The sequence below is a fragment of the Rhinoderma darwinii genome, chromosome 4, assembly GCF_050947455.1.
Source record: "Rhinoderma darwinii isolate aRhiDar2 chromosome 4, aRhiDar2.hap1, whole genome shotgun sequence".
Taxonomy (NCBI): domain Eukaryota; kingdom Metazoa; phylum Chordata; class Amphibia; order Anura; family Rhinodermatidae; genus Rhinoderma; species Rhinoderma darwinii.
This window is the reverse complement of record NC_134690.1, coordinates 77830943-77903031: the sequence shown is the minus strand read 5'-3', so window position 1 is coordinate 77903031 and position 72089 is coordinate 77830943. Positions and strand designations below refer to the sequence as shown.

General features: G+C 42.2%; 1 protein-coding gene across 1 annotated transcript; it reads left to right on the top strand.

Annotated features, from left to right (window-relative positions):
- Window positions 1-48186: 48186 nt before the first annotated feature.
- Window positions 48187-62109, top strand: LOC142760433 (speedy protein 1-B-like). Its single transcript, XM_075863623.1, has 7 exons — window positions 48187-48235; window positions 52264-52333; window positions 55351-55442; window positions 59135-59193; window positions 59493-59575; window positions 61601-61769; window positions 61857-62109. The coding sequence occupies exons 1-7, from the start codon at window positions 48187-48189 to the stop codon at window positions 62103-62105; spliced, it is 771 nt and encodes a 256-aa protein (XP_075719738.1). The 3' UTR covers window positions 62106-62109.
- The last annotated feature ends 9980 nt before the right edge of the window (window positions 62110-72089 follow it).

Genomic DNA, 72089 nt, shown 5'->3' with positions numbered 1-72089 from the left:
CATCAGGCCAGACTCCGATCCCTGCCAAATAAAGAAAATATCATCAATATATCGCAGCCACAGGTGCACCTGGTCGGCAGCGCGAACGCCGTCCCCCAGAAAAATCTGTCTCTCCCAGAGCCCGAGGAACAGGTTCGCGTAGGACGGCGCGCACGCCGCCCCCATCGCCGTGCCCCGTCGCTGCAAATAGAAACAATCCTTGAATACAAAAAAATTATGACTTAAAATAAATTGTAGTAATTCAAGAATAAAGTCACACAGTTGACCATCCCGGTTACCAATCGTGTCCGGGATAGAGGGATTATGCGATCCTATATGTAAATTCATTGATCACTATTTGAAACCTATGGTATATGACTTACCTTCCTATGTCAGGGACACGATGGACGTCCTCGGTAGGGTCAGTGGTATCCAGGTGGAACCAGATATGTATCTTGTGACTGCAGACATCGAGTCACTCTACACGAGCATTAAGCATCAGGATGGACTGGAGGCGGTCCGCTTCTTCCTGGGGACTGGTAACCGGGATGGTCAACTGTGTGACTTTATTCTTGAATTACTACAATTTATTTTAAGTCATAATTTTTTTGTATTCAAGGATTGTTTCTATTTGCAGCGACGGGGCACGGCGATGGGGGCGGCGTGCGCGCCGTCCTACGCGAACCTGTTCCTCGGGCTCTGGGAGAGACAGATTTTTCTGGGGGACGGCGTTCGCGCTGCCGACCAGGTGCACCTGTGGCTGCGATATATTGATGATATTTTCTTTATTTGGCAGGGATCGGAGTCTGGCCTGATGAGTTTCATGCAGCAATTGAATGTAAATCCATTCAATATCAAGCTTACATATAAATACCATCGCCATCATGTGGAATTCTTGGATATACGGATCTTTTCTGATAATCAGGGTTTTCTACATACAGATGTATTTCGGAAAACTACATCGGTTAATTCATTGCTGCATGCCTCATCGGCCCATACTCCATCCACGATTAAAGCCATCCCGGTTGGCCAGTTCCTGAGGATGAGGCGGATCTGCTCTTCTGATGCCCTATTCGAACGCCAATCAGCAGATCTGAGGAATAGATTCATGGATAGAGGATACAGCAATAGGGCTATTAAGTTGGGTTACAGGAGAGCAAAAACGACATTACGGAATGAGCTTCTGAAACCTAAAAAACAATCGGACAACCAGTCTGGGGTACGCTTCATATCCACTTACAATGGGCAGTGGAACAAGATGCGTAGCATCTTGGAGCACCACTGGCCCATTCTCCTGTCTGAACCTCACTTAGCCCAAAGTCTATCTGAGAGACCCTTGATGACTGCAAGACGAGCCAAGAACCTAAGGGATTTTCTTGTAAAAAGCCATTATGTCCCCCGTCAGGTATCACCCTTTGGTTCACGTGGACCGAGAAAAGGGTGTTACCCGTGCGGAAAATGCAGAGCATGTGCTAATATTTGTCGGGCAACAAGCTTCTCCTCAGCAGATGGAACACGCAATTTTAATATTCGTGAATACATTTCATGCAGCACGACACATGTGATTTACCAGGCGACATGTGGGTGCCCAAAGATATACATCGGACTGACCTCCCGAGAACTGAGAATCCGTACTAGAGAACATATACGTGATATCTTGGGGGCCAGTGAGGTAGATGATCCGACACAATTGAAGACTATACCTCGGCATTTTAAGAGGTATCATGACTGCAATCCGAAATCATTTTCGGTCAAAGGCATTGATAGGATACATTGTGGCATCAGGGGGGGGAATGTGAAGAGAGTTTTGGCGCAAAGGGAATCCAAATGGATTGTCATGTTGGGCTCCATGACACCACGGGGCCTTAATGAAAACCTTAGTTTCGTTCCATTTCTGTAATAACCTATCTCACAATCTCTATTACCGACTTGTTTTTTAGTATATATTTTCTGTATTTTAATTCTGTGTTGCTCTATATGTTTCCTGTTCATTAGGCATCGTATGTGGTATATTCAATATCTGCTGCCCTGCTATGTGAATCGAGCCGGATTGGACCTTTTAGAGACGGCGTGCTCAATATTAGCCTACCTGTCTCCAATATATTTGAACTGTACTTGCTGTACGCAGACAGGGTGGAATTATATAATCTATTTTTTCCTGCCGTGTCTTTCATTGTATGTATGTCTGGTCTTTGATAGGTATACTGAGCCGTGTGAACTACTGTCACTATTTATATGTATGTTTTTGTGTATCTAATTGATGCATGTGACCATTATTATACTATTGGGTATATTTTAACTGTTTTATTCATTGCTATCACGTTTTTTATTGATGTGCGTGTTATGGATCTACAACCTAATATATATATACTATGATTCAACTATTATTTGTATAATACGTTGATTGATGGCATAATCATGTATTATGAACATTATATATTGGTATTGGGTGGGGATTGATTGATGTACCTAATTAATAATCCTGCTATATGAGATGCGGGATACTTATGACTGAAAGCACTAATCTTATGTATTATGTCTTTCACTGTAATATTGTGCGACATTTTTTGTCGTTCAGTATACCAGTGTCTTTTGTCACTGTATGGCTTACGCCTCCTCTGTTTGTTAATGCACGTGGGTCACTTGTGTACCCCCTAATATTTTTGTTTGTACCTTTTTACTGTATTTGGTGTCACGTCAGGTACTTGAAACTCTCCTTCTTTTTTGTTCCCCTTTTTCTTCACTTTTTGTATAATTTATAACATATAATGTCATCTAGTCGCCTCCACACACACAAATGTTTGGTGGCCGTAATTTTATATACCCCGTTTTTACATCACCACACGCACACATTGCTCCATATACACTATATGACCTCTCTACTGTAAATACATACAGATCTCTTTATATGCATAGATACATGTGTACAGACAAATAGGTGGCTCCTGACCAATGACATGGGTATGACAGGTGCATTCGGCTTTATTCTACGGGGCTTAGTATAGATAATATGGGGACGAGACGATCCGCTGGTGTGATACATCAGGGTCACGGCTACATTGGATACTTCTATGCCCGGACTGTGGCGCCGTTGTGCGCATGCCCGCTGTGGCGGCTGACGGCGACGCTCTCCCCCTTCGCTTCCCATGGCTCATTGCGCATGTCCGGAACTCTCGTTACGCGTCGGGAGCCCGGACATGTGCTGCAGTGCCGGAAGCCGGATGTGGGGATTGCCTCGCTTCCGGCGGTCCCAGCTGGGATGCGCCGCTGAATGGCATCACGATCCCATGGCATGGTTAGTATAAATGGGATTAAACAATACAGCACACATTAACTTACATCCCCCTGAGGAAGCACTACGTGGCGAAACGCGCGTCGGGGTCTATGTTACGGAGCGGACACCTCTCACTTCATACCACTTCATCCCATCTATGGGTAAGTCTGCATCTTAGTCATTTTTTGTTTGATTCAACTACCATCCAGTACGATATACACTGCACCCCTCTTCCACTCAAACTAGTTATTTATGGAGACATTGTTCTCCCTTCCTTACTCTTGAGCTAAATGGTGTATTGATTGTATACTTAATTGTGAATCTGGTACTCAGTCTAACATGTATGCAGCTACCCTTGGTTAATTGGTGGCTATAACACTCGGTGCGGTCTCCGCTTTTATACTAGAGTTCTCTTTGTGCTATTTTAGTATGTACATTGTCTGTATAATAAAGATTTAACTTTTTATATTATATACATTGGCGTTAAAGGCTCTTATTTTTCTCTTAGTGGTCTAGGTAGTGTAATGTATTATAAACTGTCACTGTAATGCTGAGAGTCACACTGACAGCCTGAGGCCGGTCCTCATAGGCTACTGTGCATGGCAGACCCGGAGGCTGTTGTATGGCCTCCGGTTTTGCCATGAAACCGACTGCAGCACCCACAATCGGTCCATGGGAAAGTTTGTTGTAGCAACAAACTTTCCAGTTTGTTATAGTAACAAACTTTCCAGTTCGTTGCTACAACAAACTTTCCCTGTGCTCACATGATCGGGACCTGAACCAATCAGGTCCCGATCATGTCTCCGGGACCAGAGGCAGGGGTTAAAAGCGCTACTCTGAGACACCTGGATCGTGCTTTTAACACCCACCGTGAATTCACGTTGGCGCTGCACAGAGCCCAGCAAGCGCCGACGTGAATTTACTGTGGGCGGTCGGGAAGCGGTTAAGGTTGTGCATATTTATGCAACCACATTTTTTTTGTTTTTTATTTTTTTCACGCTGAAAGATTTCAGTTTGTTTTCTCAATTGAATTGTACAGATTATAGGTGACATTAAAGGTGGAAAAAGTATTCATCTTGTACTGATTTTGTAACATGACAAAAACTGGCATTTTAACAGGGGTGTGTAGACTTTTTATATCCACTGTAGATTAGTGTTTATGACAGATGCAAATTGTTTTGGGGCAGTGCTAATGCAGGACAAACATTTATGGATACAGGATCCTTGTCTGAATTTAGTTATAAAGTCATATCCAGTAAAAGTACTGCAGAGGTGGATTATCTAAGCCTATAGTGTCTTTGATATATATACCCTATATGGACAAAAGTACTGAAACACTTACACATTACACCTACAGGAGTTTTTTTGGCATCCCATTTTAAATCCATAGGGAGTAATATGCAGTTAGTACCCCATTACAACAGCTTCTACTCTTCTGGGAAGGCTTTCTATAAGATTGCATAGTGCGGCTGTGGGAATTTTTGCCCGTTCATTCAGACAAGCATTTGTGAGTTCAGACACTGATATTGATTGAGAGGGCCTGGCTTGCAATCTCCATTTTAGTTTATCCCAAAAGTGTTGGATGGGTTGAGATCAGGGCTCTGTGCGGGCCAGTCAAGTTCTAACACACCAAACTTACCAACCATGTCTTTATGGGCCTTGCTTTGTGCACTGGGGCACAGTCATGCTGGTAAAAGCCTTCCCCAAACTGTTCCCACAAAGTTAGGAGCATACAATTGTCCAAAATGTCTTGGTATTGCTCCAGAGTCCAGTGGCCGCATCCTTTACACCCCTCCATCGAATGCTTGGCATTTTGCTTGGTGATGTAAGACTTGCATGCGGCTGCTCGTTTATGGAAACTAATGCCATGAAGCTCCTGGCGCACAATTTTTGTGCGGTTGTTAATGCCAAAGGAGGTTTGCAATTCTGCAGTTATTGAGTCAGCATGGCGTTGGCGACTTTTATGCACTATAATCCTCAGCACTCGGCGACTCCTCTCTGTAACTTTACTTGGTCTGCCACTTCGTGGCTGAGTTGCTGTCGTTCCTAAATGCTTCCACTTTGTAATAATACCACTCACAGTTAATCGTGGAATTTCAAGGAGGGAAGAAATTTCACAAACTGACTTATTGCAATAGTGGCATCCTATTACAGTACGACAAATTAAAGGAATTCTTTAGAATGAGTGATGGCCCGGCTCAGAGGACCTTTGGAGGGCAAGAGCGCAGGATAAAGGTTAGGAAGCCACAAATGCTCCTCCAAATGAATATCATTGTTAACATTATTTGTTGGCATAGAATGCGCTATGTGTGTAACCCAAAGAATATATTTTCCCATTTTGCCGTATGTTTTGTTTAATATGGTGAAATTATATAGTTTTTAATGTATTTTCCTACTTATGTCTTCATAGGAGCAAACTAGAAGGAGCCACCAATGTTACGTGTATCGGACTGTTGAAATAAGTAAAAAGAGGGGCCATTTTGCGCAACTTTATCACTTAAGGCGTCAGTATAAGTTTTTTTTAAACTTCAAGATATTTTTATGGTTGTCATTTTTAGAAGAGTATTCTTGAGTATAAATAATTCATAATCTATTTTGTTTCTTTTCAACTTCCCAGTAGAATTCGCATGAAGGCTTTAATAAGTCTTGATTCTGCAAAAACACAATTTCGGAGAGGACACGGTGATGAGGAGGTCCATCAGTCATACTCAGAGGCTGCTAGTCACTTTGAGGTGAGTTTGTATTGGAAAAAAATAAATTATAATTTATTTATTGTCTTCCAGGTTTTCACCTTCTGGACCATCTTTACTAATGTAGTTAATATTGGTGGGTATGGTCAAGAGAGGCAGGCAAATTTGACCCCAAATTTGTACGAATATATATTTTTTCTCCTTCTCTTTCAGATTTTTGGCCAGTCGAGAGAGTTATACATGGAGCGCGCTGGGCTATTTCCAACAGTCCCATAGACATAGAATTAAGGGTGACAGCTGCCCCATTCAAGCTTCTCCTCACTATGGGGGATGTACAGTTACAAAGAATGGGGGTCTCAAGACCCCCGTTCTAGTGACCAGTGGTGCCCCAGTGATCAGACACATCACCTATCCACATAATTGTCTATTCTGGGAATATTTTGTTAAATAAAGTGTTATTGGTTTATCTAGAAACATGTACAGACATGTATACGTTATTTTATTTTTCAGGGGCGCAAAGTGGGCACTAATAATGAGGGAGGATACAATACTGTAAGGGGGCATTAAAGAACTGGGTGGACACAAAAGAAAAAGTACTATTACTGTGTGGGGCACAAATGGTTACTATCTGGAGCACTATGTATGGGGATTTTGTGTAGAGGGTGGGGAATGGGTGTAAAGTGTGCTGGAAAAAATGTGTCGAAATGCAGACAAGTCATGGCTAGGAGAAGTCGACTTGGCGGTCTTGGCTAGGTGAAGAAAAAAAAAAGGGCGAAAGTGACCTATACTGTACATAAAATTAGTGCCAAACAGCCACAATTGTATCTTAAAAAACATATAATCTTTTATGCTGCAGTCAAACCAATCATTAAAACCAATGATGATTCTCACAAGAATCAGCATCACAGGGGCACACTAACTAGACCCTTAAGTTAGTTTAAACCCCTGACCAGATCCATAAATTATTCCAGACCCCAGACAAGACCCCTAAATCAGACCACAAAATTAATCAGACCCTAGATTAGACTAAGGACCCATGCCCACTTCAGTTTTTTCCTTCAGGGTGCTATCCGTTTTTGTCACTGATAGCACCCTGAACCCATTTATTTCAATGGGGCCATGCACACTTCAGTTTTTTTGACGGTCCGTTGCTCCATTCCGTTCCAAAGTAGAGCATGTCCTACTTTGGTCCGAGAATCCGTGACCGTGAGGCCCATGCAAGTCAAAGGGGCCGTCAAAAAAACTGAAGGCACACGGAAGGCATTCGTGTGCCGTCCGTGTGTGATGGAGCCGTTGCCTAGCAACCGCCGGGCGGGCAGAAAAACACTAAAAAAATATTACACTAATCGGCAGCCACTTGTCTCTATCAATCACTGATAGAGAAAAGAGGCTGCTGATTAAAAATGAAATAAAAAGCATTTCATACGTACACGGTCGTTGTCTTGGTGACGAGTCCCTCTTCTTTCTCCAGTCCGACCTTCTTTTCTGAAGCGGCAGCCTGTGATTGGCTGCAGGGACCGCTGCAGCCTGTGATTGGCTGCAGAGGCGGTCACGTGGGATGAAGCGTCATCCCTGGAGGCCGGCCTTCTGACGTCATCCTGACATGCGTGACTGCCGCTGCAGCCAATCACAGGCTGACATGGATGAAACGTCATCGCTGGGGGCCGGAGGAATATAAGTATGAACTTATTTTTTATTTTTTTATTACATTAAAATTTTATTTTCCGCGCGCCGAGCATGGTACTATCAAGGTTGCTAAAAGAGTTACCGCCGATCAGTGCAGCCCATTAACTCTTTCAGCACCCTGGATAGTACCATGCTCAGTGCACGGAAACGGAAACACGGAGTGCACACGGAATCCACACGGCCGCTAAACCGGGTTCACGGACCCGTCAAAAGCGGCCGTGAAAACGGTGATGTAAGTGTGCACGAGGCCCAAAAGAAATGAACTCAGACAGCTTTATTTACTTACTGTTCCTCGCTGGCTTCTCTTCTTTTTGGGTGCCGCTGCACGCATGGTCCTGATGCCAGCCAGCACAAAGACCTTGTATGTACCGCAACACACAACAACCTGGCGGTGACTAACATCAAGACCCTGTGTGGCGGGCTGTGAAGGGCTTGATGTAGCTCTGGGGCCCACTGACAACTGCGACCAATGTGACCCCTATAGCTCTGCCACCGCTTCCTGTTTAGAATCTATAGCAATGAAATAATAAATTCAATATATCTTATGCCTGACTTTCATCTGAATGGACACCATGTAACAATGTAACACTACATTTCTCTACCTATGCAACCAGTATACTAATAGTGATGTCACTGTACATAGAGATCAGGACAATACACAGTATATAGAGAATTTATATAATAGAAATATATATGGCTATGAATGTATGACATATGGGGGCACACGTATGACAACAATGCCAGTCAATTTCTTGTAAATCTGAATAGAAATGATAAGATCACATTATAAAGCGTCTGGTCCTCAGTTTTTGCACATTTTACCCACGTCCAACAGATTTTTGGATTTGTGGATGCGTCAAATTTATGAGAGGCCTGCAAGATGTTAAATGGTAAAGATGACATCCTCCGCCAGGTCAGACATCAGTCAACATGCTTCTAACTCCAGCACCTGCACCAAAGTTACATACATTATATATCAATGTTAAGAATCTGGAGCACATGAGGTAAATTTACCACAAAGACACTTAATACACATGACCATTCTGCATTACCGGTGGAAACAACATAGTACAACATGGCAGCTGCCACAAATGTCACCAGATGGAATAAGGATGTAAAATACAAGGATAATAAAGTTTTTCTAAGCTGTAATTTAGAAGCCTTACATTAAAACGCACCATGACATTATTTCAGTGTACTTTCCCTTTAAACTTGCTGAGGCATGAATCATCATGGCAAGTGCCGCAAACAACAACAACCAATAGAATCGCAGGATTTGAATTTAAAGATAGAGAAAAATCATCAGTTGGTGCCAGTCTGCGATTGCTCTTTTCAGAGATAAGACAGGCTCCATTTTGTTCTTCAAAGCGACTTGACAAACGTTTATTTTTATCGGAGGAGAAGACACTACTGCGTATCTGCGTCTTCTGAGAGACAACACCAACTGTCTTCAAGACTTCACAGGTAAAGTGCCGCCATTTACTAACCATAATGACCACGTCAACCCAGACACAGACACAGATGCTTCTTCCACTACTGAAATTGATTGTATTTTATTAATAAACTTAAAGGTTTTCACCTAAATACCCAAAATCTGGATAAACTAAGGAGACAAGAGTAAAATAACCCGACGTATCATCTCCTTCCTCAGATCTTGCTGATGGATCCCAAGCTGTAGGACCGTATGCTTATTATTATTCTGTATTTAGAGAGGTTTCCATTCTAGAAAATGATATCAATAGGATTTTCCACCATATTCTGATCAGTCTGCCAGCACCATCACCCCATTTCTTCAGTTTTACCCTTCATAGTGGCATCCCCCCCCCCCACCCCGGTTTCCAGGGAACTACAACATAGTCTGATTTAATTGATTACACAATGCTGTCTCTTCATTCTCAGGATCGGCAGGGGTCCCGGAGATCAGACCCCACTAATCAGAATGTTATGTCATATCCTAGCAATATGCCATAACACTCAATTATGAGTAAACCCCTTTAATATTCATAGTGTATACATTTTATACCGCAGTGCAGCTGTCCTGTGATTCTTCTTTTTTTATTTTCAACCAAATTTTCAAATTTACTTTAAACTATAATGTGTGTAAATTGGGTCCGGGGATGTTTATTGTGTTTTTCCTATAATATACTTTATATTTTATATATATAAAATCCCAAAATCAGGCAGCACTCCAAGGTATAAGCAAAATAGAAAAAGCTGCTTTATTGGTCCATATACACACACTGTGTGTATATGGACCAATAAAGCACCCTTTTCTATTTTGCTTATACCTTGGAGTGCTGCCTGATTTTTGGATTCTACTACAGCAGGTCTGTTAGCCCCGACCTGGACAGGTCGGCACCCACCTACGATTTATAAGGCTGTGCGGCTGACATTGTATTTGGACTATATATATATATATATATATATATATATATATATATATATATAAATATATATATATATATATATATATATATAATAAAATATTTAGTATGTGTGTAGTAACATATCTTATAATAGAGAGGAATAACTTGAGGCTCCTGGTCTCTAATGTAAAATCTGTAGCAGGGCCCTCTCTATACCATGTGTCATTTATAATACTGGTGTCTTCTTCTGGCAGAGGGGATTTTGGGCCCCCTATGGCAGTAGATCCTGGGTGTGACTGCTACCTCTGCACCCTCTATAGCTACGCCCCAGTTATAATGTCAGTCCGGCGCTCATACTACATGTTTATATTATTATAAGTCTTTGTAACATCTTCTTCAGGAAAAGTCACATTCCCAAATATTCATAGTAATATTCTCTTCTCTTTAAGTTTCCCAGGAAGAGGAGAAGAGATGGCGAAGAAGAGGAAGAGAGAGATGGTCACTCTACATGTGGAGGAGACGTCAGTACAAGATTTTATATCACTGCAGTCACTACATACCAAATCCATACTTAGTGTTACAAACCATTACAAATCTAATGTATCAGCTTCTTATTAACCTCTTCACCCATGAGAATAAACGCCCTATAAGGGTGATGCGTCCTTCTACCAAGGTCATACAAAGCTTAACTAATGCTCTGAGAGGTGACAGTACTAACCCCAGAGACAGACCACCAGGAAATGTTCTTACACATGGATTTTACTAAGATTTCACTGTCATTTATTTATTTCATTTTTAATTCATTGTAAACTTATTAACACATAATTGTCTGTATTTGATATTTTTACATTGGACTGCTGACTGTAATATCTATTTCTTCTATCACAGATCGCTGACCTACATGATAGACGAGTGCCGGAAGAGGAGGAAGGAGCATACCCTGCAGCCAGAAGAACGGACTGCTTTCTACAATCTCCTCGGTAAGATTCACTGCACCTTCCAATGATTCTGACCAGACACAAAGAGGGGGATTTATTAGGACTGACGTTTCATACCCCGGTCTTAGTAAACAGTTTGCTGGAGTAGGATGCCACACATTTAATAAGAAGCTAATTTCTCATAATAATTTTGCCGCATCTTTCAGCTGGCCATTCACCACAATCGTGGCGTAACAATTGCACTCACAGGGTGTGGGAACGTGACCGCAGCCCTATCCCTTTTCTCCCAGGATCGGACATAAGATAAATATATATATGCTCACCGCTCATCTTCTCCCTATGCCCTCTCAGCATGCTGCAGCTCATACAACATACAGGGCCATATATGTGATGCAGCACTCAACGACCTCAGTGCTGCGTCACATACAACGCTCTACGCCAGTGCCTTGTATGAGCTGTGGTCCGCAGGGAGAGCCTAGGTGGGGAGAAGCGAAGTGGAGCGTTGAGGTGAATACATTTTTATTTTGATGTATTGTCCGATAGGAGGGGAGGGGGAATTTGATCACACAAAGTGAAATCTTCTGCTGTAATTTACAACATTTGTTCTCATGCACAAACATGTGACAATTTATTCTAAAAATAGGCCATCAATATTTTATCAGTGAGGGTCTGGCTCCTGGCACCACTATAGTAAGCAAAGTAAAGGCGCTGCAGTGTTCCAGCGAGTGTTATGAATCCTTTACTGTTTACTCAAGCACAGCGCCATACATATAGTTGTGGCTGCGCCTGGTACTGCATTTCACTGCAGTTCAGTCCCAATAAAGTGAATGAGACTGATCTGCAGTACCAGACATAGCCATAACCATATATATGGTGCTATGCCTGGGTAAGCAACAAAGGGGCTGTTGTTAAGCATTGTCCCAAAAAAACTTTAATTCTTTGTATATAAACTATTTTGGATTTAAAGAATTTGAAATAAACTTTTTTCGTAGATGATGAGCACATCCAGCTGTTTTTGGCCAAGGACATCTGTTTGAGGATTTCGGACAAGGTAATTTTATAATGACAAAACAAATAGACAATCAGCCAGATATAGACATGACTGACAAGAAAGATCAGATTTGAATAAAAGGGTTTATGTGGCATTACGGGATATTCTACTTTACATCTACATCCTTGGTAAAATAATAATATTAGATTCAGAACAATGAGGATAAACCTGTGACTTATGTGTTAGGATTATGGACTGACATTAATAAACATATAAATAGAATCACCACATAAAGATAAGACATAAGAAGAGACCATTTCTCTATCTCCAAATTCTAACTTCTTGTCTTCTTCCACTAGTATCTGCTGGCCATGGTCCTCGTGTATTTCAAGAGAGCCGGACTGCGTACCGAGGAATATAGAGAGAATTTCTTTGCATCCCTGTAAGTATATTCACATATCACATGTTTGAAGGAATACTCTCAAGTAGTTGTGGATCATGTGTTTTCAGGGTCACCATCAGGGCAGTACAGCTGGTACGGCAGTCAGGGGCCCGGCCACAATGCTGAAAAAAAGGGGTCTGCCCACGTCTTAGTAACTGTAAACATTTCTATCAGGGCCCCAGTGTTAGTTACTTGGAGAAAGGAACGGACCCTTCTGTTCCTTCCTTGGAAGTAACTTTAAAGCTGGGACCCCGAGAGGACAGTAGGGGAAGCTGCTGCATGAGAAGCATGAAAGCAGCTCCGTGTGGAGAGAGCCGCCCACCAGACACAGCTGACAGGACCCTGCAAGACTGGTGAGTGCCCCATCCTCCTTCACCCCCCCAGGCCCCACTTGTAGAAAATAAAAAGTGTTTTGTTTTTTTGTTTATCTCTCGTAATTGCGTCAAAAATGGCGCCGTTTTGCCGCAAATTTAAAAATTGCAGAAAAAGCGCCTTATTTGTGACGCGATTACAAAAATTACATTAAAAAAATAATGAAACAAAACATGAAAAAAAACAGTTCTTTTAGGCTGTATTCTCACAGTGCAGTCAAATCAAGTTTTTGCCGAGATTTTTCAAAAATGGGATTTGACTGCATTGTGAATAGACCCTAAAGGCCCTTTTACCGGCAGATAATCGGCCGGTGCAGCGAGTGCCGTTCAACGAGACATCGTTGATTGGGTCACACGGAGCTATGGATTGAGACGAGCAGTCGTTACTCGGATCGCTCGTCCCCATACGTTATTATCATTTACACAGGGAGATGTGCTGCCGACAACGATATTTCACTTTTTTAAAAGGATACGACCAGCAGATGATCGTTCATCTTGTGTTCGCTGCCCTGTTTACACGGGGCAATTATCGTCAACGAGCGTTATATGAATGCCTATGTATCCTATTTTTGGTGCTGTTGCACACTGAAAATCCACTACAAACTACAATACAATTTATGTGAATGAGGTTTTCAAATCCGCATTCACATGCAGCATGAAAAAATCTGCATGGGCTTTAGGGCATTCTGCTAATTGTTAAAGAGGCTCTGTCACCAGATTTTGCAACCCCTGTCTCCTATTGCAGCAGATCGGCGCTGCAATGTAGATTACAGTAACGTTTTTATTTTTTAAAAACGAGCATTTTTGGCCAAGTTATGACCATTTTTGTATTGAGGCTTGCAAAAGTACAACTGGGCGTGTTGAAAAGTAAAAGTACAACTGGGCGTGTATTATGTGCGTACATCGGGGCGTTTTTACTACTTTTACTAGCTGGGCGTTGTGTATAGAAGTATCATCCACTTCTCTTCAGAACGCCCAGCTTCTGGCAGTGCAGACACAGCCGTGTTCTCGAGAGATCACGCTGTGACGTCACTCACAGGTCCTGCATCGTGTCGGACGAGCGAGGACACATCGGCATCAGAGGCTTCAGTTGATTCTGCAGCAGCATCGGCGTTTGCAGGTAAGTCGATGTAGCTACTTACCTGCAAACGCTGATGCTGCTGCAGAATCAACTGTAGCCTCTGGTGCCGATGTGTCCTCGCTCGTCTGACACGATGCAGGACCTTGGGAAGTGACGTCACAGCGTGATCTGCCAGAAGCTGGGCGTTCTGAAGAGAAGTGGATGATACTTCTCGTCAGAACGCCCAGCTAGTAAAAGAAGTAAAAACGGCCCGATGTACGCACATAATACACGCCCACTTGTACTTTTACTTTTAAACACACCCAGTTGTACTTTTGCAAGCCTCATTTGCATAAATACAAAAATGGTCATAACTTGGCCAAAAATGCTCGTTTTTTTAAAATAAAAACGTTACTGTAATCTACATTGCAGCGCCTATCTGCTGCAATAGCAGATAGGGGTTGCAAAATCTGGTGACAGAGCCTCTTTAAATCAAAAACACAAAAAAAGGCCAAACTCACAAATTGGGCAGGTATAAACCCAGCAGGACGCAGCCAGGTCAAAAATGGTGTTTGTGTTTTTAATCTTATTCTTTGTCACACTTTTTTCTGTGGTGTAGCTTCAAGTTTGGAACGAAAAGTTCCAGTTAGGGACTCGCAAGTGTGGGGATCCTTGACGAGGATTGCGAGCTTGTGTTCTTTTGGCCAAAATGACTACCAATACCCCATGTCTTTTTCATGGTTATTTGCATTATATTTACTACTTTTTGGTTGCAGCCAGGTCTCCAATGCTGGGAGAGCATGGTGTGTTGCTATTTGGCATAGCAAGCAGGGTAGCCTGCTCTATGTATTATCATGGCGTTACAAATAGGCTGCTATCTGGCTATATACGCTACGCCTCATAATTTAAGCATTATCCCTCCATGCTTCACACACTTGCACCCACACTTCAAGCATCACTCACATTCCGAACCCTTATGCACTATACTCAGTACTGCCCCCTATATTTTATATATTTTACACATGTTATTCATCACTTGTATGTTATTCACAATTCATTTATTTTCATTTATGCACTATACTCAGTACTGCCCCCCATATTTCACACATATTATTACTACTTGCACATTACACACAATTCATTTATTTTTTACTACACATCCCATGCACCACACGGCACTCCCCTCAATGCTAGTGGGAGTGGCTATTATTATTTAACACACCTGAGCACTCTCCTTCATCAGCGTTTTTGACCTGGCTGGGTCCTGCTGGGATTATACCTGCCCAATTTGTGTTTGGCCTTTTTTTTGTGTTTTTAAAGAGGCTCTGTCACCAGATTTTGCAGCCCCTATCTGCTATTGCAGCAGATAGGCGCTGCGATGTAGATTACAGTAACGTTTTTATTTTTAAAAAACGAGCATTTTTGGCCAAGTTATGACCATTTTTGTAGTTATGCAAATGAGGCTTGCAAAAGTCCAAGTGGGTGTGTTTAAAAGTAAAAGTCCAAGTGGGCGTGTATTATGTGCGTACATCGGGGCGTGTTTACTACTTTTACTAGCTGGGCGCTCTGAAGAGAAGTATCATCCACTTCTCTTCAGAACGCCCAGCTTCTGGCAGTGCAGATCTGTGACGTCACTCACAGGTCCTGCATCGTGTCGGACACATCGGCACCAGAGGCTTCAGTTGATTCTGCAGCAGCATCGGCATTAGCAGGTAAGTCGATGTAGCTACTTACCTGCAAACGCTGCTGCAGAATCAACTGTAGCCTCTGGTGCCGATGTGTCCCCGCTCGTCTGACACGATGCAGGACCTGTGAGTGACGTCACAGCGTGATCTCTCGAGAACACGGCTGTGTCTGCACTGCCAGAAGCTGGGCGTTCTGAAGAGAAGTGGATGATACTTCTCATCAGAACGGCCAGCTAGTAAAAGTATTAAAAACGCCCCGATGTACGCACATAATACACGCCCACTTGGACTTTTACTTTTAAACACACCCACTTGGACTTTTGCAAGCCTCATTTGCATAACTACAAAAATGGTCATAACTTGGCCAAAAATGCTCGTTTTTTAAAAATAAAAACGTTACTGTAATCTACATTGCAGCGCCTATCTGCTGCAATAGCAGATAGGGGCTGCAAAATCTGGTGACAGAGCCTCTTTAATCTTATTCTATGTCCCACTTTTTTCTGTGATTGTTAAATCAGCAGCATGCCTATTATGTTGCAAAATTGGCATTTCACCCTTTACAATGCAAAGGGTTCATTTGCTGCGAATCCTTAGCAAAATCTGTAAAGATAAATTCACACGTAGCATAAACACTACGGCTTTTCCGCAATGGATTTCATTTTAGAAAATCCGTAGCATAATACAGTAGCAGCAGCAGAGTGGATGAGATTTGAACAAATCTCATCCACACGCTGACTAAAAATATACAGAACAACAGTTCATAAATTGACCTGCGGTGCGTTTTTTTTAATCCGCAGCATGTCAATTTATGCTTTGGAATCACTGCTTTTCTGTTGCGAGTTTTCTTAATTGGATTTAATGGGGAGGTAAAACCCGCAACAAACAGCAGATGTTGCAATTTTTGTGGTGAAATAGCTGCAATGTCAGGGGCTTCCCAATGCCGGAGTCCCCAGGCAGAGCATCACAAGCAGTCTGCCCGTGGACTTTGGCCCAGGTAAAGCCCCTGAAGTCTCTGTTCATTTATGGACAGTGACTTCAGGAGTTTCCCCAGGGCCGTTCCCCAGGCGACGTATCCCATTGTGTGCCATATGTTTTGGCTGAATTCAATAAAATCCAGGGTATCAACTGGTCACTGACTGCTTCATGGTTTCGTTCTCTATAACTTGAACAAAATCAGTTACTGCATATAACGTACAAACGTGAGCGCGCCACTTTCCGTTGCCCACCCACGGTAATGGAGAGGAAGGGGTCCCAATCTCTTTGGCTGTATGGGGCCCAGAAATTCCTGATTGCGGCCCTGTGTGCTTTACATTAGCTTTATCCCTTATAGGTTACAAAACAATTATAGTCATGTTTTAGCAGTAAAATAAAAATATTTTAACATTTTAATATCCAAAAGACAAAATATCAAACCTATAGATTACACTATGTAGCCTTCTGACTTTGGGGGGAGGGGTCATTCTAACATCCTTGGACACCATCGCTATAATTTATAGTAACACAAGTTTCCTTTACATTGAGATATATAAGTATACAGTGCACTGCTCTTCCATGTGTCATTAGTAAATTTATTTATTTTTTTCAGATTTCTAGCGAACCAGTTTGAGGAGGACGAGGACTTCAGAGACGAGATCTACGCGTGGGCCTTAGGAAGTGACTGGGAAATGAAGACAGAAGAGCTGCATCACCAACGCGACCAGATGCTCCGCCGGATGGACTTTAGAGCGTGGGTGGCCCGGACCACATGTGATCTGGTCTGTAATAAAAAACAGAACAAGTGCCGTCTTTGATTAAGAGTCTGATGAGAAGCCAATTTTACCTCATTTACTATTCCATTTTAGATCATGGCACAAGACCCTTTCCACTGGGCATGGATGAGAAACAGGCAAAACCATCACAGCTGGGCCATACGTGCGTCAAGGAGAAATAAAGAGGAGTTTTACACCCGAGGCCCATGGAAGAGCGCGCTGTCCTGTGCCCGTTGTAGAAACATCATTTTGCATCCGTGCATGTGGAAAGTGGAAGGAAACATCATTAGCCGGATAGACACAGCAGTGGACCCGGAGACACCGATTGAGGTCCCTGACTAATAATAACGCTGGTAAGTAAAATGTTGGTGTTATAAAGAAGTTGGTAGGAAAAAATGATCACAAAAGTGCGAAGTAAAATGCAGTAATGGATCTTCTAATCCACATGTTGATGAACAATTTCCCTTGTACCTCTATTCCCACCCAGGAGGTTCTGCTGCCTGATCCACAAGAGAGATGAAGACCATGATGGATGACCAAACATGAGGAGCAGGTAATGTATAACACATGCATGCACGCACACAAAAACACATAATAAATACATACACACTAATACATACACACACACATACATAACTATACACAATCATACTCACTGACACACTGTACATAGTAACACAGTCACTTTTTACATTTTCTGGCTCTATTCCTTGTATGGGGGAATCCACATATACACATGTATACTGTACATGCGCATATACGTTATATAGCGTTAACCTCTCTTAGTATGCCAGAGGAAGGACAGTACAGCGGCCATGGTTTCCCTGCAGGTTTCCTCCACTGGGGGTTTTGCCTGTCCTGAGTGTCGCTCTACGCTCTTTGTGAGTGATGGGAGGTAACACACAATCACAACACACACACATACACACAACAATAAAATTCACATAGTTTAACACTCCTTACGTTGTCTGAGTCATTTCTTGTATGAAAGCGACATATGGTGGTCTGTGTGATGGGTTTGTGATAATGTCCTCCCTTCTGATCGCACTGGAGAATTTACTGACACTATGTGAAGGACGTCCGCTCATCATCGACATTCAGGAGAGGCATCAGCAGAAGTCTAGAGGAAAGAAGACATTTACAAATCAATGAAGAAATGCATTTATTGAATATAAGGTTCATGGGTGGGCGTTAGTTAAATTGTAAAATTTAAGAACTTTCTAAATAGTCTTTATTTAAAATGTTCTACCATTTTGTTGCTCTAGAGTCTGTGCAATTCCTATACATAGCTGGCTGTGCTGCTGCTTTTGTCATAGATCTGACAGCTCACTGCTGCCTCGGGACTGACATTATCTGCTCTCCCCTCCTTTCTTTCAGTGTTAGGGTATGTTTACACGAAAACGTAAAATACGTCTGAAATTATGGAGCTGTTTTCAGGTGAAAACAGCTCCTGAATTTCAGGCGCTTTTGCATGTACTCGCGTTTTTCGCGGCGTCTTTTACAGACGTAATTGGAGCTGTTCTTCATGGAGTCAATGAAAAACGGCTCCAAAAACGTCCCAAGAAGTGTCCTGCACTTCTTTGATGCGGGCGTAATTTTACGTGCCGTCTTTTGACAGCGACGCGTAAAATTACACCTCGTCTGAACAGAACATCATAAGACCCATTGCAAGCAATGGGCAGATGTTTGCAGACGTATTGGAGCCGTCTTTTCATGCCTAATTCGAGGCGTAAAATGCCCAAATTATGTCTGAAAATAGGCCGTGTGAACATACCCTTAGAGATACCAACAGAGAGGGGCGGGGGTTATAAACTATATTAGATACCCAAATACAGTGACAGCCACAGTGTGCCTAAATCTAATGACAGCCAATGTGTCATCAAATGCAGTGACAGGCACAGTGTCTTGAAATACAATGACAGCCACAGTGTCCACAGATTTAGTGACAGCCACAGTGTTCAAAATATACTAACAGTCAAAACGCCCCCAGATATTGTGTTAATTACTGTGTCCCCCAAATATATTGACAGGCACAGTTTCCCCCGATATAGTGATAGACACATTGTCCCAATTTTGAAAACCAAACTGAGGGCGGCTGCAGTAAAGGCCCGGCAAAGCTTTACAAGGAGGGAAACTCATCATTTAGTGATGTCCATGTGTTTAGACTACCGACAGTCAGTGACTTACAGCCAAGTATTAACAATAATCCTTATATCTATAGTGATGGTAGTTTGACTCTATAGGCAGGGATCATCTGGTTTTATTTTTACACCAAATACTCATCTTATTGACAAGAAAATATCCCAGGTCACACTTCCAAAAAAATTAGGTGAAAAGCTTTGATATTAACCTTAAAGAGACTCTGTCACCAGTTTATATGTGCCCTATCTCCTACCTAATCTGATAGTTGCTGTATTGTAGGTAACATCAGTTTTATTTTTTTAAAAGAGTCATACACTTCTCTTCATTCATGTTCAGCTGTACTCACAGCACAGCGTGATCTCGCGAGATCACGCTGTGCTGTCACTCCCACAATAACTTTACCGGATTGTCGGGAGAATGAAAAGACATCTCCTCCTGGCTGGAGGCGATGTCTGGTCATTGACCCGTAGGTCCGGTAAAGTTAATGTGGGAGTAAGTGACAGCACAGCGGGATCTCAGCGACTATCAGATTAGATAGGAGATAGGGCACTTATAAACTTGTGACAGAGCCTTTTTAAGGTTAATATCAAAGCTTTTCACCTAGTTTTTATTAGATGATGCGGATTGGTTGGATGCGCTGGAGTATCCCTTTCTAGTATCTCCTGCTTTTCACAATAAGAAATTATTGCTACCTCACACCAATGCCACTGCTTAGAAGGGGTTGTAGTCCATCTACCAATTGTCATAGATGTATGGCAGTCAACGCCGACTTTTGGCACCTTATATGGCAACACCCCAATATTTCACACTTTTAGGTAATTGTATCCTTACTGACTGATATTTCCCAGAAGCCAGTTCCTATGACTCCTGATGTTTGTCTTCTTGAAGCCTGGTCCTACTACAAATAATCACTTTCACAGGAGGCCCTCCTCTTGGCCTGGAAAACCATTGCTATGTGGTGGATGGCAAGGCGATCACTCTCTGTTAGGCAATGGAAAAATATGATTCAAACAATAATCCCATATGAGCGCTTGGTATACAAGAATAGGTGGTGTCCCCAAAAATTTACCATACTTTGGGATACAAGCTATTCATCCACACTCACACTTTACTCTCAGAACTGACTTAGGGCTTCAATGTCTGCCCATCCGATGTAACTCTGAAATGTGATGAGGAAATCGGATTCCCTTGGTTTCTTTTTCCTTAATCTGTACCATGTGCATATACTGTATATTGATATTATGACCCACATGATGTCTTACTATTGTAGGAAACATTTTTCTGTACCAAAAACAGGGAGAGAAAATGTTTAATGTACACAATTTATTGTAGTACATACGTAAAAAGTAATTCATACAATCTGTTGTGACATTTCTGCTGTAATGTATCTTTCTTATTGTCTACTGAATTTTCAATAAAAAGAGCTTTAAAAAACTTTTGTTAATTTATCCAATTTGTTTTTTAAATGTAAAACTGGAGGGATGATGTAAATAAATGGCTGTATTTCCTAAAAGCTTAACCCATTAGTGACTGCCAATTCGCCTTTTCACGGCGGCCACTAATGGGCTTTATTCTGATGCATACGCCTTTTCACGGCGCTGCATCAGAATAAATAAACAGAGCAGGGAGCCGTTAAATCTCCCTTCTCTCCGCTACCAGAGGTAGCTGAGGGCTGGAGGAATCCCGGCTCGAACGGGTGAGATCGATATTAGTATCGATCTCACCCGTTTAACCCTTCAGATGCGGTGCTCAATAGTGGGCGCCGCATCAGAGCGGTTTTGGAGAGAGGGAGGGAGCTCCCTCTCATCCCACCGGCACCCGGCGTTTTAAACGGACAGGCAGTAATACACTACAATACAAAAGTATTGCAGTGTATTATAAAAGCGATCGGAGGATCACATATTAAAGTCCCCTAGTGGGACTAGTAAAAATAAAAATAAAAAGTTTAATAAAGTTAATAAAAAAAAATGTGAAATAAAAATTGAAAAACCCACTTTTTCCACTTACAAACTGCTTTACTATTAAAAAAACGAAATTGAGCAAAAAAGTTACACATATTTGGTATTGCCGCGACTGTAACGACCCAGACTATAAAGCTATTACATTATTTTAGCTGCACAGTGAATGTCGTAAAAAATAAAATAAAAAACAATGGAAAAATTGCTGTTTTCTGGGAATTTCTGACTTAAATAAAAATGTGATAAAAAGTAATCAAAAATTCGCACCTATTCCAAAATGGTACCGATAAAAACTACAAGTTGTCCTTCAAAAAAAAAACGCCCTCATACAACTGCATGGGCGAAAAAAGAAAAAAATTATGGCTCTTCAAATATGGAGACATAAAAGCAAATATTGTTTTTTAAATAGGCGTTTTTACTGTGTAAAAGTAGTAAAACATACAAAATCTATACATATTTGGTATCTTTGCAATCGTAACAACCCGCTGAATAAAGTTATTGTGTTATTTATACCACAGGTAAAAGGCGTAGATTTAGGACACAAAAAAGAGCGGTGAAAATTTTTTTTCTATTCCCCCCCCAAAAAAAGTTAATAAAAGTTAATCAACAAATATTATGTACCCAAAAATGGTGCTATTAAAAAATACAACTTGTCCCGCAAAAAACAAGACCTTATACAGCTATGTCGACGCAAAAATAAAAAAGTTATAGCTCTTCCAATGTGACGATGGAAAAAACGTAAAAAATGGCTTGGTCATTAAGGTCTAAAATAGGCTGGTCATTAAGAGGTTAATGCAATATTTTTGTTAAACCCCTAGTAAATAATCAGTGGGTAAAGTAGTTGATGGCAGATATGTGTCATTGAGGCTTCTTGTCTAAGTAATATAAGTGACTGGAGTTTGGGTCTGGGCTTTAGGGGTGACTGAAGCTCCTGTGACAGAACAATTAAATTGCAAATGCAGGTGTGACGTCCTCGAATACAGTGATAGCCACCATATCCCCAAATTTAGCCACAACTTTAGTGTTTCCAAATACAGTGAAAGCCACAGTGTCCCCAAATATAGCAAAAAAACACAAAATTACAGCAGTATAATGCGGAAACTAATATATACGCAAACATGGTATATGGATTTATTTAATTTGCATTACTGCTATATCTACCATACTTATAATTGTGAGATTTGTAGCGCTGAATATAATCCACTTGCGTGAGCCCAACTTCCACTACAAGGCGACTTCATACAGGGGGTCCCTACACTAAACATTATACCTGTACAATTCTAAAATCGCCTTGTTATTTGGCTTTGGCCTACAAACTTCATTCGGGGCAGGTAGGAAAGCAAAAATAGCGACAGCCACAAAGTCCACAAATACAGCGACAGCTACAGTGTCTCCAGGTATAGTGATACCACATTGTTAGGCTGGGTTCACACAACCTATTTTCAGATGTAATGGAGGCGTTTTGCACCTCGAATTACGTCTGAAAAAATGGCTCCAACATCTGCCCATTACTTTCAATGGTCTTTACGATGTACTGTGCCGACGACCTGTAATTTTACGCGTCGCTGTCAAAAGACGGCTCGTAAAATTACAGCCTCATCAAAACAAGTGCAGGACACATCTTGGGACTTTTTGGAACCGTTTTCTCATAGATTCCAATGAAAACAGCTCCAAAAACAGCCGTAAAAAAGGCTGCGAAAACACAGCGAAAACGCCGCCGAAAAACGCCGCAAAAAAAGCGAGTTGCTCAAAAAACTTCTGTAAATCAGGGGCTGTTTTCCCTTGAAAGCAGCTTCGTATTTTGAGACGTTTTTGACTCTACATGTGAACATACCCTCAGGCCTCATGCACACATCCTTCACCATTTTCATGTCCGTTTAACCCCTTGAGGACAGAACCTAGTTTGTGTCTTATGGCTCAGAGCCCATTTCTCAAATCTGACATAATTCACTTTATGTGGTAATAACTTTGTAATGCTTAAACCTATCCAAGCGATTCTGAGATTGTTTTCTCGTGAGACATTGGGCTTTATGTTAGTGGTAAAATTTGGTTAATATATTCAGTGTTTATTTGTGAAAAATTGCAAAATTTAGAGAAAATGTAGAAAAAAATTACATTTTTCTGAATTTAAATGCATCCGCTTGTAAAACAGATGGTTATACCACCCAAAATAGTTGCTAGTTCACATTTCCCATATGTCTACTTTAGATTGGCATCGTTTTTTTAATATTCTTTTATTTTTCTTGGACGTTACAAGGCTTAGAACATAAACAGCAATTTCTCATATTTTTAAGAAAATTTCAAAAACCTTTTTTTTAAGGTTCCTGTTCAGTTCTGAATTGGCTTTGAGGGGCCTATGTATCAGAAACCCCTATAAAACACCCCATTTTAAAAACTAGACCCCTCAAAGTATTCAAAACAGCATTTAGAAAGTTTTTTAACCCTTCAGGCGTTTCACAGGAATTAAAGCAGGGTGGAGGTGAAATTTGCACATTTCATTTTTCTTGCTGAATTTCAATTTTATTCCATTTTTTTCTGTAACACAGAAGGTTTTACCAGAGAAACACTACTAAATATGTATTGTCCAGATTCTGCAGTTTTTAGAAATGTCCCACATGTGTCTCTAGTGCGCTCGTGGACTAAAACACAAGCCCCAGGAGCAAAAAAGCACCTAGTGCATTTTGGGGCCTCTTTTTATTAGAATATATTTTAGGCAGCATGCCAGGTTTGAAGAGGTGTTGAGGTGCCAAAACAGTAGGAATCACGCAAAAGTGAGCCCATTTTGAAAACTACACCCCTCAAGGAATTCATTTATAGTTAATGTTACCATTTTGACCCCACACTTTTTACACAGCACGTATTTGACTTGGGCTGTGAAATAAAAAAAAAATTTCATCAAAATTTCTTATTTTTACAGGAAACAAAATACCTGTAAAGGATCTGCCAGACACAGCTTCTGTGTCAACGCCCATAGGTAATCAGTCTGCACCTGCTTCTAAGTCTGTGAGACTGACTCCATCTTCCACCACTCAGGATGGCAGGCTTAGGAGTGGGAGAGCCTATCACAACCTGGCCAGACGGAGCTAGCTCCCGCCCTCTGTCTATTTATACCTGCCTTTCCTGTTCCTCCTTTGCTTGTGATTCTTCTCTGCTGGTTTCCTGACCCTGCTGCAGCTTTTTGAACTACTGACCCTCTGCTTGTTATTAACCTTGGCTTTACTGACCACTCTTCTGCTCTGCGTTTTTGTACCTCGCTCATCTCCTGGTTTGACTCGGCTCGTTCACCTCGCTTGTTGCTCACGGTGTTCCCGTGGGCAACTTCCCATTCTCCTCATAGAGAATACGATTGCGCAATTAATTTGGTACCAGGAGCTAAGCTCCCTAAGGGTAGGATATTTAATCTCTCTTGTCCCGAACGTGAAGCCATGAGAGAGTATATCCAGGAATGCCTGGCCAAGGGTTACATTCGCCCCTCTACTTCTCCGGTAGGTGCTGGCTTCTTCTTCGTAGGGAAGAAGGATGGTGGTATTAGGCCATGCATTGACTACCGAAACTTGAATAAGGTCACTGTAAGGAACCAGTATCCCCTTCCTTTGATTCCTGATCTCTTCAATCAGGTTCAGAGGGCCCAATGGTTCTCTAAGGTTGATCTACGGGGGGCTTATAACCTTATCCGCATCAAAGAGGGGGATGAGTGGAAGACTGCGTTTAACACGCCCGAAGGTCATTTCGAATACCTCGTCATGCCCTTTGGGTTGTGTAATGCTCCCGCGGTCTTTTAGAATTTAATAAATGAGATTTTAAGAGACTACCTGGGGGTATTTCTTGTAGTGTACCTTGATGACATATTTGTGTTTTCCAAGGACTGGTCCTCCCACATTGAGCATGTCAGGAAGGTGCTCCAGGCCCTTCGGGAAAACAAACTGTTTGCTAAGACCGAAAAATGTGTGTTTGGGGTACAGGAGATACCAGTTTTGGGTCAAATCCTCACTCATGAATTCCGCATGGACCCCGCCAAGGTTCAGGCTGTGGCGGAATGGGTCCAACCTGCCTCCCTGAAGGCGTTACAGTGCTTCCTGGGGTTCGCTAATTATTACAGGAGATTTATTGCTAACTTCTCGGTCATCGCTAAGCCTCTTACGGATCTCACTCGCAAAGGTGCTGATCTCCTCCACTGGCCTCCTGAGGCTGTCCAGGCTTTTGAGGTCCTTAAGAAGTGCTTTATCTCGGCCCCTGTGCTGGTTCAGCCCAACCAAATGGAGTCATTTATCATGGAGGTTGACGCGTCCGAGGTGGGAGTGGGGGCTGTCTTGTCCCAGGGTACCAGGTCCCTCACCCATCTCTGTCCCTATGCCTACTTCTCCAGGAAGTTTTCGCCCACTGAGAGTAACTATGATATTGGCAACCGCAAACTCTTAGCCATTAAATTGGCATTTGATGAGCGGCGCCACTACCTGGAGGGGGCTAGGCACCAGGTAACGATCCTTACCGACCACAAGAATCTGGTTTTCCTAGAATCTGCCTGGAGGCTAAACCCGAGACAAGCTCGATGGGCGTTATTTTTTACCCGATTCAACTTTTTGGTCACCTATAGGGCTGGGTCTAAAAATATTAAGGCTGATGCACTGCCGCGTAGCTTCATGGCCAGCCCTCCTTCGGAGGAAGATCCTGCTTGTGTTTTGCCTCCAGGTATAATCCCCGGCTTCTTTGTACCCTTGTCTGTTTGTCTGTCATGCACCTATTGAGTGTAGGGACCGTCGCCCAGTTGTACCCCATCACCTACGGCGGGTCGTTGCAAGTAGGCGGGGACTGAGTGGCGGGTAGATTAGGGCTCACCTGTCTGTCTCCCTACCCCGACATTACAATACCCCATTTTGTTGCCCAATTTCTCCTGAGTGCAATACCCCATTTGTGGTGATAAACTGCCATTTGGGCCCATGGTAGGCCTCAGAAGAGAAAGAGCGCTGTGTGTTCTTTGGAGTGCAGATTTTGAAGGATTGGTTTTCGGGTGCCATGTCGCATTTGCAGAACCCCAGAGGTATCAAAGCAATGGAAAGCCACCAGAAGTGACCCAATTTTGAAAACTAGACCCCTCAAGGAATACATTTATGGGTGTTGTGACCATTTAGACCCCACAGTTTTTTCACAGAATTTATTTGAATTGGGCTGGGAATTTAAAAAAAAATGAAATGTTTTCCAATAAGATGTAGTTTTGGCTCAAAATTTCTTGTTTTCACAAGAATAAACTATCTCATTTTGTTGCCCAATTTGTCCTGAGTTCGGCAATACCACATTGGTGGCTATAAACTGCTGTTTGTGCCCATGGGAGGGCTCAGAAGGAAAGGAGCGCTATGTGTTGTTTGAAGTCCAGATTTTCCTTTATCGGTTTTCGGTTGCCATGTTGCATTTGCAGAGCCCCAGAGGTATCAAAGCAATGGAAACCCACCAGAAGTGATCCCATTTTGGAAACTAAACCCCTCAAGGAATTATTTTATGGGTGTTGTGACTATTTAGACCCCACAGTTTTTTCACAAAATTTATTTGAATTGGGCTGTGAATTAAAAAACATTTAAACAAAAGAGACAGGACGGAGCATAGAAGCCATATATGTATAAAAAATAACAATCTTTATTGATCACATAAATTTGGATAAACCATTTAAAAAAGGTACAAAAAGGACAAGAAGACTCTATAGTGTTCCAGTAAACATGGGAGGCGGACTCCCTGTATCATTTATGGGAATATGTAATATATCCTAAAAAGGAGTATGGAGGATGGGTGGTGGGAAAATCGGTGAACACTGAATCATCATATAATATAAATTAGTTATGGACATAGTAGTCAAATAAATTTCAAACACTTATATGAAAGAGACAGTAGGTCACAGATGGATAGTATCCCCCCCTCCCCTTCAAAAAACCTTACCCATATTAGTGCTCATGGAAGTCTGGATACCATGCAAAGGACCCCAACGCGCATTTCGCGGTGTGCTTCCTCAAGGAGTGCATAGTGTCTAAATGCAGTCAAGCTTTAACTAGGATCAGACCCAGGTGTACTTGCTCGTTTTCTCTGTGCACTGAGATTCCGGCGCATGTCTGTTGCCGAAACCGGAAGTGAGGCATGTCCCACTTCCAGCCCCCAGCGCTGTAGCGCACATCCGGGTCCCCGACGCGTACAGGGATCCCGGACATGCGCAGTGCGCTATAGGGGGCGGGAACGGGGCAGGTCAAACAACGGCAACACACAACCAGACTGCTGATGACGCCGGCTCAGCGTCTGAGCTGGAAGCTGAGCCGGCGCCATCTTGCCGATGGTACCGGAAGGATAGACCATCAATAGCTGATGGGTCGGGGTCCAAATACCGGGACCCCCGCCGATCAGCTGTTTTGAAGGGAGTGCAGCGCTTGTACGAGCGCTGCTTCCCCTTCATTTCTACTTGCTCTCTGAGAATCGTCGACACAGATGTAGTGCAATTCAAAGTATTGCAGCCTTCACACATTGGGAGAGGGCTGCAATACTGTGAATCAACGCTATATCCGTGTCGACGATTCACAGTGAGCAAGAAGAAATGTATGGGAAGCACCGCTCAGACCGACCCTAAAGCTATTGATGGCCTATCTTGAGGATAGGCCATCAATTTTTAAGGACTGGAAAACCCCTTTAAAAGGAACCTTTTAGCACACTCATGCTGCCCTAACAATGGACACATGCCAGTGCTAAAGCTATGATTTCTCTAAAATGTCACAGCACTTTAGAGTAACACATAGTTTAGTTTAATCACCTGTCACTATATCATACTGCCCGCAGCTAGGGCAACATTAACAGGCCAACAGGTTCACTTAAACAAAATAGAAGATACAGGATTTGTTTTGGTACAATCTTAAAACCCCATCTATGATCAAAAATAGATGCATAAGAGCAAAGGAGAAAAAGGTTGTTAAAACAGTGGCATAACAATTGTGGTCACCGGGGGGCGGGGTGGGTCGACCTGGAATGGGCGAGCCCCACTTAAAATTGGATTTAACGAAGCGTTAGGATGGTGTATGCTGCGTCTTATATAATTTACTAATGCTGCCCGGCCGGATGTGGCAGTGGGCCTTGTGTACCAGGCCATGAAGGCAAGAGGAGCGAGTAGTGGGGAGTACATTAGTTTACATTTTTATGTCTGTTCTGGGGTCCATGCTTAAAGAGGCTCTGTCACCAGATTTTGCAGCCCCTATCTGCTATTGCAGCAGATAGGCGCTGCAATGTAGATTACGGTAACGTTTTTATTTTTAAAAAACGAGCATTTTTGGCCAAGTTATGACCATTTTCGTATTTATGCAAATGAGGCTTGCAAAAGTACAACTGGGCGTGTTGAAAAGTAAAAGTACAACTGGGCGTGTATTATGTGCGTACATCGGGGCGTGTTTACTACTTTTACTAGCTGGGCGTTGTGTATAGAAGTGTCATCCACTTCTCTTCACAACGCCCAGCTTCTGGCAGTGCAGCACTGTGACGTCACTCACAGGTCCTGCATCGTGTCGGCACCAGAGGCTACAGATGATTCTGCAGCAGCATCGGCGTTTGCAGGTAAGTCGGTAGCTACTTACCTGCAAATGCTGATGCTGCTGCAGAATCAACTGTAGCCTCTGGTGCCGACACGATGCAGGACCTGTGAGTGACGTCACAGTGCTGCACTGCCAGAAGCTGGGCGTTGTGAAGAGAAGTGGATGACACTTCTATACACAACGCCCAGCTAGTAAAAGTAGTAAACATGCCCCGATGTACGCACATAATACACGCCCAGTTGTACTTTTACTTTTCAACACGCCCAGTTGTACTTTTGCAAGCCTCATTTGCATAAATACGAAAATGGTCATAACTTGGCCAAAAATGCTCGTTTTTTAAAAATAAAAACGTTACTGTCATCTACATTGCAGCGCCTATCTGGTGCAATAGCAGATAGGGGCTGCAAAATCTGGTGACAGAGCCTCTTTAAGGTGGATGAGGCTATTCAAAAGTGTGGCATGGGGCCCAGCACAATGTAGTTACACCCCTGTGTGTAAATATTATTCTAGTTCTATATGTAACCCATTTATTAATTTTACACTTACCTTTGCAGTCTTCTCTACAGCAGGGGGGCATCAGGCTCACAAGTGCTTACCACACACTGAAGCTGAGCCGCTCCCTCTGCCCTATCCAGACACAGCAGTTGGTGTCACTGGGATCGCTCTTCAGCGCTTTGGACATTTAGCAATAATAAAAATTATTAAGTAAAAGAAAAAATAAATATATATAAACATTATAAAGAGCTTCGTCATTAGTTCTATAGAGTTTTAAACATTAGAGTTAACGCTTATGACGTTGTGAGCGTGACATCAAGATGTGCTAGATTGCAGCATGAGACCGCTGAGCAACGTAAATACACCACAGCTAGACGCACATTGGAGCTGCTGCTTACTGGTTAAAAAGCAACCATTCAGTACAAAAAAACAAACAAATTAAAAACTGCAAAATTATTGTTAACCTTCCTGCTGGCCTTCCTTACTTGCTTCTGGCTCTGCTTCCTCTTTCCGGTTATTTCTAAATATAACTTATATTGTGACTAGAGATGAGTGAACCGGGACAACCGAACCCGGTTTCGGTCCGAACTTCCCGGAAAAGTTCGCTTTGCAGCGAATCCGAACTTCACCGGGTTCGGCCGAACCCGTTTTGACCGAACCCGGTCAAAAATATTATACAAACCGGCAGCCACTTATCTCTATCAATCACTGATAGAGAAAAGAGGCTCCTGATTAAAAATAAAATAAAAAGCATTTCATACGTACCCGGTCGTTGTCTTGGTGACGAGTCCCTCTTCTTCCTCCAGTCCAACCTTCTTTTCTGACGCAGCAGCCTGTGATTGGCTGCAGAGGCCTCTGCAGCCTGTGATTGGCTGCAGAGGCCTCTGCAGCCCGTGATTGGCTGCAGCGCTCACATGGGCTGCATCGTCATCAAGGAATGTCGGGCCGGATGTCGCGAGGGACGCGTCACCAAGGCAACGGCCAGAAGACCGGACTGGAGGAAGCAGGGAGCTCCCGGTAAGTATGAACGTCTTTTTTTTTTTTTTACAGGTACTCTATATTGTGATCGGTAGTCACTGTCCAGGGTGCTGAAACAGTTACTGCCGATCAGTTAACTCTTTCAGCACCCTGGAGAGTGACTATTTACTGACGTCGCCTAGCAACGCTGCCGTAATGACGGGTGCACACATGTAGTCACCCGTCATTACGGGGCCTCATGCACACGACCGTAAAAACACCCGTTATTACGGGTCGTAATTACGACCCGAAATAGCGGGCCCATAGACTTCTGTTAGCCACGGGTACCTTCCCGTTTTCTCACGGGAAGGTGCCCGTGCCGTTAAAAAGATATAACATGTTCTATTTTTTTATTTTACGGGCTGTGCTCGTAATTACGACTCGTAATTACAAGCACGGCCGGCCACGGGCAGCCGGCCGCTTTTGCGAGCCGTGCTGTCATTATAAGGGTGTGTTCACACGCACTAATTACGGACGTAATTCGGGCGTTTTTGCCCCGAATTACGCCCGAAAATAGCGCCTCAATAGCGTTGACAAACATCTGCCCATTGAAAGCAATGGGCAGACGTTTGTCTGTTCACACGAGGCGTATATTTACGCGCCGCTGTCAAATGACGGCGCGTAAATAGACGCCCGCGTCAAAGAAGTGACCGGTCACTTCTTTGGCCGTAATTGGACCCGTTATTCATTTACTCCAATGAATAGCAGTGCCAATTACGTCCGTAATGGACGCGGCGTTCAAGCGCCTGCACATGCCGTTACAGCTGAAATTACGGGGATGTTTTCAGGCGGAAACATCCCCGTAATTTCAGCCGTTACGGATGCTGTCGTGTGAACATACCCTAATTATAGCAGCACAGCCCGTAAAATAGAAAAATAGAACATGTTCTATTTTTTTAACGGCACGGGCACCTTCCCGTGAGAAAACGGGAAGGTACCCGTGGGTAACAGAAGTCTATGAGCCCGTTATTGCGGGTCGTAATTACGACCCGCAATAACGGGCGTTTTTACGGTCGTGTGCATAATGGGAGCACGGCTCTGAAAAACGACCGGCTGCCTGTGGCCGGCCATGCTCATCTCCTGAAATACTCTGTGCTGCCTTAAACTCTGTGGACAGGTCAGGATCCTGTTTCTTTTAAATGCTGCTAGGGAACCCACTCGATCCACTATATAAGGCTGCGCTACAGTGCAGCATTTAAAAGAAACAGGATCCTGACCTGTCCACAGAGTTTAAGGCAGCACAGAGTATTTCAGGAGATGAGCGTGCAGATTCAGTGCTGCTGTGAACTCTGCTCTTACCATTACGTAGCTCTCAGTCTGTTACCTCTCCTCCACTACTGTCCTCAATAACACCTTCATGATTGGCAAGTCACCACGTAACGGTAAGAGCAGAGTTCACAGCAGCACAGAGTATTTCAGGAGATGAGCGTGCGGATCTTGTGCGCGGTGGTGACTTGCCAATCATGTGAAGGTGTTCTTGAGGACAGGAGTGGAGGAGAGGTAACAGACTGAGAGCTACGTAATGGTAAGAGCAGAGTTCACAGCAGCACAGAATATTTCAGGAGAGGAGCGTGCAGATTCTGTGCTGCTGTGAACTCTGCTCTTACCATTACGTAGCTCAGTCTGTTACCTCTCCTCCACTCCTGTCCTCAATAACACCTTCACATGATTGGCAAGTCACCACCCCGCACAAGATCCGCACGCTCATCTCCTGAAATACTCTGTGCACCTGTGAAATCTGCTCTTACCATTACGTGGTGACTTGCCAATCATGTGAAGGTGTTCTTGAGGACAGGAGTGGAGGAGAGGTAACAGACTGAGAGCTACGTAATGGTAAGAGCAGAGTTCACAGCAGCACTGAATCTGCACGCTCATCTCCTGAAATACTCTGTGCTGCCTTAAACTCTATGGACAGGTCAGGATCCTGTTTCTTTTAAATGCTGCACTATAGCGCAGCCTTATATAGTGGATCGAGCGGGTTCCCCAGCAGCATTTAAAAGAAAGAGTGTGTGTGTTTGGGTATGTGTCTTTGTCTGTTTTTGTTTTTATATGTGTGTTTGTGTATATGTGTGTTTATGTGTGTTTGTATATATATGGGTGTGTTTGTGTATATGTGGGTGTATATATGGGTGTATTTGTGTATATGTTTGTGTGTAGATGTTTGTGTGTGTGTGTTTTTGTATATGTGTGTGTTTGTGTATATGTGTGTATATGGGTGTGTGTTTATGTGTGTGTGTATATATGTGTGTATTTGTGTATATGTGTGTGTTTGTGTATATGTGTGTGTTTGTGTATGGTTGTTTGTTTGTGTGTGCGTGTATATATGTGTGTAGGTGAGTAGAAGTATTGTTATTGTTCACATTGATAACTGTTTTTTTATGTTGTTGCAGATTTTGATGTACCGATTGGACTACGTCTTCGATTCGTTGGACTACTGCGTAGATCTACGTTTTTTCAAATTTTAATAAAATGGTTAACGAGGGTTTTGTTGGGGATTTCTTATTTCAATAAAAAAGAATTGTCTTTGTGTTTTTTTTTAAACTTTATTAGTGCCTAGATAATGGCAGTTGGCTGATTGACAGCGTCCATTATTAAGGCGGTACTTAGTGTTAGCCGGTGCAGAGGCTAGCACCAACCACCCATTATTACCCCGGTACCCACCACCACCAGGGGTGCCGGGAAGAGCTGGGAAGGGCCAAAAACAGTGGACCTACCCACCCTTGTAATGCTAGGCTGCTGCTGTGTTGTATCGGGCTGGTTATAAAAATGGGGACACCACGTCGTTTTTTTTTTTAATTTAACAAATTTAACAATAGTCGGGTCCCCCACATTTTTAATAATCAGCCATAAACAAGGCCGCAGCAGTCTGGCATTCCCAGGCTAATAACACTGTGTTGTTTGTGGCTGGTTATGATAAATTGGGTGGAACACCATGTCTTTTTAAAAAAAAAAATAATAATAATTATTTAAAAAAATTACGTGGGGTCCCCCCCACTTTTATAACCAGCCAGATACAACACAGCAGCAGCAGCCTAGCATTACAAGGGTGGGAAGGTCCACTGTTTTTGGCCCTTCCCAGCCTCATAATACCAGCCTGCGGCCGCCCCAGAGCCCGACCATCACAACAGATGGTCGGGTACTGGATCGTACCTGGCTCTTCCCGGCACCCCTGGTGGTGGTGGGTACCGGGGTAATAATGGTGGTTAGTGTTAGCCTCTGCACCGGCTAACACTAAGCCTCGCCTTAGTAATGGATGTTGACAGCGGCCATTACTAAAGTGGTAGTAATAAAATTTGAAAAGACAAAGATATAGATAAAATATTTTATTGAAATAAAGCACCCCCAACACAAGCCTCATTAACCATTTTATTGTAGAAAAAAAACCAGTCATCGAAGTAGTCCTCGTAACCGACGTAGTCCAAACACCAAACCTGTAAAAAAAAAAAAAATGAAATAAAACATGTCGTAGGCTTAGATTCAGTTTAATGTGTGATACTGACTGTTATACCATGTATAGAAGCCTGCCGCGAAGTTGACTTAGATACAGGGTGCCAGCAGACAGTATCATACATGGCCATACAGACATATATACAAACAAACATACATGCAAACATACATATATACAAACAAGCATGCACATATATACATGCAAACATACACACATATATACATACATACATGCAAACTATCATACATACATGCATACACACACACATGAAAACATACATACAAACAAACATGCAAAGATACATACATACAAGCATGCACAAATATACATGCAAACATAATTACATACATGCACATATATATAAACATACATGATAACATACATACATACATACATACATGACAACATACATACATGCAAACATACATACAAACATACATGCAAACATACATACATGCAAACATACACACATACATGCAATTATACATACAAACATGCACATATATACATACATGCCAACATACATGCACATATATACATACATACATGACAACATACATACATACATACATGACAACATACATACATACATACATACATACATGCAAACATACATACATGCAAACATACATACAAACATACATTCATTCAAACATACATACATGCAAATATATACATGCAAATATACATACACATGTATACATACATGCCAACATACATGCAAACATACATGCATGCACATATATACATACATACATGACAACATACATACATGACTACATACATACATACATACATAGATACATGCAAACATACATTCATGCAAACAAACATACATACATGCAAACAAACATACATACATACATACATACATACAAATATATACATGCAAATATACACATACATGACAACATACATACATGCAAACATACATACATGCAAACATACACACATGCAAACATACATGCAAATATATACATGCAAATATACATACAAACATGAACATATATACATACATGCCAACATACATGCAAACATACATGCACATATATACATACATACATGACAACATACATACATGCAAACATACATACATGCAAACATACATGCAAATATATACATGCAAATATACATACAAACATGCACATATATACATACATGCCAACATACATGCAAACATACATGCACATATATACATACATACATACATGACAACATACATACATGCAAACATACACACATGCAAACATACATGCAAATATATACATGAAAATATACATACAAACATGCACATATCCAACATACATGCAAACATACATGCACATATATACATACATACATACATACATGACAACATACATACATGCCAACATACATACATACATACATACATACATGCCAACATACACACATGCCAAAAAAAAATAGTAATACGTTCATACTTACTTTCCTCCTGTCCAGCCTCCAGCGACGACGTTTCCTCCATGTCGCCGCTGCAGCCTGTGATTGGCTGCAGCGGCGAAAGGGATGAAACGTCATCGCTGGAGGCCGGACAGGAGGAAAGTAAGTACGAACGTATTATTTTTATTTTTTTATTACATTAAAATTTTATTTTCCGCGCGCCGAGCATGTACTGTCAAGGTTGCTGAAAGAGTTAGTGCAGCCCATTAACTCTATCAGCACCCTGGACAGTAGCATGCTCGGCGCACGGAAGTGACAGGTTCAGTCCGAACCAGTTCGGTCCGAATCAAACTTGTTTGTGAAATTCGGCGAACTAGCCGAACCGAACTTTTGAAAAGTTCGCTCATCTCTAATTGTGACATTCTTATGATTGTATTATGGATCTTGCTATTTTGTTAGGCATTTAGAGGACCAGTTGACAGAGTTTGTCTGATTGTGAACACGGTGTGTTAAAATGTATACATGTGAGAGGAAAGTGTGTGGTATAAAATAATTTAGTCATGTTTATACTGGAGATGGATAAGAATATTGATACAATGTATATGTATTATTGTACTTCTTTAGTTTAATTAATTAATTCATTAATTTATTTATTTGTTCCTTAGTATGTAGCAAGTGTTGAATTGAGTACAAATGGTACGTCCTTGGGTTAATTTCCTTAGAAATAGAGAATAATATTTATTATTTAATCCATTTGCCCTGGGCAAAAGTGCAGCACAAGACCATTCTATCCAATATATCCAATATATCTTTTACACGCTCTGATTTACACTCAAAATTAACATGTCCAATTTTAATTCTCCAAATAGTACTACAGGATTAAATAATAAATATTATTCTCTATTTCTAAGGAATAATGAAAGCATATAATATGACATGAACCCCTCGATACAAATCTGAAATGAACCCAAGGACGTACCATTTGTACTCAATTCAACACTTGCTACATACTAAGGAACAAATAAATAAATTAATTAATTAAACTAAAGAAGTACAATAATACATATACATTGTATCAATATTCTTATCCATCTCCAGTATAAACATGACTAAATTATTTTATACCACACACTTTCCTCTCACATGTATACATTTTAACACACCGTGTTCACAATCAGACAAACTCTGTCAACTGGTCCTCTCATCTGCCTAACAAAATAGCAAGATCCATGTTACAATCATAAGAATGTCACAATATAAGTTATATTTATAAAAAATATGTATCTTACCTGATCAGCGATGTCCGGCTATTGCCCTCAGATTCATCCAATTAGCTTCCCGGATGCAAAATGGGGAAGCGTTGCATCAGAACAATTACTTTGGACCGCAATCAATTCCACATGGCTGACCGGATACAAAATCTACCTGCACCAGTCAGAGTTTGACAGAAAGCCATGACTAAGGACGCAGACCACGTCTGAAACGCGTAGGCACCCGCCTCTCCCCTTCAAACTAGCCGTTTGGACTTTGAACTAACACAGAATGTCTATTTTAATCACCCTTTGTCGTCAATAAAACTTGGAAGAAGTTTCCAAATTTAACAGATCACCTGGTCTCAACGCTGGATCCTTCCTTTCTTCTCATTGCTATATCCATTACGTGTGCCGACACGAGGACCCGGGCACTAAAGACAGTGTGACGTCTACAATCAGGTGAGCTGGAGGATTCCTCCCTTTCTTCTAGTCCCTGATATACGTATAGCTATACTGCAAACTGATCCATTGTAGGTATGTAAGACTTAAAACATGAAACCTTTCAGGTCTTTGGTACAAAAGGGGAACATATGTACCATGTAACATATTAATATAGCATTCAGTAAAGCCATTAAGCATCAACAGTGACGACACATTGCCTTCGCCATAGTGGCTTTTCATATATACGAGGCAAGAACCCATGTGTTAGTATATGAGTTAATACCTAGTATCTATCTAATCAAGACATAAGAAAAAGGCATGTATGACGGTTATCTGAACCACGGAAAGCCGTGTTCATTATCCAGAGTATGCCAGAAAGAAGCAATATGTCAAAGATACAGCGTAGCGTCCATCTGATATATATACATATTGCAAGTTCAAGGATACATGTAGAGGGGAAAAAAAAACAGCAGGACGCATGGAATCACGCAGCCATCTTTAAAGTGGTCAGCATAGCATCAACGCAGAATGCGGCAGAGAGTCTCAGTTCCGCTCTGGTGACTCACCCTGTCATCGGCATCTTTTGGGGTTGCAAAGAAAAGTGACCAATCTCCATCCACAATACGTAGCCTTGCAGGATACGCCATGGAGTATGGGATTTGTAGATCGCTAAGCCTCCTTTTCACCGACATAAAAGTAGCGCGACTTTTCTGTAACTCCGCGCTGAAGTCAGGGAATATAGACACTGCAGCTCCATTGTATCTAATATCTTGCTTTTTGCGAGCCAGACGAAGGATCAAGTCCCGGTCGTTGCTATTCAATAAGCGTGCCAGCATAGATGTAGGGGGTGATCCCGGTCGTAAGGGTCGTGCCGGTACTCTATGAGCTCTCTCCACCTCGAAAGCAGTAGAGAACACTGCATCAGGAAACAGCTCATGCAGCCATGCAACTATAAAGGCGATAGAATCTTGACCTTACGCTTTTTTAGGCAATCCCAAAACTCTGATGTTATTTCGGCGCAGACGATTTTCCAAGTCGTCAGATTTCTGCTTCCATAATTCTGCAGCTTCTTCCAATGCTGTTAAGACCCTGGGTACAGGATCAATCCGATCTTCCAGGTCGGAAAGGCGTTCCTCAGCATGGGACATACGTTCCCTCATGGCCTGCATATCCTGCCTTATGAGGCCTATATCGATCATAACCCCTTCGCGCTCAGCGATGTACTATTCCGTCGCGCTGACCAACACGTTCGGGCTCAGCGACGGAATAGTATGTCGCAGGGAAAATGCATCGCCATTTTCCACCGGCGCGTGCACGAGCTGTGACAGCTGCTGTTTCCGACAGAAGGCTATCACAGCTCAATACGCCGGGACTTGTTGTGATGGTCCCACCTCCACGATCGCCACTATTGGTCAGTTAGTGAGTAACTGTCCAATAGGGGTGATCGGTCTCTTCACTTCCTCTCCCTGACATAACATCCTGCCGCTCCCGCCCTGAACGCCTCTGTTGGAGATAGTGAGGCGTTCAGAGCGGTTGTGAGAAAGAGAGAGAGAAGAGAAAGTAAAAAAAAGGTTAAAAAAAAGTCTAAAAAACTATTTTTTTCGGCATCCCACCTCACCCATCCACTACCCATTCCTGTACACTTCCTCCTTGGGTTCCGCCCACGTTTTTGGTCAGTGATCACCTATCACTGACCACTTCTTAGTCTTCAGGACCAATTTCTTGGTCCCTGGGGATTATTTTTTTCTTTTTTTTCTTTATAAAAAACATATAAAACAAACAAAAATATAAAAATAAAAAAATAAAAAGTACAGTTAATTTAGACAATTTAACTGGTTAGTTTAGTATTAGGGTTAGTTAGTGTCAGGGAACCGTCAAAAAGCGTAGTTCGGTATAGCGTCAGGGAATTTAGCGTCAGGAATCCGTCACCGTAGTTAGATCTAGCGTTAGGGGTCCATCACCGTAGTTAGGTTTAGCGTCAGGGAAGCTCGGAATAATCTAGATAGGTTTAGTGTCAGGCACCCGTCACCGTAGTTAGGTTTAGTGTTAGGGAAGCTCGGAATAATCTAGTTAGGTTTAGTGTCAGGGAATAGTCGTCGTAGTTAGATTTAGTCTCAGGGAAGTTCAAATAAAATCTAGTTAGGTTTAGTGTTAGGAACCCTCGCCCTAGTTAGGTTTAGTCTCAGGGAAGCCCACTCGTTCTATAGAAACAACAATTTTTTTTGGCTGGTTTAGGTAGCAGCCTATTGTTCCTAGTTAGGGAAGCAATCAAACATGTCCCAACGGACATTTAGTGCCGAAGAGGCATATTAATTTCTTGCCTCCGACACAGAGTCGTCGGATGGTGAGACTCTGTTTTATTTATCCACCTCCTCATCCAGTGATGAAGAAGAGGAACCCGCTAGGAGACGCCCCAGGACCACCACCACAGTTGAAGCCCCCGAGTGAGATGACCCCGCCGCAGTTCAAGCCCCCGAGCGAAGTGACCCCATTTGGACCCCCACACCAGACATTTATGAGCCCCAAATCCCAGAGTACACAGGCAGCTCAGGGATAAAATTTAATATGGCAGGGCTCACTGAAATTGACTTTTTCAAGTTCTTCACTGATGACTTTATAGATCTTATGGTCACCCAGACGAATTTATATGCCCAACAGTATATTACTAAGAACCCCACATAATTTTATGCCCAATCCCACAGGTGGACCCCTGTATATGCAGCAGAGTTGGGCAAGTTCTGGGGACTTCACTTGAACATGGGGCTTCTGAAAAAGCTGTCCATTAGGACCTACTGGAGCACGGACATCTTATACCACACCCCGATGTACAGTATGGCCAGGTCCAGGATGCGTTATGAGGCAATACTTTGCTTCCTACATTATACGGATAACCTTCAAATTTAGGATATATGAAGGGAAGGACAGTATTCAGCCACCAGAATGCCCCCCCTTACTGAGAATTAATGCATTAATTGTGTGGGATTTGGTGCACCCACTGCTGGACCAGGGTTACCACCTCTACCTGGATAATTTTTATACCAGTGTCCCACTCTTCAAGTGCCTCGCTTCCAAAAGTCCTGCGGCATGCGGCACTGTTAGAAAAAAATCTGAGAGGCCTCCCTAAGACTCTGCTTGGGCAAACACTCAGAAGGGGTGGGAGCAGGGCACATTCTAGCAGCAACATATTGTGTGTCAAGTACAAGGACAAGAGAGATGCCACACCAGTACCCATGTATCTGTACGAGGTACCAGTACAGAGACGCCCAAACCAGACTGCATCCTGGACTACAATAGGTGCATGGGAGGGGTGGACTTGTTAGATCAAGTCCTGAAACCCTACAGCGCCATGCGGAAAACGAGGGTGTGGTATAAGAAGCTGGCCGTGCACATCATACAGATGGCATTGTACAATGCGTACGTGCCACGTCGATGTGCAGGCCAGAGGGGAACTTTCCTGGAATTTCAAGAGGTGGTTATCAAGAACCTAATCTTTAGGGACCAAGAAGGGGGGGCACCCAGTACTTCTGGAAGCGGGGCCACACGCATCGTACCAGGGCAACACTTTCCAGGAGAAGTTCCCCACCTGGCAAGAAGGGAAAAAGTCAAAAGAGGTGCAGAGTCTGCTCAAAGTGAGGGATAAGGAAGGACACAACATACCAATTTGGACACGTGTCCCGAAAAACCAGGGCTCTGTATGAAAGATTGTTTTCGAATTTATCATGTTCGGATTTTTACTTTAGACCAAGTGGGCGTTGTACAGGGGAATGTATGACGCTGACCAATCAGTATCATGCAGAGATCGCAAGATTACGCGGTAAATGACAGGTTACAAAGAGATCACGCTTCCTCTGCTATAACTACCATAGAAACAGTAACGAAGTGCAGAGATTGTGAATAGACATCCCGTGGAATGTCTATTCACTGTCTAAACACTTCAGTATTGTTAATGTGTTAGTATAAGACAGCACATAAGGTTCTAACAGGGACTCGCAAGTCTGGGGATCCTTGTCGTGGATTGCGAGCTTGCGTCCTTTTGGCCAAAATGATTACCAATACCCCAGGTATTTTTCATTATTATGTATATTCGCTTCTCTTGGATACAGCCGGGTCTTTGATGCTGGGAGAGCATGGTGTGTTGTTGTTTGGCATAGCAAGCAGGGTAGCCCGCTCTATGAATTATCAAGGCGTCACAAATAGGCTTCTACCTGGCTATACACGTTGTGCCTCATGACGTACACACTATCCCTCCATGTTTCACTCACTTGCACCCCATTATCCATTTATTTCTATTGAGGCACTTTACTCATTACTGCCCCTTATATTTCACTTATAGTATTACACTTGCACACACACTATTCATTTATTATTTCTTACTACACATCCCATGCACCACACACCACTCCCCTCAAGACTAGTGGGAGTGGCTATTATTATTTAAAGCACCTGCTCGCCCTTTCATCAGCATTTCTGACCTGGCTGTGTCCATTTGTAAGTATGGCCTTTTTCGGTGTTTTTATCATCAGTGACATCTCAAGCGGCTGCAGTATCAGTTACATCATCGATTATCTCCTACTGCTTGGATAGACTGTCTGTATATACACTGGATATAGGCGTTACATGGGGCTGCTGTTTTATAAACATGGAAGAAAGATACATGTGTGATTATAGGGGCTACGACTAAGAACATGTAATGTATGAAACGTGTAATCTGTTACTAGATGGATTTTATACTGTTATACAGATGTAGCCATCTTTAACTTGACTCTGATAACTTGTTGAAGCGTGATACTTTCTTGATCCCACAGCACTCCGTGTTTCAAGGGTCCATGAGTAGGTTTCCACGCCAATGTATAAAACATGGGAACTCAGCACTCCAAGGTATTATGCAATAAGTGATATTTTATTTCAGATATAGCGAAAAGTAGTAATCCAAAAGTAATGGCGCAATTACCTTACAGCGACCGAGGTCACAAGCGCCGCATATCCTTATCTACGGTCATAATCCGTGTCTGAAGAAGGTCGAATGTATAGACCGAAACGTTAAAAACCTATTTTTGGATTACCACCTTTCGCTATATGTGAAATAAAATATCATTTGTTGCAGCGTGATATCACACAACAAAATCCATTGAAAAGTCATTGAAAAAGTCAAGATAAGGTCTCAAGCATGGCCGGCCTTAGCTATGTTCGACCAGTGCGGTCACACAGGGCTCCAGCCGCCACACTGCAAGAGGGGCGCCAGCGTGTGTGTTTATCCCCGCACTGTTGCAACTACCAGCGGGGATACACACACTAACTGCAGTCGCCTTTCCACCCGGGCGCTTCTTCACTTATTGGCCGTCGCTACCACTGTAGCAGCCATAGCGGCTGCTAGCGGTGACACCAGGCATGAGGGCGGTGGCGCCGCTAGCAGCTGCTGCGGCTGCTATAGCGGTAGCGACGGCACTATAGCAGAGCAGGGAGGTATCCCAGGACAGGAGTTTTCCCTGATGTCACTGTCCATATATGGACAGATGCATCAAGCAGCGCTCCAGGAGCGGAATCCCCGGCCACACGGGGTTTCCGCTCCTTCAGGGAGCTACAGTGGCGCTATCTCTACTGGAAGGGGGGGTTGCTATCTACACGGGGGCACTATAGCAGAGCATGGAGGTATCTCCCTGCTCTGCTGTCTACTAGCGACACTGTAGCTCCCTGAAGGAGCGGAATCCCCGTGTGGCCGGGGATTCCGCTCCTGGAGCGCTGCTTGATGTTTCTGTCCATATATGAACAGTGACATCAGGGGAAACTCCTGAAGCAGAATCCCCGGTCACAGCATTGCAGACTCTATGACCGGGGAGTCCACTCCAGGAGAAGCCAATGACGTCATGGACACAGAAGACAGGAGCTTCTCCTTGATTGGAATCGATGGTCATAGCGTCTGCAAGGAGGATGTGGGACAGCGATGTCTTAGTTGAATGCATTCATGACCAATCTAAATGAGAATACATTAACCCGTTAGTGACCGCCCCATAGTGTTTTTACGTCGGTCACTATCAGGTTTTATTCCGACGCAATAGACTTTTTATGTCGCTGCATTGGAATAAGTAAACAGAGCAGGGAGCTGTCAAATCTCCCTGCTATCAGCTGCCAGAGGTAGCTGAGGGCTGGGGGGGGGGGGGGGCCCTGCTCGAACGTGTGAGATGGAAATTAGTATCGATCTAACCTGTTTAACCCTTCAGATGCGGTGCTCAATAGCGTGCACTGCATCTGAGTGGTTTTGGATAGAGGGAGGGAGCTCCCTCTCATCCCACTGACACCCGTCAATAAAATCGCCGAATGTCTGTGTCTCCGATGGCAGCCGAGGGGCCTAATAAGGGCCCCCAGGTCTGCCTGTAGTGTGCTAGATCATGCCTCTGGCATGACCTAGTAGATGCCTGTCCGTTTTACACGCACAAGCATAATACACTTCAATACAGAAGTATTGCAGTGTATTATAAATGTGATCGTAGGATCGCATAGTGAAGTCCCCTAGTGGGACTAGTAAAAAAGTGAAAACATTTTAATAAAAAGTGAAAAAAAAAAAGTGAAGGAAAAAAAATGAAAAACCCACTTTTCCCCTTTACAAACTGCTTTATTATTAACAAACAAAATAAAGTAAAAAAGTTACACATATTTGGTATCGACGCGTCCGTAACGACCCCAACTATAAACTTATTACATATTTTAACCCGCACGGTGAACGTCGTAAAAAATAAAATAAAAAAACCATGCAAAAATTGCTGTTATCTTTGAATCCAGCCTTAAAAAATATGTGATAAAAAGTGATCAAAAAGTTGCATCTACACCAAAATGGTACCAATGACAACTACAAGTCGTCGCAAAAAAAAGCCCTCCTACAATTGCATCGGCGAAAAAATAAAAATATGGAGACACAAAAAAACAATAATTTTGAACAAAAAGGGTTTTCACTGTGTAAAAGTAGTAAAACATACAAAAACGATACAAATTTGGTATCGTTGCTATTGTGTTATTTATACCACATGGTAAACGGCGTAAGTTTAGGATGCAAAAAAGTGTGGCGAATTTGCTGTTTTTTTTCTATTCCCCCCCAAAAAAGTTAATAAAAGTTAATAAATAAATTCTATGTACCCCAAAATGGTGCTATTAAAAATTACAACTTGTGCCGCAAAAAACAAGACCTTATACAGCTATCTCGACGCAAAAATAAAAAGGTTATAGCTCTTTGAATGAGACGATGGAAAAACGAAAAAAAAAGGCTTGGTTACTAAGGTCTAAAATAGGCCGGTCACTAAGGGGTTAAACCTGAAATTTACCCATAAATTCCACTGCAAACAAATAGAATTTCTAGATATTAAACTTGTCAAGGATATACATGGCTTTCTGCAAAGCGATGTGTATCGTAAGGAGACCTCGGTCAGATTATTGTTACACTCTTCTTCTTCCCATCCCCCACAGACTATTCAGGCAGTCCCCATTGGACAATTTCTGCGTATTAGGAGAATCTGTTCATCAGACAAATTGTTTGAAGAACAGGCAGAGGACTTAAAAAATCGTTTCCTCAACCGCGGATATAGTATGAGGTCCATTAAAAAGGCATATCACAGGGCGAAACACACTACTAGAGATGACCTGCTCTTTCCAAAGAAAAAGACAGACACACAAACACAGGTAAGGTTTATAACCAGCTACCACTCAAGGTGGTGACAAATGAGGGAAATTTTTAAACTATATTGGCCCATTTTATTGACAGACCCTACACTGGAGAGATTCATCACCAGACACCCAAGCATTACAGCAAGATGCTCTAAAAACCTGAGGAACCACCTGGTGAGGAGCCACTACGATCCAATCAAAACCAAGTATCCTTTTGGGACTAAGGGCCCGAAATGGGGCTGTAATCCTTGTGGACACTGCATTGCATGTCCAAATATAGAGAAGGCATCAACATTCACGAATGCCTCAGGTACAAAAATATACTACATCACCCATTCAATAACCTGCACCACAAAAGCTGTAGTGTATTATGCGGTATGTCCCTGTCCCAAAATCTATGTTGGCCTTACATCCAGAGAATTGAAGGTCCGAGTAAGGGAACATATGTCCGACATCAAGCGAGCGACAGAAGTGGACAATTTGGAAGGTCTCAAACCAGTAGCCCGACATTTCAGGTTACATCATTCCTGTGATCCATCTCAATTAAAGGTGAGAGGGATTGACCACATCATATCGGGTATGAGGGGAGGTGCTGTTAAACAAAAGCTGGCACAATGAGAGACTCGTTGGATATGGACCCTTGGGGCAATGTATCCACATGGCTTGAATGAATCTCTGAGCTTCGCTCCGTTTCTATAACCATTGACTCCTAGAGGGGCCTGGTTTTTTAATCGTTCCATGTATTGTATATTTAATATTGTTGATTAACCTCTCCCTGTCTTCCTTTTCCCTTTACAGGACTGGTTACATATAGCCCTATAAAGGATTTACTGAGTGGACTCAATAGGAAGAACGCAGGAAGAAACCGGTCACTATTTGAATACTGCGACCGTATACGGACGCGTCCTTTGCTTCAATATTCTTGTTTCTCCCAAAGCAGTCATACATATATGAGTGATATACTTATTAATTTTGTATCATATTAGTGTTTTGGTTCTTGCCCTCTCTTCCCAACCTTTTCCCAGCTCTCCTCCCTGCCCTTCCCATTTCCTTTCCACCCTCCTTTCTTTTCTTTTCCTTTTTTCCGTTTCCCACACCATGCATGTAATTCATACTCACGTTGTTATATATACGAACATGTCGTTTGCATTTTTTATTTACAGAGCACATATGTGTTTTCGTTTCAATAGTTTTTATTGTTTTTTTTTCACATAAACCATGAAACATAAACATATTATGCATAAAGTATATAGAGTTCAGTTACATATATCTCAGTAAAGCAAAGGATAGCGATATCAAGCACATACACTACCGTTCAAAAGTTTGGGGTCACCCAGACAATTTTGTGTTTTCCATGAAAACTCACACTTATATTAATCAAATGAGTTGCAAAATGACTAGAAAATATAGTCAAGACATTGACAAGGTTAGAAATAATGATTTTTATTTGAAATAATAATTTTCTCCTTCAAACTTTGCTTTCGTCAAAGAATGCTCCATTTGCAGCAATTATAGCATTGCAGGGCTTTGGCATTCTAGCTGTTAATTTGCTGAGGTAATCGGGAGAAATTTCACCCCATGCTTCCAGAAGCCCCTCCACAAGTTGGATTGGCTTGATGGGCACTTCTTGCGTACCATACAGTCAAGCTGCTCCCACAACAGCTCTATGGGGTTGAGATCTGGTTACTGCGCTGGCCACTCCATTACAGATAGAATACCAGCTGCCTGCTTCTTCCCTAAATAGTTCTTGCATAATTTGGAGGTGTGCTTTGGGTCATTGTCCAGTTGTAGGAAATTGAAATTGGCTCCAATCAAGCGCTGTCCACAGGGTATGGCATGGCGTTGCAAAATGGAGTGATAGCCTTCCTTATTCAAAATCCATTTTACCTTGCACAAATCTCCCACTTTACCAGCACCAAAGCAACCCCAGACCATCACATTACCTCCACCATGCTTGACAGATGGCGTCGGGCACTCTTCCAGCATCTTTACAGTTGTTCTGTGTCTCACAAATGTTCTTCTGTGTGATCCAAACACCTCAAACTTCGATTCGTCTGTCCATAATACTTTTTTCCAATCTTCCTCAGTCCAATGTCTGTGTGATTTTGCCCATATTAATCTTTTCCTTTTATTAGCCAGTCTCAGATATGGCTTTTTCTTTGCCACTCTGCCCTGAAGGCCAGCATCCCGGAGTCGCCTCTTCACTGTAGACGTTGACACTGGCGTTTTGCGGGTACTATTTAATGAAGCTGCCAGTTGAGGACCTGTGAGGCATCTATTTCTCAAACTAGAGACTCTAATGTACTTGTCTTGTTGCTCAGTTGTGCAGCGGGGCCTCCCACTTCTCTTTCTACTCTGGTTAGAGCCTGTGTGTGCTGTCCTCTGAAGGGAGTAGTACACACCGTTGTAGGAAATCTTCATTTTCTAGGCAATTTCTCGCATGGAATAGCCTTCATTTCTAAGAACAAGAATAGACTGTCGAGTTTCGCATGAAAGCTCTCTTTTTCTAGCCATTTTGAGAGTTTAATCGAACCCACAAATGTAATGCTCTGGATTTTCAACTAGCTCAAAGGAAGGTCAGTTTTATAGCACCTCTAAACAGCAAAACTGTTTACAGCGGTGCTAACATAATTGCACAAGGGTTTTCAAGTGTTTTCTAATCATCCATTAGCCTTCTAACACAGTTAGCAAACACAATGTACAATTAGAACACTGGAGTGATGGTTGCTGGAAATGGGCCTCTATACACCTATGTAGATATTGCATTAAAAACTAGACGTTTGCAGCTAGAATATTTATTTAGCACATTAACAATGTATAGAGTGTATTTCTGATTAATATAATGTTATCTTCATTGAAAAAAACGGTGCTTTTCTTTAAAAAATAAGGAAATTTCTAAGTGACCCTAAACTTTTGAACAGTAGTGTATGTGTTTTCATGCCACATCTCATTTTTATATATACACATATATAAAATTGTTCACATTGAACAGATATACACTCCACGGATTATGATCCTCTTTCTGGTTCTACATATGTTCCCTCCATACACACATTTACTTCTATCCCATCCATAGAGTGTTTACCAATATATCCATTCACTCACATGCTCCCGAACCCCCCCTCCCTCTGTCTTCTTTCTTTTGTCGGTTGTCTTTTTCATTCATCTTTCACTTGTTTATTGTTTGATTTTGGCTTTTTATTTTCGTCACACATCGGTCCCCTATTTATTACTTTCATCCTGGACCGTCTCCCTTCTCTTTCTTCACATGCGGTTCTTATTCTCACTAGATATTCACACCATGTGCACCTTCACCATTTTCGGTTTCAGCATTTTGCTTTATACATTGGCTTGATCACCATCATCATCCCTTACTGTAGGACATTCCCCACTTTTCTTCAAAACATTATATGCATACACATAACAATGTTTACAACATGTCTAGATAGTATCACACACATGTCCACTCAGTTCTCTGCCTTATGGTTACGTATTAGGTACCTGCTACAATCCCATCTGATGTTTTGTGACTACGTCACATATACTTTCCTTTTTTCCTGATCTTACTTACTGGACTCAGCGGTGGGCGGGTGCGAAGATGGGGGAGTGGCTTATGCACCTTCCATCCGCTGTCTGTGTTCAGGGCGGTATGTGGGAGGTGCTGTCAGACATCTCTGTCCCACATCCTCCCTGACGACGCGGCTTCCGGAAGTGGGGCGGTGGCCATCTTTGTACCCCCTATCTGACGCCGGTGTCCTCCTTCCGCTTCTGACCGGTGATTTTTGATCTGTAACACATGGGCCAGGTAGGAGGGGCTCCCGCTAGGATGATGCCAACCCCAGACAAAGGCATTCGCCGAAACGCAGTGCCCTTCCTATGCGAGACCATGACTTTTGGTATGTACTTATTCCTTACACTCGTCTGTTATCTCATGTTGGCAGTTTATGTCATTCAGTCCTTTGGATTTTGCAGCATATAACCATTAGCCCCATTATTGATGTGTATAGGGAATATTAGCATGTGGCTATAAGCTATATATCTGTACTGTCTATCACTGCACATTTTGACTACTATCTCACATCTAACAACTATCTGATGCATTTCCCATGCGGCTTGGCTGTCCCCCTTGGACTTTGATATACATTTGTGTCTGCATCCTACTACAAATATGCATAAACATGCCCATCACATTTACTTTTTGGTCTAGCATAGGCTGACGCCTTCTCATTGTGTGACTCGTCTTTTTATTCTGTCATATCTATTTGTAATAAAATGTATATATTTTTATAGTCCAACATTTTGTGCCGAAGTTGATCATTTTTCCACTTTGTAGTGTTCTTCTGGAAAAGAAAGAAGCCAAAGATGTCAGTGTGTCGAAATGCAGACAAGTCATGGCTAGGAGAAGTCGTCTTGGCGGTCTTGGCTAGGTGAAGAAAAGAAAAAGGGAAAGTGACCTACACTGTACATATAATTAGTGCCAAACAGCCACAATTATATCTAAAAAATATATATAATCTTTTATGCTGCAGTAAAAACAATTATTAAAACCAATGATGAGTCTCGCAAGAATCGGCATCACAGGGGCACACTAACTAGACCCCTAAGTTAGTTCAAACCCCTGACCAGTTCCTTAAATTATTCCAGACCCCAGACAAGACCCCTAAATCAGACCCCAAAATTAATAAAACCCCAGATTAGACTAAAGGAAATTAACTCAGACCGCTCTATTTACTTACTGTTCCTCGTTGGCTTCTCTTCTTTTTGGGCGCCGCTGCACACATGGTCCTGATGCCAGCCAGCACAAAGACCTTGTATGTACCGCAACACACAACATCCTGGCGGTGACTAACATCAAGACCCTGTGTGGCGGGCTGTGAAGGGCTTGATGTAGCTCTGGGGCCCACTCACCTCTGCGACCAATGTGACCCCTATAGCTCTGCCACCGCTTCCTGTTTAGAATCTATAGCAATGAAATAATAAATTCAATATATCTTATGCCTGACTTTCATCTGAATGGACACCATGTAACAATGTAACACTACATTTCTCTACCTATGCAACCAGTATACTAATAGTGATGTCACTGTACATAGAGATCAGGACAATACACAGTATATAGAGAATTTATATAATAGAAATATATATGGCTATGAATGTATGACATATGGGGCACATGTATGACAACAATGCCAGTCAATTTCTTGTAAATCTGAACAGAAATGATAAGATCACATTATAAAGCGTCTGGTCCTCAGTTTTGCACATTTTACCCACGTCCAACAGATTTTTGGATTTGTGGATGCGTCAAATTTATGAGAGGCCTGCAAGATGTTAAATGGTAAAGATGACATCCTCCGCCAGGTCAGACATCAGTCAACATGCTTCTAACTCCAGCACCTGCACCAAAGATACATACATTATATATCAATGTTAAGAATCTGGAGCACATGAGGTAAATTTACCACAAAGACACTTAATACACATGACCATTCTGCATTACCCGTGGAAACAACATAGTACAACATGGCAGCTGCCACAAATGTCACCAGATGGAATAAGGATGTAAAATACAAGGATGACAACGTTTTTCTAAGCTGTAATTTAGAAGCTTTATATTAAAACGCACCATGACATTATTTCAGTGTACTTTCCCTTTAAACTTGCTGAGGCATGAATCATCATGGCAAGTGCCGCAAACAACAACAACCAATAGAATCGCAGGATTTGAATTTAAAGATAGAGAAAAATCATCAGTTGGTGCCAGTCTGCGATTGCTCTTTTCAGAGATAAGACAGGCTCCATTTTGTTCTTCAAAGCGACTTGACAAACGTTTACTTTTATCGGAGGAGAAGACACTACTGCGTATCTGCGTCTTCTGAGAGACAACACCAACTGTCTTCAAGACTTCACAGGTAAAGTGCCGCCATTTACTAACCATAATGACCACGTCATCCCAGACACAGACACAGATGCTTCTTCCACTACTGAAATTGATTGTATTTTATTAATAAACTCAAAGGTTTTCACCTAAATACCCAAAATCTGGATAAACTAAGGAGACAAGAGTAAAATAACCCGACGTATCATCTCCTTCCTCAGATCTTTCTGATGGATCCCAAGCTGTAGGACCGTATGCTTATTATTATTCTGTATTTAGAGAGGTTTCCATTCTAGAAAATGATATCAATAGGATTTTCCACCATATTCTGATCAGTCTGCCAGGACCATCACCCCATTTCTTCAGTTTTACCCTTCATAGTGGCATCCCCCCCCCCCCACCCCGGTTTCCAGGGAACTACAACATAGTCTGATTTAATTGATTACACAATGCTGTCTCTTCATTCTCAGGATCGGCAGGGGTCCTGGAGATCAGACCCCACTAATCAGAATGTTATGTCATATCCTAGCAATATGCCATAAAACTCAATTATGAGTAAACCCCTTTAATATTCATAGTGTATACATTTTATACCGCAGTGCAGCTGTCCTGTGATTCTTCTTTTTTTATTTTCAACCAAGTTTTAAAATTTACTTTAATCTATAATGTGTGTAAATTGGGTCCGGGGATGTGGATAATGTTAGAGGGGTGCTTATTGTGTTTTTACTATAATATATAAATATATTCCTGGTCTCTAATGTAAAATCTGTAGCAGGGCCCTTTCTATACCATGTGTCATTTATAATACTGGTGTCTTCTTATGGAAGATCCTGGGTGTGACTGCTACCTCTGCACCCTCTATAGCTACGCCCCAGTTATAATGTCAGTCCAGCGTACACACTACATGTTTATATTAATATAAGTTTTTGTAACATCTTCTTCAGGAAACTGGAGGCCCTCAGGCTTATTAGCCATTGGGCCCATGACTGTGTGGCACGGAAGGGGTTAAAGGAGGGATATATCCTGCTAGGGGTGGGTCTGTCCAAGATCAATTTAGGTGGGCCATAGGTCCTATAGGGATAGAGGGCACCCGCACCACTGAACATTTTTTGGATAGTTTTGGGGGCGGTCTTGCCCATCCTCCCCTACTTTGGTGGCGGGCAGACATCTTCCTCTTTTGGCCGTTACTTGTCCCACCCTCCCTCCCTATTTGTTTTGTGTTGAACTTAATATTTCTTTAAAAAAACAAAACAGACAAGAAAAGAGAAATATATATTGACGAAAAGTAATAAAAAAAATAAAATAAAAAATATATAAAAATAATTAATTATACAAAATGTTTTAAATAAGAGACAAAAGCAAAATAAATATATATATATGTCTCTGAAGCACTATGTGTATCTTATGCGGAATTATACTCCGTACAATTGTCATGTTGTTAAGCGACTCCAAGTTTGTAAAAGGAGTTGTAGTTTTTCTGGTCATGAGGCATTTGATTCGTTTGGAAACTCATGTCACAGCAGGCGGTAATTTGTTATTAAAATAATTGACCTACATGCCCTTCCTTAGGCGGGCTGGCATACGGGTATAATAAGAAAACTGTTTATTTTGAAAATACTTAAATAAATAAAGCTGAGGCCGACCCTCGTGTCAACCCACGTTTAAAAGTTTAGTTGTGTGTCGTTCAAATTACTTGTATGGTTTATGTATAATCCACCCTAGCCTGTACATGGTACAGGTATGCGCACAGTCAGTCACATTCCCAAATATTCATGGTAATATTCTCTTCTATTTAAGTTTCCCAGGAAGAGGAGAAGAGATGGCGAGGAAGAGGAAGAGAGATGGTCACTCTACATGTGGAGGAGACGTCAGTACAAGATTTTATATCACTGCAGTCACTACATACCAAATCCATACTTAGTGTTACAAACCATTACAAATCTAATGTATCAGCTTCTTATTAACCTCTTCACCCATGGGAATAAACACCCTATAAGGGTGACACGTCCTTCTACCAAGGTCATACAAAGCTTAAAGGGAATGTGTCGCTAGAATTTTTTTTATTTTTTTAAATTAAACAGTTAGTATATAAATGATTACACATTGTTCTAATTTTTTTCATTTTTTCACAAGTCTGGAAATATTATAAATTAGATTCTAATTTATAGCATTTCCATGTGCTGGTAACTAGAGGGAGCAATTCCCAAAATTGAAGCATTGGCATGTGGTAAAGCAACCTCATTGCCTTATGCTGCAAAATTGGAGAAGACACACTCTATCTAGTGTCCCCAAATAATCCCCCCTCCTTTATCCTGGCTAGTGCCAGGAGAAAGGAGGGGGTTGAATGTTCAAATCTCCTACACTGTGTGCCGCCATTTTTTGAGCGAATTCACAATGTAGGAGGATTAGATACAGTGGTAGTCACACAATATAAAACGAACATACACAAACATAACTTACCTGCTCCTGCCGTTGCCGCCGCTGCCTCCGCTCCTAGTCCTTGCTTCTGAACATATGGACGGAAGCCGCGACCGGAAATAGTCGTCTTACTGTCCGGCCGCGGCTTCCGGTCCACATGAAAATGGCGCCGGATGTCGCTCTGCCGAAGACCTACCTTTTGGTCTGTGCGGGACGGCGCTTCCGCCGTTCCCACACAGACGGCGTACGCTATAGTGAATGGAACGGCTCCCGTTCGCATTCTCTATGGGGATGTATGTGCCGTATTCCATCTCTGTATGTGTCGTTAATCGACACATGCAGAGATGAAAAAAAAAATGGCAGCCCTCATAGAGAAGTAAAAGAAAGAAAAAAGTACAACACAAACACACAAATAAATTTATTTTATTGACATACTAAAAGCAATAACATATAAAAAATAATTTCATGACACCTTCCCTTTAACCCGTTAGTGACCGGCCCATCGTGTTTTTACGTCGGTCTTTAACGGGCCTTATTCCGATGCCATAGACTTTTTACGTCGCGGCATCGGAATAAGTAATCAGAGCAGGGAGCTGTCAAATCTCCCTGCTCTCAGCTGCCAGAGGTAGCTGAGGGCTGGGAGCATCCCTGCTCTGCCGGGTGAGATCTATATTAGTATCGATCCCACCCGTTTAACCCCTCAGATGCGGTGCACAACAGCGAGCACCGCATCTGAGTTGTTTTGGAGAGAGGGAGGGAGCTCCCTCTCATCCCACCGACACCCGGCGATAAGATCGCCGAGTGTCTGTGTCTCCAATGGCAGACGGGGGCCTAATAAAGGCCCCCAGGTCTGCCTGTAATGAATGCCTGCTAGATCATGCCGCAGGCATGACCTAGCAGATGCCTGTCCGTTTTAAACGGACAGGCAGTAATACACTGCAATACAAAAGTATTGCAGTGTATTATAATAGCGATTGCAGAATCGCATATTAAAGTCCCCTAGTGGGACTAGTAAAAAAGTTTAAAAAAAAAGTTTAATAAAGTTAATAAAAAAAAAATGTTAAAAAAAAGTGAAAAAACCACTTTTTCCCCTTACAAACTGCTTTACTATTAAGAAACCAAAATAAAGTAAAAAAGTTACACATATTTGGTATCGCCGCTTCCGTAACGACCCCGACTATAAAGCTATTACATTACTTAACCCACACGGTGAACGCCGTAAAAAATTAAATAAGAAAACGGCAGAAAAATTGCTGTTTTCTGTGAATCCTGACTTTAAAAAAAATGTGATTAAAAAGTAATCAAAAAGTCGCATCTACTCCAAAATGGTACCAATAAAAACGACAAGTCGTCCCGCAAAAAAAAAGCCCTCATACAGCTGCACCGGCGAAAAAATAAAAACGTTACGGCTCTTCAAATATGGAGACACAAAAACAAATAATTTTGAAAAAAAAAGCGTTTTTACTGTGTAAAAGTAGTAAAACATACAAAAACTATACAAATTGTGTATCGTTGCAATCGTAACAACCCGCTGAATAAAGTTATTGTGTTATTTATACTACACGGTAAACGGCGTAGATTTAGGACGCAAAAAAAGTGGCGAAATTTCAGATTTTTTTCTATTCCCCCCCCAAAAAAAGTTAATAAAAGTTAATCAATAAATAATATGTACCTCAAAATGGTGCTATTAAAATAAACAACTTGTTCCGCAAAAAACAAGACCTTATACAGCTATGTAGACGCAAAAATAAAAGAGTTATAGCTCTTGGAATGCGACAATTGAAAAACGTAAAAAATAGCTTAGTCATTAAGGTCTAAAATAGGCTGGTCATTAAGAGGTTAACTAATGCTCTGAGAGGTGAGAGCACTAACCCCAGAGACATACCACCAGGAAATGTTCTTAAACATGGATTTTACTAAGATTTCCCTGTCATTTATTTATTTCATTTTTAATTCATTGTAAACTTATTAGCACATAATTGTCTGTATTTTATATTTTTACATTGGACTGCTGACTGTAATATCTATTTCTTCGCCAAACATGGACTCCTTGGATTGCTTTTCAGGGTTCTGACTCCTATAAAGACATTATACGAGAGCTGAGTACTGCGCGGCAGCCTGAGTAGCGCTCTTTACTTTGCGGGATGTCATGGTGGGACACCCCACTCACTTTAATCTGCTCCTCTTTTTTTTTTTGTAACTTTCTCTTCGTTCTCTGTACTCTTATGCGGCTGTTGAATCCGTCCTCTTCGTAGGGGGCCTGGAGTCATGTAGACTACTCTCCTGCGTGGGAATATTGGCTTTCACAGCAGTTCTTTATATGTACGCTGCATTTATACTTTCTGTACTCTTATGTAATTCTGTACCCCAAATGATTTACAAAATGGACCTTTTCGATCATGAAAATAAAGATTTTATATTTTTACATTGGACTGCTGACTGTAATAACTATTTCTTCTATGACAGTTCGCTGACCTACATGATAGACGAGTGCCGGAAGAGGAGGAAGGAGCATACCCTGCAGCCAGAAGAACGGACTGCTTTCTACAATCTCCTCGGTAAGATTCACTGCACCTTCCAATGATTTCTGACCAGACACAAAGAGGGGGATTTATTAGGACTGACGTTTCATACCCCGGTCTTAGTAAACAGTTTGCTGGAGTAGGATGCGACACATTTAATAAGAAGCTAATTTCTCATAATAATCTTGCCGCATCTTTCAGCTGGCCATTCACCACAATCGTGGCGTAACAATTGCACTCACAGGGCGTGGGAACGTGACCGCAGCCCTATCCCTTTTCTCCCAGGATCGGACATTAGATAAATATATATATGCTCACCGCTCATCTTCTCCCTATGCCCTCTCAGCATGCTGCGGCTCATACAACATACAGGGCCATATATGTGATGCAGCACTCAACTACCTCAGTGCTGCGTCACATACAACGCTCTGCGCCAGTGCCTTGTACGAGCTGTGGTCCGCAGGGAGAGCCTAAGTGGGGAGAAGCGAAGTGGAGCGTTGAGGTGAGTACATTTTTATTTTATTATTTTGATGTATTGTCCGATAGGAGGGGAGGGGGAATTTGATCACACAAAGTGTGATTTACATTTATTCTCATGTACAAACATATGACAACTTATTCTAAACATAAGCCATCAATATTTTATCAGTGAGGGTCTGGCTCCTGGCACCACTATAGTAAGCAAAGTAAAGGAGCTGCAGTGTTCCAGCGAGTGTTAGGGCATGCCCACACGTGGCGGATTTCCTCCGCAACTGTCCGCATCAATGCCGCACAGAATCTGCGTTGCAGATTCTGCGGCGGATCTGCCCAAAATGTGCAGTAAATTGATGCGGACTAGCTGCTGCGGACTGCGGTAAAAGTACTTCCCTTCTCCCTATCAGTGCATGATAGAGAGAAGGGACAGCACTTTCCCTAGCGAAAGTAAAAGAATTTCATACTTACCGGCCGTTGTCTTGGTGACGCGTCCCTTTTTCTGCATCCAGCCCGACCTCCCTGGATGACGCGGCAGTCCATGTGACCGCTGCAGCCTGTTATTGGCCTGTGATTGGCTGCAGCCTGTGATTGGCTGCAGCCGTCACTTAGACTGAAACGTCATCCTGGGAGGCCGGACTGGAGACAGAAGCAGGGACTTCTCGGTAAGTATGAACTTATATTTTTTTTACAGGTTGCTGTATATTGTGATCGGTAGTCACTGTCCCGGGTGCAGAAACAGTTACTGCCGATCGCTTAACTCTTTCAGCACCCTGGACAGTGACTATTTACTGACGTCTCCTAGCAACGCTCCCGTCATTTTGGGAGCCCCATTGACTTCCTCAGTCTGGCTGCAGACCTAGAAATACATAGGTCCAGCCAGAATGAAGAAATGTCAAGTTAAAAAAGCAAGACGCATCCGCACCACACATAACATGTGCATGACAGCTGCGGACTTTATTGCGGAAATTCGAATCTCCATTGAAGTCAATGGAGAAATTCCGCCATGAGTCCGAAACCAGTCCGCCACTGGTCCGCAACAGACAGAGCATGCTGCGGACACCAAATTCCGCACCGCAGCCTATGCTCCACAGCGGAATTTTACGCATCGTCTAAACGAACACTGCTAAATAAAAATGAAAGTCAATGGAGAAACGGCTCCGCTGCGGATTAACGCTGCGTAGTGTCCGCAGCGGAATTCAAGTGCAATTCCGCTACGTGTGAACCCAGCCTTAGGATGGGTTCACACGACCTATTTTCAGAAGTAATGGAGGTGTTTTGCGCCTCGAATTATGTCTGAAAAAACGCCTCCAATACGTCGGCAAACATCTGCCCATTACTTTCAATGGGCTTTACGATGTACTGTGCCGACGACCTGTAATTTTACGCGTCACTGTCAAAAGACGGCTCATAAAATTACAGCCTCGTCAAAAGATGTGCAGGACACTTCTTGGGACGTTATTGGAGCCGTTTTCTCATAGACTCCAATGAAAACAGCTCCAAAAACGGCCGTAAAAAATGCTGCGAAAAAGCTGCGAAAAACGCTGCTAAAAACGCGAGTTGCTCAAAAAACATCTGAAAATCAGGGGCTGTTTTCCCTTCAAAACAGCTCCGTATTTTGATACGTTTTTTGTTAAGCGTGTGAACATACCCTAATAAATCCTTTACTGTTTACTCAAGCACAGCGCCATACATATAGTTGTGGCTGTGCCTGGTACTGCATTTCACTGCTGCTCAGTCCCAATAAAGTGAATGGGACTGATTTGCAGTATCAGACATAGCCACAACCATATATATGGTGCTATGCGTGGGTAAACAACAAAGGGGCCGTTGTTTATCCCTTCTCCCTGCTTGCATTCTGGGCCCTAATGACCAAGCAATATTTTCCATCGTCACATTCGAAGAACTATAAACTTTTTATTTTTGCGTCGACATAGCTGTATAAGGTCTTGTTTTTTACGGGACAAGTTGTATTTTTTAATAGCACCATTTTGGGGTACATATAATTTATTGATTAACTTTTATTAACTTTGTTTTGGGGGGGGGGGGGTAGAAGAAAACCTAAAATTTTGCCCATCTTTTTTGCGTCCTAAATCTACGCCGTTTACCGTGTGGTATAAATTACAAATAACTATATTCAGCGGGTTGTTACGATTGCAACGATACCAAATTTGTATAGATTTTGTATGTTTTACTACTTACACAGTAAAAACACTTTTTTTTCAAAATTATTTGTTTTTGTGTCTCCATATTTGAAGAGCCATAACTTTTTTATTGTTCCGCCGATGCAGTTGTATGAGGGCTTCTTTTTTGCGGGACGACTTGTAGTTTTTATTGGTACCATTTTGGAGTAGATGCGACTTTTTGATCACTTTTTATCGTGTTTTTAAGTCAGGATTCACAGAAAACAGCAATTTGTCCATTGTTTTTTATTTTATTTTTTACGGCGTTCACCGTGCGGGTTAAACAATGTAATAGCTTTATAGTCGGGGTCATTACGGATGTGGCGATACCAAATATGTGTAACTTATTTGCTTCATTTTGTTTTTTTTTAATAGTAAAGCATTTTGTAAGGGGAAAAAGTGTGTTTTTAATTTAATTTTTTTTCACATTTTTTTTAAATTAACTTTATTCAACTTTTGTTTTTCACTTGTCCCACTAGGGGACTTTACTATGCGATCATCCGATCGCTTTTATAATACACTGCAATACTTTTGTATTGCAGTGTATTACTGCCTGTCTGTTTAAAACGGACAGGCATCTGCTAGGACATGCCTCTGGCATGACCTAAAAGGTATTCACTACAGGCAGACCTGGGGGTCTTTATTAGGCCCCCGGCTGCCATCGGAGACACAGACACTCGGCGATCTTATCGCCGGGTGCCGGTGGGATGAGAGGGAGCTCCCTCCCTCTCTCCAAAACCACTCAGATGCGGTGCACGCTCTTTAGCGCCACATCTGAGGGGTTAAACGGGTGAGATCGATACTAATATAGATCTCACACATTCGAGCAGGGTTGCCCCAGCTCTCAGCTACATCTGGCAGCTGAGAGCAGGGAGATTTAACGGCTCCCTGCTCTGTTTATTTATCCTAATGCAGCGCAGTGAAACGGCTATTGCATCAGAATAAAGCCCACTAATGACCGCCGTGAAAAGGCTAATCGGCGGTCATTAAGGGGTTAAGCATTTACTTAACCTTTAATTCTTTGTATATATACTATTTTGGATTTAAAGAATTTGAAATAAACTTTTTTCGTAGATGATGAGCACATCCAGCTGTTTTTGGCCAAGGACATCTGTTTGAGGATTTCGGACAAGGTAATTTTATAATGACAAAACAAATAGACAATCAGCCAGATATAGACATGACTGACAAGAAAGATCAGATTTGAATAAAAGGGTTTATGTGGCATTACGGGATATTCTACTTTACATCTACATCCTTGGTAAAATAATAATATTACAGTCAGAACAATGAGGATAATCCTGTGATTTATGTGTTAGGATTATGGACCGACATTAATAAACATATAAATAGAATCACCACATAAAGATAAGACATAAGAAGAGACCATTTCTCTATCTCCAAATTCTAACTTCTTGTCTTCTTCCACTAGTATCTCCTGGCCATGGTCCTCGTGTATTTCAAGAGAGCCGGACTGCGTACCGAGGAATATAGAGAGAATTTCTTTGCATCCCTGTGAGTATATTCACGTATCACATGTTTGAAGGAATACTCTCAAGTAGTTGTGGATCATGTGTTTTCAGGGTCACCATCAGGGCAGTACAGCTGGTACGGCAGTCAGGGGCCCGGCCACAATGCTGAAAAAAAGGGGTCTGCCCGCGTCTTAGTAACTGTAAACATTTCTATCAGGGCCCCAGCGTTAGTTACTTGGAGAAAGGAACGGACCCTTCCGTTCCTTCCTTGTAAGTAACTGTAACGCTGGGACTCCGAGAGGACAGTAGGGGAAGCTGCTGCATGAGAAGCATGAAAGCAGCTCCGTGTGGAGAGAGCCGCCCACCAGACATTTAAAAATTGCGGCAAAACTGCCTTATTTGTGCCGCAATTACAAAAATTACATGAAAATAATAATGGAACAAAACATGAAAAAAACTGTGCTTTTAGGCTATATTTTCACAGAGCAGTTAAATCAAGTTTTTGCTGAGATTTTGCAAAAAATTGCATTTGACTGCACTGTGTGAATAGACCCTAAAGGCCGTTTTACCGGCAGATAATCGTAAGGTGCAGCCAGCGCTGTTCAACGAGACATCGTTAATTAAGGCCCGTTTGCTCCTGTCACACGGAGCTATGGATGGAGACGAGCGGTCGTTACTTGGATCCCTCGTCCCCATACGTTATTATCATTTACACAGGGAGATGTGCTGCCGACAACGATAATATTTCACTTATTTAAAAGGATACGACCAGCAGATGATCGTTCATCTTGTGTTCGCTGCCCTGTTTACACGGGGCAATTATCGGCAACGAGCGTTCTGTCAATGCCTATGTCTCCTATTTTTGGTGCTGTTGAACACTGAAAATCCACTACAAATTACAATTTGTACAATTTATGTGAATTAGGTTTTCAAATCCGCATTCACATGCAGCAGAAAAAAAATCTGCATGGGCTTTAGGGCATTCTGCTGATTGTTAAATCAGCAGCATGCCTATTATGTTGCAAAATTGGCACACATTTCACCCTTTACAATGCAAAGGGTTAATTTGCTGCGAATCCTTAGCAAAATCTGTAAAGGTAAATTCACACGTAGCATAAACACTACGGATTTTCCACAATGGATTTCATTTTGGAAAATCCGTAGCGTAATACAGTAGCAGCAGCAGAGTGGATGAGATTTGAATAAATCTCATCCACACGCTGACTAAAAATATACAGAAAAACAGTTCATAAATTGACCTGCGGTGCGTTTTTTTAATCCGCAGCATGTCAATTTATGCTTTGGAATCGCTGCTTTTCTGTTGAGAGTTTTCCCAATTGGATTTAATGGGGAGGTAAAACCCGCAACAAATAGCAGATGTTGCAATTTTTGTGGTGAAAAAGCTGCAATGTCAGGGGCTTCCCAATGCCGGAGTCCCCAGGCAGAGCATCACAAGCAGTCTGCCCGTGGACTTTGGCCCAGATAAAAGACCCTGACGTCTCTGTTCATTTATGGACAGTGACTTCAGGAGTTTCCACAGGGCCGTTCCCCAGGCGACGTATCCCATTGTGTGCCATATGTTTTGGCTGAATTCAATAAAATCCAGGGTATCAACTGGTCACTGACTGCTTCATGGTTTCGTTCCCTATAACTTGAACAAAATCAGTTACTGCATATAACGTACAAACGTGAGCGCCCCACTTTCCGTTGCCCACCCACGGTAATGAAGGGGGGACCCAATCTCTTTGGCTGTATGGGGCCCAGAAATTCCTGATTGTGGCCCTATTCGCTTTACATTAGCTTTATCCCTTATAGGTTACAAAACAATTATGGTCATGTTTTAGCAGTAAAATAAAAATATTTTAACATTTTAATATCCAAAAGACAAAATATCAAACCTATAGATTACACTATGTAGCCTTCTGACTTTGGGGGGAGGGGTCATTCTAACATCCTTGGACACCATCGCTATCATTTATAGTAACACAAGTTTCCTTTACATTGAGATATATAAGTATACAGTGCTCTGCTCTTCCATGTGTCATTAATAAATTATTATTTTTTTCAGATTTCTAGCGAACCAGTTCGAGGAGGACGAGGACTTCAGAGACGAGATCTACGCGTGGGCCTTAGGAAGTGACTGGGAAATGAAGACAGAAGAGCTGCATCACCAACGCGACCAGTTGCTCTGCCGGATGGACTTTAGAGCGTGGGTGGCCCGAACCACATGTGATCTGGTCTGTAATAAAAAACAGAACAAGTGCCGTCTTTGATTAAGAGTCTGATGGGAAGCCAATTTTACCTCATTTACTATTCCATTTTAGATCATGGCACAAGACCCTTTCCACTGGGCATGGATGAGAAACAGGCAAATCCATCACAGCTGGGCCATACGTGCGTCAAGGAGAAATAAAGAGGAGTTTTACACCCGAGGCCCATGGAAGAGCGCGCTGTCCTGTGCCCGTTGTAGAAACATCATTTTGCATCCGTGCATGTGGAAAGTGGAAGGAAACATCATTAGCCGGATAGACACAGCAGTGGACCCGGAGACACCGATTGAGGTCCCTGACTAATAATAACGCTGGTAAGTAAAATGTTGGTGTTATAAAGAAGTAGGTAGGAAAAAATGATCACAAAAGTGCGAAGTAAAATGCAGTAATGGATCTTCTAATCCACATGTTGATGAACAATTTCCCTTGTACCTCTATTCCCACCCAGGAGGTTCTGCTGCCTGATCCACAAGAGAGATGAAGACCATGATGGATGACCAAACATGAGGAGCAGGTAATGTATAACACATGCATGCACGCACACAAAAACACATAATAAATACATACACACTAATACTTACACACACACATACAGAACTATACACAATCATACTCACTGACACACTGCACATAGTAACACAGTCACTTTTTACATTTTCTGGCTCTATTCCTTGTATGGGGGAATCCACATATACACATGTATACTGTACACGCGCACATACATTATATAGCGTTAACCTCTCTTAGTATGCCAGAGGAAGGACAGTACAGTGGCCATGGTTTCCCTGCAGGTTTCCTCCACTGGGGGTTTTGCCTGTCCTGAGTGTCGCTCTACGCTCTTTGTGAGTGATGGGAGGTAACACACAATCACAACACACACACATACACACAACAATAAAATTCACATAGTTTAACACTCCTTACGTTGTCTGAGTCATTTCTTGTATGAAAGCGACATATGGTGGTCTGTGTGATGGGTTTGTGATAATGTCCTCCCTTCTAATCGCACTGGAGAATTTACTGACACTATGTGAAGGACGTCCGCTCGTCATCGACATTCAGGAGAGGCATCAGCAGAAGTCTACAGGAAAGAAGACATTTACAAATCAATGAAGAAATGCATTTATTGAATGTAAGGTTCATGGGTGGGCGTTGGTTAAATTGTAAAATTTAAGAACTTTCTAAATAGTCTTTATTTAAAATGTTCTACCATTTTGTTGCTCTAGAGTCTGTGCAATTCCTATACATAGCTGGCTGTGCTGCTGCTTTTGTCATAGATCTGACAGCTCACTGCTGCCTCGGGACTGACATTATCTGCTCTCCCCTCCTTTCTTTCAGTGTTAGGGTATGTTTACACGACAACGCAAAATACGTCTGAAATTATGGAGCTGTTTTCAGGTGAAAACAGCTCCTGAATTTCCGGGGCTTTTGCATGTACTCGCGTTTTTCGCGGCGTCTTTTACAGACGTAATTGGAGCTGTTCTTCATGGAGTCAATGAAAAACGGCTCCAAAAACGGCCCAAGAAGTGTCCTGCACTTCTTTGATGCGGGCGTAATTTTACATACCGTCTTTTGACAGCGACGCGTAAAATTACACCTCGTCTGAACAGAACATCATAAGACCCATTGCAAGCAATGGGCAGATGTTTGCAGACGTATTGGAGCCGTCTTTTCATGCCTAATTCGAGGCGTAAAATGCCCAAATTATGTCTGAAAATAGGCCGTGTGAACATACCCTTAGAGATACCAACAGAGAGGGGCGGGGGTTATAAACTATATTAGATACCCAAATACAGTGACAGCCACAGTGTGCCTAAATCTAATGACAGCCACTGTGTCATCAAATGCAGTGACAGGCACAGTGTCTTGAAATACAATGACAGCCACAGTGTCCACAGATTTAGTGACAGCCACAGTGTTCAAAATATACTAACAGTCAAAGCGCCCCCAGATATTGTGTTAATCACTGTGTCCCCCAAATATATTGACAGGCACAGTTTCCCCCGATATAGTGATAGACACATTGTCCCAATTTTGAAAACCAAACTGAGGGCGGCTGCAGTAAAGGCCCGGCAAAGCTTTACAAGGAGGGAAACTCATCATTTAGTGATGTCCATGTGTTTAGACTTCCGACAGTCAGTGACTTACAGCCAAGTATTAACAATAATCCTTATATCTATAGTGATGGTAGTTTGACTCTATAGGCAGGGATCATCTGGTTTTATTTTTACACCAAATACTCATCTTATTAACAAGAAAATATCCCAGGTCACACTTCCAAAAAAATTAGGTGAAAAGCTTTGATATTAACCTTAAAGAGACTCTGTCACCAGTTTATATGTGCCCTATGTCCTACCTAATCTGATAGTTGCTGTATTGTAGATAACATCAGTTTTATTTTTTTAAAAGAGTCATACACTTCTCTTCATTCATGTTCAGCTGTACTCACAGCACAGCGTGATCTCGCGAGATCACGCTGTGCTGTCACTCCCACAATAACTTTACCGGATTGTCGGGAGAATGAAAAGACATCTCCTCCTGGCTGGAGGCGATGTCTGGTCATTGACCCGTAGGTCCGGTAAAGTTAATGTGGGAGTAAGTGACAGCACAGCGGGATCTCAGCGACTATCAGATTAGATAGGAGATAGGGCACTTATAAACTGGTGACAGAGTTTCTTTAAGGTTAATATCAAAGCTTTTCACCTAGTTTTTATTAGATGAGAATACCACTTTAAAAGATGCGGATTGGTTGGATGCACTGGAGTATCCCTTTCTAGTATCTCCTGCTGTTCACAATAAGAAATTATTGCTACCTCACACCAATGCCACTGCTTAGAAGGGGTTGTAGTCCATCTACCAATTGTCATAGATGTATGGCAGTCAACGCCGACTTTTGGCACCTTATATGGCAACGCCCCAATATTTCACACTTTTGGCAGGTAATTGTATCCTTACTGACTGATATTTCCCAGAAGCCAGTTCCTATGACTCCAGATGTTTGTCTTCTTGAAGCCTGGTCCTACTACAAATAATCACTTTCACAGGAGGCCCTCCTCTTGGCCTGGAAAACCATTGCTATGTGGTGGATGGCAAGGCAATCACTCTCTGTTAGGAAATGGAAAAATATGATTCAAACAATAATCCCATATGAGCGCTTGGTATACAAGAATAGGTGGTGTCCCCAAAAATTTACCATACTTTGGGATACAAGCTATTCATCCACACTCACACTTTACTCTGAGAACTGACTTAGGGCTTCAATGTCTGCCCATCCGATGTAACTCTGAAATGTGATGAGGAAATCGGATTCCCTTGGTTTCTTTTTCCTTAATCTGTACCATGTGCATATACTGTATATTGATATTATGACCCACATGATGTCTTACTATTGTAGGAAACATTTTTCTGTACCAAAAACAGGGAGAGAAAATGTTTAATGTACACAATTTATTGTAGTACATACGTAAAAAGTAATTCATACAATCTGTTGTGACATTTCTGCTGTAATGTATCTTTCTTATTGTCTACTGAATTTTCAATAAAAAGAGCTTTAAAAATCTTTTGTTAATTTATCCAATTTGTTTTTTAAATGTAAAAATGGAGGGATGATGTAAATAAATGGCTGTATTTCCTAAAAGCTTAACCCATTAGTGACTGCCAATTCGCCTTTTCACGGCGGCCACTAATGGGCTTTATTCTGATGCATACGCCTTTTCACGGCGCTGCATCAGAATAAATAAACAGAGCAGGGAGCCGTTAAATCTCCCTGCTCTCCGCTACCAGAGGTAGCTGAGGGCTGGAGGAATCCCGGCTCGAACGGGTGAGATCGATATTAGTATCGATCTCACCCGTTTAACCCTTCAGATGCGGTGCTCAATAGTGGGCGCCGCATCAGATCGGTTTTGGAGAGAGGGAAGGAGCTCCCTCTCATCCCACCGGCACCCGGCGTTTTAAACGGACAGGCAGTAATACACTGCAATACAAAAGTATTGCAGTGTATTACAAAAGCGATCGGAGGATCACATATTAAAGTCCCCTAGTGGGACTAGTAAAAATAAAAATAAAAAGTTTAATAAAGTTAATAAAAAAAAATGTGAAATAAAAATTGAAAAACCCACTTTTTCCCCTTACAAACTGCTTTACTATTAAAAAAACAAAATTGAACAAAAAGTTACAGATATTTGGTATTGACGCGACTGTAATGACCCAGACTATAAAGCTATTACATTATTTTAGCTGCACAGTGAATGTCGTAAAAAATTAAATAAAAAACAATGGAAAAATTGCTGTTTTCTGGGAATTTCTGACTTAAATAAAAATGTGATAAAAAGTAATCAAAAATTTGCACCTATTCCAAAATGGTACCAATAAAAACGACAAGTCGTCCCACAAAAAAAACGCCCTCATACAACTGCATGGGCGAAAAAAGAAAAAAGTTATGGCTCTTCAAATATGGAGACACAAAAGCAAATATTGTTTTTTAAATAGGCGTTTTTACTGTGTAAAAGTACTAAAAACATACAAAGTCTATACATATTTGGTATCTTTGCAATCGTAACAACCCGCTGAATAAAGTTATTGTGTTATTTATACCACAGGTAAAAGGCGTAGATTTAGGACACAAAAAAGAGCGGTGAAATTTTTTTTATCTATTCCCCCCCCAAAAAAAGTTAATAAAAGTTAATCAACAAATATTATGTACCCAAAAATGGTGCTATTAAAAAATACAACTTGTCCCGCAAAAAACAAGACCTTATACAGCTATGTCGACGCAAAAATAAAAAAGTTATAGCTCTTCCAATGTGACGATTGAAAAACGTAAAAAATGGCTTGGTCATTAAGGTCTAAAATAGGCTGGTCATTAAGAGGTTAATGCAATATTTTTGTTAAACCCCTAGTAAATAATCAGTGGGTAAAGTAGTTGATGGCAGATATGTGTCATTGAGGCTTCTTGTCTAAGTTATGTAAGTGACTGGAGTTTGGGTCTGGGCTTTAGGGGTGACTGAAGCTCCTGTGACAGAACAATTAAATTGCAAATGCAGGTGTGACGTCCTCGAATACAGTGATAGCCACCATATCCCCAAATTTAGCCACAACTTTAGTGTTTCCAAATACAGTGAAAGCCACAGTGTCCCCAAATATAGCAAAAAAACACAAAATTACAGCAGTATAATGCGGAAACTAATATATACGCAAACATGGTATATGGATTTATTTAATTTGCATTACTGCTATATCTACCATACTTATAATTGTGAGATTTGTAGCGCTGAATATAATCCACTTGCGTGAGCCCAACTTCCACTACAAGGCGACTTCATTTAGGGGGTCCCTACACTAAACATTATACCTGTACAATTCTAAAATCGCCTTGTTATTTGGCTTTGGCCTACAAACTTCATTCGGGGCAGGTAGGAAAGCAAAAATAGCGACAGCCACAAAGTCCACAAATACAGCGACAGCTACAGTGTCTCCAGGTATAGTGATACCACATTGTTAGGCTGGGTTCACACGACCTATTTTCAGATGTAATGGAGGCGTTTTACACCTCGAATTACGTCTGAAAAAATGGCTCCAACATCTGCCCATTACTTTCAATGGTCTTTACGATGTACTGTGCCGACGACCTGTCATTTTACGCGTCGCTGTCAAAAGACGGCTCGTAAAATTACAGCCTCATCAAAAGAAGTGCAGGACACATCTTGGGACTTTTTGGAACCGTTTTCTCATAGATTCCAATGAAAACGGCTCCAAAAACATCCGTAAAAAAGGCTGCGAAAACACAGCGAAAAAGCCGCGAAAAACGCCGCAAAAAATGCGAGTTGCTCAAAAAACTTCTGTAAATCAGGGGCTGTTTTCCCTTGAAAGCAGCTTCGTATTTTGAGACGTTTTTGACTCTACGTGTGAACATACCCTCAGGCCTCATGCACACATCCTTCACCATTTTCATGTCCGTTTAACCCCTTAAGGACAGAGCCTAGTTTGTGTCTTATGGCTCAGAGCCCATTTCTCAAATCTGACATAATTCACTTTATGTGGTAATAACTTTGGAATGCTTAAACCTATCCAAGCGATTCTGAGATTGTTTTCTCGTGAGACATTGGGCTTTATGTTAGTGGTAAAATTTGGTCAATATATTCAGTGTTTATTTGTGAAAAATTGCAAAATTTAGAGAAAATGTAGAAAAAAATTACATTTTTCTGAATTTAAATGCATCCGCTTGTAAAACAGATGGTTATACCACCCAAAATAGTTGCTAGTTCACATTTCCCATATGTCTACTTTAGATTGGCATCGTTTTTTTAACATTCTTTTATTTTTCTTGGACGTTACAAGGCTTAGAACATAAACAGCAATTTCTCATATTTTTAAGAAAATTTCAAAAACCTTTTTTTTAAGGTTCCTGTTCAGTTCTGAATTAACTTTGAGGGGCCTATGTATCAGAAACCCCTATAAAACACCCCATTTTAAAAACTAGACCCCTCAAAGTATTCAAAACAGCATTTAGAAAGTTTTTTAACCCTTCAGGCGTTTCACAGGAATTAAAGCAGGGTGGAGGTGAAATTTGCACATTTCATTTTTCTTGCTGAATTTCAATTTTATTCCATTTTTTTTCTGTAACACAGAAGGTTTTACCAGAGAAACACTACTAAATATGTATTGTCCAGATTCCACAGTTTTTAGAAATGTCCCACATGTGTCTCTAGTGCGCTCGTGGACTAAAACACAAGCCCCAGGAGCAAAAAAGCACCTAGTGCATTTTGGGGCCTCTTTTTATTAGAATATATTTTAGGCAGCATGCCAGGTTTGAAGAGGTGTTGAGGTGCCAAAACAGTAGGAATCCCCCAAAAGTGAGCCCATTTTGGAAACTACACCCCTCAAGGAATTCATTTATAGTTAATGTTACCATTTTGACCCCACAGTTTTTACACAGCACGTATTTGACTTGGGCTGTGAAATAAAAAAAATGAAATTTTTTCCAATAAAATATAATTTTTCATCAAAATTTCTTATTTTTACAGGAAACAAAATACCTGTAAAGGATCTGCCAGACACAGCTTCTGTGTCAACGCCCATAGGTAATCAGTCTGCACCTGCTTCTAAGTCTGTGAGACTGACTCCATCTTCCACCACTCAGGATGGCAGGCTTAGGATGGGAGAGCCTATCACAACCTGGCCAGACGGAGCTAGCTCCCGCCCTCTGTCTATTTATACCTGCCTTTCCTGTTCCTCCTTTGCTTGTGATTCTTCTCTGCTGGTTTCCTGGCCCTGCTGCAGCTTTTTGAACTACTGACCCTCTGCTTGTTATTAACCTTGGCTTTACTGACCACTCTTCTGCTCTGCGTTTTTGTACCTCGCTCATCTCCTGGTTTGACTCGGCTCGTTCACCTCGCTTGTTGCTCACGGTGTTACCGTGGGCAACTTCCCATTCTCCTCATAGAGAATACGATTGCGCAATTAATTTGGTACCAGGAGCTAAGCTCCCTAAGGGTAGGATATTTAATCTCTCTTGTCCCGAACGTGAAGCCATGAGAGAGTATATCCAGGAATGCCTGGCCAAGGGTTACATTCGCCCCTCTACTTCTCCGGTAGGTGCTGGCTTCTTCTTCGTAGGGAAGAAGGATGGTGGTCTTAGGCCATGCATTGACTACCGAAACTTGAATAAGGTCACTGTAAGGAACCAGTATCCCCTTCCTTTGATTCCTGATCTCTTCAATCAGGTTCAGAGGGCCCAATGGTTCTCTAAGTTTGATCTACGGGGGGCTTATAACCTTATCCGCATCAAAGAGGGGGATGAGTGGAAGACTGCGTTTAACACGCCCGAAGGTCATTTCGAATACCTCGTCATGCCCTTTGGGTTGTGTAATGCTCCCGCGGTCTTCCAGAATTTCATAAATGAGATTTTAAGAGACTACCTGGGGGTATTTCTTGTAGTGTACCTTGATGACATATTTGTGTTTTCCAAGGACTGGTCCTCCCACATTGAGCATGTCAGGAAGGTGCTCCAGGCCCTTCGGGAAAACAAACTGTTTGCTAAGACCGAAAAATGTGTGTTTGGGGTACAGGAGATACCATTTTTGGGTCAAATCCTCACTCATGAATTCCGCATGGACCCCGCCAAGGTTCAGGCTGTGGCGGAATGGGTCCAACCTGCCTCCCTGAAGGCGTTACAGTGCTTCCTGGGGTTCGCTAATTATTACAGGAGATTTATTGCTAACTTCTCGGTCATCGCTAAGCCTCTTACGGATCTCACTCGCAAAGGTGCTGATCTCCTCCACTGGCCTCCTGAGGCTGTCCAGGCTTTTGAGGTCCTTAAGAAGTGCTTTATCTCGGCCCCTGTGCTGGTTCAGCCCAACCAAATGGAGCCATTTATCATGGAGGTTGACGCGTCCGAGGTGGGAGTGGGGGCTGTCTTGTGCCAGGGTACCAGGTCCCTCACCCATCTCCGTCCCTGTGCCTACTTCTCCAGGAAGTTTTCGCCCACTGAGAGTAACTATGATATTGGCAACCGCAAACTCTTAGCCATTAAATTGGCATTTGAAGAGTGGCGCCACTACCTGGAGGGGGCTAGGCACCAGGTAACGGTCCTTACCGACCACAAGAATCTGGTTTTCCTAGAATCTGCCCGGAGGCTAAACCCGAGACAAGCTCGATGGGCGTTATTTTTTACCAGATTAAACTTTTTGGTCACCTATAGGGCTGGGTCTAAAAATATTAAGGCTGATGCACTGCCGCATAGCTTCATGGCCAGCCCTCCTTCGGAGGAAGATCCTGCTTGTGTTTTGCCTCCAGGTATAATCCCTGGCTTCTTTGTACCCTTGTCTGTTTGTCTGTCATGCACCTATTGAGTGTAGGGACCGTCGCCCAGTTGTACCCCGTCACCTACGGCGGGTCGTTGCAAGTAGGCGGGGACTGAGTGGCGGGTAGATTAGGGCTCACCTGTCTGTCTCCCTACCCCGACATTACAATACCCCATTTTGTTGCCCAATTTCTCCTGAGTGCAATACCCCATTTGTGGTGATAAACTGCCATTTGGGCCCATGGTAGGCCTCAGAAGAGAAAGAGCGCTGTGTGTTCTTTGGAGTGCAGATTTTGCTGGATTGGTTTTCGGGTGCCATGTCGCATTTGCAGAACCCCAGAGGTATCAAAGCAATGGAAAGCCACCAGAAGTGACCCAATTTTGAAAACTAGACCCCTCAAGGAATACATTTATGGGTGTTGTGACCATTTAGACCCCACAGTTTTTTCACAGAATTTATTTGAATTGGGCTGGGAATTTAAAAAAAAATGAAATGTTTTCCAATAAGATGTAGTTTTGGCTCAAAATTTCTTGTTTTCACAAGGAATAAATTATCTCATTTTGTTGCCCAATTTGTCCTGAGTTCGGCAATACCACATTGGTGGCTATAAACTGCTGTTTGTGCCCATGGGAGGGCTCAGAAGGAAAGGAGCGCTATGTGTTCTTTGAAGTCCAGATTTTGCTGGATCGGTTTTCGGGTGCCATGTTGCATTTGCAGAGCCCCAGAGGTATCAAAGCAATGGAAACCCACCAGAAGTGATCCCATTTTGGAAACTAAACCCCTCAAGGAATTATTTTATGGGTGTTGTGACCATTTAGACCCCACAGTTTTTTCACAAAATTTATTTGAATTGGGCTGTGAATTAAAAAACATTTAAACAAAAGAGACAGGACCGAGCATAGAAGCCATATATGTATAAAAAATAACAATCTTTATTGATCACATAAATTTGGACAAACCGTTTAAAAAAGGTACAAAAAGGACAAGAAGACTCTATAGTGTTCCAGTAAACATGGGAGGCGGACTCCCTGTATCATTTATGGGAATATGTAATATATCCTAAAAAGGAGTATGGAGGATGGGTGGTGGGAAAATCGGTGAACACTGAATCATCATATAATATCAATTAGTTATGGACATAGTAGTCAAATAAATTTCAAACACTTATATGAAAGAGACAGTAGGTCACAGATGGATAGTATCCCCCCCCCTCCCCTTCAAAAAACCTTACCCATATTAGTGCTCATGGAAGTCAGGATACCATGCAAAGGACCCCAACGCGCATTTCGCGGTGTGCTTCCTCAAGGAGTGCATAGTGTCTAAATGCAGTCAAGCTTTAACTAGGATCAGACCCAGGTGTACTTGCTCGTTTTCTCTGTGCACTGAGATTCCGGCGCATGTCTGTTGCCGAAACCGGAAGTGAGGCATGCCCCACTTCCAGCCCCCAGCGCTGTAGCGCACATCCTGGTCCCCGACGCGTACAGGG

Bases quoted from the DNA above. Each gene is read 5' to 3' on its own strand.
- LOC142760433 (XM_075863623.1), top strand. From the start codon at position 48,187: ATGGGGGAGTGGCTTATGCACCTTCCATCCGCTGTCTGTGTTCAGGGC. The intron at 48,236-52,263 runs GTATGTGGGAGG...CTTCTATTTAAG, and splicing joins CGCTGTCTGTGTTCAGGGCG to TTTCCCAGGAAGAGGAGAAG. The intron at 55,443-59,134 runs GTAAGATTCACT...CTTTTTTCGTAG, and splicing joins TGCTTTCTACAATCTCCTCG to ATGATGAGCACATCCAGCTG.